The 70,393-nt window shown below is 41.7% G+C and overlaps 1 long non-coding RNA gene across 2 annotated transcripts; it reads left to right on the forward strand.

Moving 5' to 3' along the window:
- The first annotated feature begins 30,936 nt into the window (after positions 1-30,936).
- LOC135279785 (uncharacterized) lies at positions 30,937-39,405 on the forward strand. 2 transcript variants are annotated; one of them, XR_010346993.1, is made up of 4 exons: positions 30,937-31,069; positions 31,180-31,288; positions 37,575-37,686; positions 39,273-39,405. It is a non-coding gene; the product is annotated as an uncharacterized LOC135279785 (long non-coding RNA). The 2 variants fall into 2 exon arrangements; XR_010346982.1 differs by lacking the exon at positions 30,937-31,069 and having other exon boundaries at positions 31,125-31,288.
- The last annotated feature ends 30,988 nt before the right edge of the window (positions 39,406-70,393 follow it).

The raw sequence follows: 70,393 nt of genomic DNA on the forward strand, positions 1-70,393 counted from the left end.
CAAGTCTGAATTTTCTCTGCATGCACACAAATTTACTTGAAGTCCACCAGAGGCCAAGCCCTGCTCGCAGACAGCCTCAGGCATGTGCATGGGCATCTGCAGGGGGTCAGAATGAGGATCCAGTTCTGCCCAAAGGGGCTGATGAAAAGTCAGAGACTGAAAGATGAGGTCTATTCTCTTTATTCCTTAGGACACAAAGAGTTATTTATTTAAAAGATTGACTTAGCTTTATTGTAATTAGTTTCACAATGGGTGCCTGGATGTTCCATCCCCAACCAGGGAGTTCTTGTTCTAGGCACTAATTTTGCCACTGTGACCTTTGGTTCATTTAATACCTGGGTATATCTGCTGATGCTCCTTTCTATTTTTTTTCTTTTTTTCTTTTTACAAGATAAATTTACATTTCAGAGTCCATTCACATGTACTAACCTAGTTATGAGCCAGTTTCACTCTTCATGAACTTCCTGCCTACAGGCATTTTTTGTAAATTGCTGTAATATGATAACTGGAAATCCTTTTTGCTATCTTGAAACAGGAAATAAACATCCTGTTGTGAGAAGAGAATTAGAATTATGCATGATGCTTCTTTTGTAATTTACTCAATCTTGATAACATATATTATGTAGGAGAGATTTCTAGGGCATTAAAGCAAAGATGACCAGCCATAAATCAAACTCAAGGAGAGACTATGCTGAATCCCAGTTGAATATCACTTAGATCAGTCTTGTTCAGCTTGAGTGTTGGTAATCTTTTGCCTTTGAGACTGATGGGGAATTAGTGAGATTAGAAAATATTTAGAAATTCAGCCAATCTTCTGGGTCTGCATTTTGTTGATTTTCATATGAAGGCTCAAATAATTTGTACTTTCTGTCACCTACTGCTTTATATTTGGAAGATGTTTCCTTAAATGTCAGAAATGTCATCCTGCAGAGTGTACCTAAAGTAGTCTCTCGTGAGCTGGAGATTGCCTTTTCAACAGTGGGCAGCAAATTCTTGGGTTGCTGATGTCTTGAGGTATGTATTCTGCTTGTCACCCTTATATTCCCCAGTCGATATAAATAAACTTCCCCTTCTCAGTCTTCCTAAATCAGCATTTGTTATTCTCTGTTGGAACTATTGATATATAACTTTTTTCTTGAAAGAATATTTTCGCTTTGCTTTCCACTTAATTTAGGGGTTTTTTCCCTTTCTTTTTAATGGCATATGTTAAGGTATTGCTGGAAGTCTAAGATGTTCTTATTTTAGGTGTCAATAGAAATTTTAAAGAATTGTTTCTTGTTTTACATATCTTACACTTCAAGTTTGTCAAGAATTTAATGCAAAAAGGGAAAGAGCCACACTACTGTAATTTTTGAAGTGTCTTGATGATGATTTGAGACCGAGGAATGTTATGGTATCTCTCAGTTAGTAACATCAGAGAAATTAGACTATTGTCAATGTTTGGATTTCTACTGTCATTACTGAAATCTTTGGACCAAAACATAATGGCAAATATTCTTTGCATAATATTCCTTTATGAGTGATGCTGCACAATTATTTTTGAAACTGCAGTTCTTTATTGTACTAATCATAATATTATGAGAGAAATAATTCCAGTTTGGCATACATTTATAAACACTGTTGAAATGTTTAAGTGGTTACAGCAGCTGTAGGACTGAATTTTTGGACCCTTTCTTTTTATGTATGTGTTGTGTTTTTCTGGTTTGGGTAGTTTAGTAGAAGTAATTTTGAGATGAATGAGAAATAAGTGCAAGACAGTGAACTTATGCAAGCCTTATTTGGATCTGGAGAAGGAATTATTGGTCTGTCTTTATTCAGATGCTGCTGGTCAAACTGGATTTGAGCTGTTTAAACCTGGGGTTTTTTTGAACTTTGGTAGTGTCTGTCAGGTGAGCCCTGAGGTTTCTCCTAAAATAGATTATTCTGCTCTCTTTTTCTTCCCCCCCCCCCTCCTATTCTAAGAATACAGTTTGAGTATTTTATTCAGGCACATTTTCTGAGAAGTGGCTGGTGGTTAAAGGATACTTCTGTGAGTCAGATGTAGGGGGCTCTAATACAAGATCTGGTTTTAAGTAATCCAGCTTCACCTACCCTGATGGGTGCAGGCAATCCCACCTCTTCTCCACCCACACACCAAGGCAGCCACATGTGGGCCAGCACTGAAGCAGCTGCGTTCCTGTGGTGCCAAACCCAAACAACTATATCCCTCTTCTTAGCATGCTTAGTGCAGGTTTTGTAACCAAAGTTCTGGTTACACAAGCCATGCACTGAAATGCTCATCTCTTCAAAACCTGCAAGATACATCCCACATAGCTCACGAGGCAGGAGCTCTGGGAACACTTCACAGGAGGGAAGAAACAATGACTTATCGCCCTACTCTGCTACCAAAGAGAACAGGTCTGGGCATTTGTCTGGTTCCCAAGACAACCAAGCAATATTGACTTTATCATCCTTTGATGATCTGGTTATTGCCACAGCTGGGAACTCAGATTACTCGGAAGTCCCCTTGGCTGTAGGGTCTTGTTGCTGATCATGAGTGCAAAACACACTTGAACTGATCAAGAACCACAGCTGTGCCACTTTGAGATTATTACCTTGGATTTGTGCCTACAGAGCTCCTGAACTGGAGCTGATTCCTGTCCATCAGAAGACAAGCAAAGCAGATGTACAACTACAGCATCTGTAGGCCCCTCAGCTCTAAAATTAGGCAAGCTACCAACCTTTTCCTTCCAGCACTTGCTTATAAAAGAGGTTTCCTACTCATTAGGAAGCTGTGATTCCTAGTTTTTATTTCCTTAATTTGTGCTTTAACATATTCTTCATTCATTTTCAGAAATGACTGTAACTTCAACATGCTGGAAGCTTTTAAAGTGGTTAAGTAAGAAATACGTCTGCCTTGAAGAGTTTTCTGATAAGGCCCCAGCTTTGCATCTTGATACAAGTGGGCATGCCCTAACACCTCTCTGGAACATCAGACTTGTTCTTCCTTCTGTCTATTTGCCATTTTAGACAACAAAATCTTGTCAGCAGAAGTTGATTTTGCTCTTTGTATAAGTTCATAAATGAACACTCCCTTTAAGTTCAGTGGGGTTGAGTTTTTGTTTGTACAGTTGTGAGCCTCCAAAGAGCTTCTACAGCTTGGTTATTGTTCCTAATACTACTCTAGAAGTGTAAATTAGTTTTGATAGTTTATTTTATTTTATTACAGATGGTATTTACTTGCTTTGAATTTATTAGTTGCACTACTTACACAACAGCCATTTTCATCTCCACAGTAAGCTCACTCCAGGACTTGTTTTTGCAATGTGGAAGGTGGTGAGATCAGCCACACTGTGGAAATTCCCATACTTCATGTGTCTGGATAGGCCAAGAGTGGAGCTTTCTCTATTCTTCCAAGCTTCTCTGAATTAGTGCTATTTATTTTTCACTTTTGCATCCTTTTTGCAATTGTTGGAACCTTGTCACTTCAGTTTCTCACTCTTGCTGGTAGAATGTGGTCTCATACATTGCACCTCAGCTTTTGTAGCTTTAATGATGAGAAAGAAATGACACCCTTCATTAGCACCGCAGACACTAGTGGGACCAAGTGCTGGTTTATTTCCACGGAAGCACAGAGCAATCCCAGTCTTCAGGGAGATGACTATGCAAAAAAATCAGTCTTTCATAAAAATAATTAGTGATGCATCTCAGTGATGTGAATGGTGACTTGAAAGGAGCAACACAGTTTGGTTCCAGTGTATTGTCTGGTCCATATATGCCGTAGGTAAAGATTATTAAAGTACTTACGTAGTAAAGATATTAAGGGATCTACCCAAAGTCCAACACAAAATTTGTTACTTCCCTCTAGAAAATTCCCTTTTTCTTGTAACTCACAAATAAGTGTAATTCTCATTTTGTCTCAAATACTGGATTGACCCAAAATGTAATCTATCTTATTTTCCTGTGAAGTGCTTAAAAAATAAGGCATGTCTACGTAAGCATTGCTGCTCATAATTGCATAAGATCAAAGCTGCTCAATCTGCATGGCACATGCCCTGCATTGTAGGAAGTTGTTCGAGGTCCATTGCTCACTTAGTAGAAGAATCCTGAGATTTTGCAAGAGGAGAGTATGAGCCTCCTCAGTAGAAACATAAAGAGGATCTGCTGCTGTTGGTTCCAAAACATTACTACATGTGTCAGCAGTACGTGCTTGAAGTTTTAGGAAGAGCCCAGTTTCACTTCATTTCTTCCTGTAATGTCAGAAAATTCTTCAACAGCATTAATCAGCTGAAGCTTTGGATCACAGGCTAAATACTGATTCATTCACTTAACAAAATGATGGTTCATTCCAAGAATGCAAGGAAATGCAGACTTGGATACAATAGACTTGTGTCTGAGGCCAAGTTTCAAAAGGGTATAGATGAAGAAAAGGCAAAGACAGGTCCTTTATCCTCTTTTCAGTTTAATGGACACAAACACACCCATGTTGCCTTCCAAAGGGTCAGTTTCATAAAACAAAGAACTGCTATGAGTCCCTAAAGTGGGGGAGTAAATGTGTAAACATGAAAATGAGAAAGGGAGGGTATACCAAGCACCAGAAAATTTAGTGGGGAAAAAAACCAAGACAAGTAGAAATGCTTAAACAGAAGAAAAGGAAAATTTACAGCATTTCAGGTATAAGACCTGTCCTAGATATGGTATTAATCATTTATTAGCTGGTAGAATTTTCAATAATAATGCAGAAAGGACAGAGGTGTTCAATCAATACTTCTGTTCGGTATTTGGGGAAAAGCCAGATGATCCAGGACAGAATGATGATGAAATGCTTTTCATCCTACCAGTAACTAAGGGAATGTGTTAAACAGCAGATATTAAAGTTAGATACATTAAAATTAGTAGGTCTGGATAATTTACATCCAAGATTTTAAGATCGATAGTCTAGGAGCACTACAGACCATTAATTTTGATTTTTAACAAGCCATGGAGCATTGGGGATGTTCCAGAGGACTACAAGAAAGCTAATGTTGTACCAATATTTAAAAAAGGTAATGCAGTGACCCGAGTAATTATAGGCCTGTCAGCTTGCCTTCGATCCCAGGCAAAATAATGGAATGGCTGATAGGGACCTTGAGTAATAAGGAATTTAAAAAAGGTGATATAATTAAAGACAATCAGGACGGTTCTTGTCAAACTATCTTGATATAATTTAAAATCAGGTTTCAAATGGGGTGATTTAATTCACGGTTTTGGTATGTAAGAGATTTAGTCTTCCGAAATGTGTTTGTGTGGCTGGACATTTTGATTATTCAAATAGAGGCTGTCTCTGCAAACTGTGGTTTAAGAGAGAAGTTAGGAGGAGTTTAGGCATCTGAATCTAAAATGGCAGTCCTGAAAGCTCAGCTTGATGGCTGCCCAGAACTGCCTTAATCTCCTTGGTTTTCAGCTGGAGAAGTTTCCAAGGCAACTGAGGTTCTGCTTTTGTGCACTCCCAGAAGACACCTCAATCCTGACAAGGTTGAGCGGTTCAGTACCAATGTCATAACTATACATTTGTCTATCTGTTTCCCGTACAGAGCTTGATCCAAGGAGTGTGCTTATGGCACACTTCAAGGATCAGTCTGTGCACAAAATGCAAAAGCAGATGCAGCCTTTCTTTAACATATGACCACAGGAAAAGGTCTTTTATTTAATTATGCAGTGGTTAGAGCTTGTCCAGGTTAGAAAAATTCAAAATATAATTATTTTCTCTCTTGAAATATTTTAAATCTACCTATCTCACTGGATGTCACCAATTATCAGTGTATAGTGATGATGGAGAAAGGAAGGGTTGAATACAATTAACAGAAACAACAATCGCAGCTGAAGTCAAGTTACAATCACAATTGGGCTCTCATCATGAAGTGCAATAATCTCAGGTATAAATTCTGCACAGAAATGCTATGTCAAGAAGAGTGGGGAGCATCATGTAACTGCTCCAAAATTATCCTAAGGGTGCAAATAGGGATAATAAGTTTATCCAAGGTCCACGCACAAGACAATACAGACCCCTTCAGAGGCCATTTTATCCTATTTCAAGAGAGTTATCCAAGATATTTGGCATGAATTCCTGTATTCAGGTTCTTCCACCATTGGGACAGCCCACAGGTTGGGTTACAGACATAGTAAAAGTTAGGGAAAAAAAGTCCCACCATGAGTACATACACATTGATTAGAGAGCTGTTGAATTCAGCATGGATAACAGCTGCTGGTGAAAGCATCTTTCTAGTAGTGGGAAAAGAGTCTACACAAAACTAAGCAAGTAATAAAGCACCATTTTTTTATCAGTGAAGCTTCCTGATAGTTATTTATAAAAGACTACATAGGATTTCAGGATTTTTTTCTTTTTTTACATTGCATACACACACACACACACACACACACACACACACACACACACAGAGAGACACATATACATACACATATACTTCTCCTAAAGTCTCTTCTTTTGTCAATCTCAGCTCCTGAAAGAGGAATTAATTCTGGGAGCTCCCAGGACTTGTCTTGTATAAGGGGTTGTGACCAGATGATCACTCTGGTTCCCTCTGGTCTTAAAAGATCCAGCAAAAAGCGCTGAGGACAAACAAACTGAAAACCCAAGCCCATGCAGTAAGAAGCTTTCCCTGCCCAGAAAAGCAGATAATCTAAATAGACAAGACAGACTGGGGTGAGAAAAAGGATGTGTTATCTCTGTTTCACAGATGGGAAACAGAGGCACAGAGAGATTAAGTGATTTACACAAGGTTTGTGTCAGAGCCAGGAATGGGAGCCAGATCTCCTGAATTCTGTGTCACTACCTTAACAACAAGACCATCTTTTCTCTCTCTTGCCATAGCCTTGAGAGAGAAGGGCCTGTGGTGCCGTGCACAAAATTGCACCATTGCTTACAGGGCAATCTAATAAAATGCTATACATGTAGCATACATCTGGTGTTCTGATTTCTCCTCTTCAGTGAGACTGACTCCTCCTTCCTTCCTTCCTTCCTTCCTTCCTTCCTTCCTTCCTTCCTTCCTTCCTTCCTTCCTTCCTTCCTTCCTTCCTTCCTTCCTTCCTTCCTTCCTTCCTTCCTTCCTTCCTTCCTTCCTTCCTTCCTTCCTTCCTTCCTTCCTTCCTTCCTTCCTTCCTTCCTTCCTTCCTTCCTTCCTTCCTTCCTTCCTTCCTTCCTTCCTTCCTTCCTTCCTTCCTTCCTTCCTTCCTTCCTTCCTTCCTTCCTTCCTTCCTTCCTTCCTTCCTTCCTTCCTTCCTTCCTTCCTTCCTTCCTTCCTTCCTTCCTTCCTTCCTTCCTTCCTTCCTTCCTTCCTTCCTTCCTTCCTTCCTTCCTTCCTTCCTTCCTTCCTTCCTTCCTTCCTTCCTTCCTTCCTTCCTTCCTTCCTTCCTTCCTTCCTTCCTTCCTTCCTTTTTCCTTTAATCCTCCCTTTCCTTTGTTTTCACTGTCTCATGCAAAGGACATTGATGTCAATTACAGTAGAAGAAAGCCCCACTGTCTCAGAAATGGCATATGCAGACCACCTAGCCTTTGAATGTACAGTCAGAAACATACCAGCTGTACCTGGCCACATAACTTCTTGGACTGAGGCTGCAAATGTGAAGAGAATTAAAATTAGAAAAAGGCATTTTGAGATTTGCCTGTTTTATTATGACCAAATCTGGGTAGATTTTTCAAGGATGTCAGGAATTACCTCAATGGGGTCTGCTTAGCTGAGTTGGCTAGGTTCAATTATGTCTAAATCCTTAAATCTTTCCCTTCTGTATCTTCTCATTTCACACATGGTTCTGGCCACTGTTTTCTAAGCCCCTTTGGGCAAAAACATTTAATATTAGATACAGACAGCAGGATTCTGAGATGGGACAGCACCTTGGACAAAACCTATAAATACCCAGCCTGTTTCTATGGTAGCTCTGAGAGTGCCAGTTCTATAAAATTCCTTGAAAAAGGTCATCTTCCAGTGCCTCAAAATCTGGCAACTTTGCAAGATGCAGATAGAAAAGCATATAATAGTGTTGTTCATATGCAGAACAGAAGAATATCTGAGAGGGTGTCAAAACACTGCCAGTGTGGCTACAGATAGAGAGGGTTAGCCATGGTTGGCTAGGGGAGGACAGTTGCCCGGGGCCCTGTGTTTTGAGAGGTTAGAGAGGGCTCTGGCTAATTGCCTAATGATACACAAGAGGTCGTGACCTCCACCTTTGCCCCGGGCCCCCTGGAACTGCTGCTATTGCTTGTTCCTGCACTGCAGCCACCTCTGCAGCACGGGGGACAATGCCCAGCCAACAGTGGTGCTCAGCACTTTGTTTTGGGCAGGCAAACAAAGGCTGTGCCTGGCAACCAAAATTCCCATGGAGCAGGGTGGAGGCAGAGGGACAGAACCTTACACGTGTGCATGGCAGAGGTGACCTTGCTGACAGAAGTAGCTTTGGGCTTTGCCACAACATAAAAAGTTCTGGTGAAAACTCAGAGAACCTGAACCTCTTTCCAGCTAGCTGCTCGCTGGGAATAGGTTCCCAGAATCAGGTTATCCTCCTATTAAGGGAGGCATAAAGGATAGTGCTGTGAGAATTACAATGCCTTTTTATGGAAAGATCAATGGCATGTCCTCAGCTAGAATGCTGTTTTTAGGTAAGGGTAGCTTCACCTCATAAAAGATTATATGGCTGACATATTTTTACGTCCAGAGAAGAGTAACAAAACCCGTGATGAAGAGGTATGGAAACACTTTGAGATGAAGATATGGACGATTGAGTAGTGGAAGGTGGCAAGGAAGGGATGTCACAGCAGTATATAAAATAACAGATGGTACCAAGGGGTCATGTGGTCACTCCTGTGTACCCTCCTTTGTAATAAATATCACAGAGAGATCCAGAAATAAAAGCAACAGGTTTAAATCTAAACCAGCAAATGCTTTTTTAAGACAGTGTTTCTGCCATGGCCTTGAGAAAATACTGAGGTAAAAAGCTCAGTAGGATTAACAAATGTTAGACATCGCAATCAATACTGCCTACATCTGCAGTTAAACTATCCAGGGTAAAAGTTAATCTATGAACTCATAATTTAATGTAATATTATTTTAATAACTCAGATCTCTGCTTCAGGGCTTGTGACAGTGAGTACTTCCCTCTTGCAGTGAAACTGGACTGCTGAACATGTTCTTGGATAGGCATTTTTCCTTTGAAGGGGGGCTTTTTCTGCATGTGTTTCTGGTGAACAGAAGAGTCAGGATTTCAGAGGAGTAGAACAGGCAGGATTTCAGGGGAGAAAGAGAGGCAGGATTTCAGGGGAGCAGGAGAGGCAGGATTTCAGAGGAGTAGAACAGACAGGATTTCAGGGGTGAAAGAGAGGCAGGATTTCAGAGGAGTAGAACAGGCAGAATTTCAGGGGAGCAGGAGAGGCAGGATTTCAGAGGAGTAGAACAGGCAGGATTTCAGGGGTGAAAGAGAGGCAGGATTTCAGAGGAGTAGAACAGGCAGAATTTCAGGGGAGCAGGAGAGGCAGGATTTCAGAGGAGTAGAACAGGCAGGATTTCAGGGGAGCAGGAGAGGCAGGATTTCAGGCGAGCTGGACCTCTGATCTGATGTACTCTGGCACCTGACGCTGGCTCTGGCTGCTGAGACACGGCTGGCCAGGCTCCCCTGCTGGCCGCTGGGGCTGAGCTCCCAGAGCCCTTCCCGGGGCTGGTCCCGTTGGCATCACTCTCTGCCAAACTTGGGCTTGTAAAACGCAGGCTCAGCTTGGCAGCCAAGAGCACAGCGTGTTCAGGCAGCTTTGAGGTTTCACCCAAATCCCCTGCCCTTCCCTGGAAGATACCACCTGTGTTAAATTCACCCTAGGCAGGAAATGGAAGAACAAATCAGGCCTAATTAATATTTAAAAAAAAATCAAAATCCTTAAAACAAACTGTGTAGTCTTTTCTGCACACCATCTGCATAGTAGCAGGGGCAATGTGCTTGATTCATACTGTGATTCAAATGGAAGTGAGAGTAAATTGAAGGCTGATATATATCAATGCTGAGGGCAGGATTTAGACAAGTGAACAGTTGTTCCTACAGCAAAAAACAGAGAATGTTGTCAAGTTTGTTCCCTAACCAAGGATTGAATCAAACACTCACCAGAACCCAGATAAATCTCCACAACCTTTATTGCTTCCTGTACACTCACTTAAATCTTGCCTAACCCCTTCCCGTCCCAGTGCTGGTTTCCTTCTTCCTCCCGAGGGTGGTATTAGTGTCTGCCCACTAAACCATATCAGCAGGTGAAATTTGTAGATGGGCTATGGCAAGTTATTTATCATAATTTTTGTAATTTCCGTCCTCACTCCCCAGTAAATGCAATAAATTACTGAGCACTTCAGGCATGAAATCCACTGCCATATCCAAAAGATTGGTTCTCCTTCTGGTATGTGAATGGGGCATATCACTGTCTCATGGAACTGCTGCAGGCACTTCAAGGTAGTTTGAAATAATTGGGATTTTTTAAGAGGAAAACCACCACAAACACAGTTAGAACTTTTACAAGTTTTGCAAATAGATTGTTCCCCTTAATGATTCTGTTTCTTAAGTGAAGTAGCCACAGTCACAAGGAGGAGTTGTAATGAGAATTTCCTGTTGCCATTTGGAGACCACAAGGAGCTGTGCCATCCATGACCAAGTGTTGATCCAGGAGGTTAAGCTGATATAAACATGTGACATGACACTCATGGTACAAGGCTTCCTTGTGCTTGGCCTCTCCATCCTGATGTCTTCCACACACATTTTCCTATTCCTCCCTTCTTTCTGGTAAGCAGCAAACACAGGTATATCAGAAAATGTTTCTTAGAAAGGGAAGAAAATGTCCATTCAGAAAGAAGACTTTGCTGCATGCTCTCATTAGCAATGCAAAATTGACTGTGCAGAGGACAGGTTTTTGCTGCTCCCAAGTTTACCAGAGCCTTGTGTGGGGAAGGGAGCTGGACCACATCTTCTAGGGGCTACTCCATGGACTATTAGCAAGGCTGCCCTTGGGCTGCTGGGCAAAATCACAGCTGGGAGATTGGCAGCTTGGAAAGTCCACATCCTCAGAGAACTCCACTTTCTGCCCTGACTCTGCTGCTCTCCTCTGCAGTGGAAAATAGGAGCTGATGCCTGGGGTGTGGCAGGAAAGTTTGATGCATTTTTGTATATAAGATACTACTCATGAAAAGATAAATTTGGGGAAAAAATGCCCTCTGAGAGTAATACAAGGAATTTATTGGGGAATTATGTGGGATGCATGTTTAGTTCACCAGGTGGCAACAATCATTTTCCCCTATTTGTCACTTTTTAGTGGTAGCTTTTCATTGGTAGAGAGGGGGAAAATAGACAATATCCCAGGTGTTACATACAGAAGAGGAGCAGCTTCAGAGAGTTTACTCTTATTCCATTGACAAGGTAGGCTTGGAGGAACTGGCTCCATAGATTGTGCAGGAGATAAATACGTTGGATGAGCTTTTCTTCAGACAGATTCAGCCAAACATTATTTCTGCTGAGGAGTCTGAGAGTGAAAAGCATAAATGTGTTGATATAAATACAAGTCAGGGTGTGCCCATAAACAATCCTGGTGTGCTGATTTGCTACATGGACACTAGAAAAATCAAACAGCAGGGCTGTTCAATCTGTATGAGTTCAATCCCCCTTCAGCTTAGCCAAATTTTTATCTTTGAATGCTTTTTTCCTTTGATAAATCCAGTGTGGCTTGAATATTCAGTGCTGGTTTGTGCCCTCTATCCCAGAGCATGCCATATGTTACTGAAGATACCAGAGCTTTCAGTTTAAGCCAGACCCACTGTGCCTGCTCACAACACAGATGTGCAGGGTGCTGGAGATGGTGTGGGAGTACACACACACACACTCACCGACTGTCCTCAAATTACCAATGAAAGGAGATTGCAAGGAAGTTGAACAAATTTGCTCAAGGAGCCAGCTGTCTACCCTCTTCTAAACATGAAAGTTAAAAGTTCTCAACAAACAAACTATTCTGGGCTTTTTATTCATATTCAACTTTTGATTCATTTCCTTATGTGCTTTGATCACTTCTAAACTCTGCATTCTCTGGTCTTAAAAGTCAAACAGTGCTACAGTAGTGCACAGGAATAGTAAAATTTATCCTCTCACTAACTGCTTAAATCTCATCTCTAATCCTCTAAACTCCTTGATTCAGGGTAGTTTAAATTGTTGTAAATATCTTTGAGGTGGATTATGCTGCTTAATTGCCACTAAGGGAATAATAATGTTATGTGTATGTGCATACATATTATAATGTACATAGACACAGGCAGAAAATCCTTCTAGCAAAGAACATATTAAGTAATAGTTTAAACTACACAAGATTTGGGAAAGCCTGTTAAAGGGATTAGAAACTAAATCCAAAACTGGACAAGAGGTAAAGGCAAAAATTTTCACAGATGACAATGGTAGCAGCACACTATTTTCTCTTTCTGTAAGTATGTTTTCTTTAAATGTGGTCTGCACCACTGAATGACAGTACATGATCTTTTCTAGTAAATCAGCTTCAGCTATGTAAAAGCTACTTGTTTGAGGAAGCATAGACACTACTTTCACAAGAAGATGGACATAGAATGTCCATCACTAGCATTTCTTTCTTTGGGAAGAAATAGTTTCTATCAACCTGAAAAATGCTGCATAAGTAAATAGCTAAAAATAGCTTTCTATATGTGCATAATCCTGATGAGTTTCTTGTGACCAATGCACATGTTCAGATGCCTGGACAATTGAGGCCAAAGGCTTTGTTCTGGAAATGTAGAGTCAAATATAAACTTTCTAAAGAAAATATCTGTGATAGTAACTGCTCCTGAGAGTGGGAGAAAAGGAATATACCAAGAAGATTTTAGTTTTTAGAGTATTCATAAGAAGATATAATAGGTATTTCCAGAATCTTGGTTCTCATGAACATGTATGTCATTGTGAGTGCCTGAACTTCATTTTTACTCTTTTTCTGCTCTGTCCTGCACACAAAATACTGCAAATTAATTTTTCTGGAAGCTGCTCTGCTTGTCTGTGCAGACCCTGACATAAACTGGGATCTACCACTTCCAGAAAACCAATCCAAATTACTGTAAGGAACAGATTTTCAAAGAACTTACTGAAAAGGTTAATGACTGAATAAAAAAACACCTAGTGAATGAAAGAAGTCGGATAGACTTAATAGAAAGAAAGTAATTCCAATACTAAGTGTTTCAAAATGGCAAGAAAACACAATAGCGGCGACCCTGTGAGGGCTAATTCTTGCCCAAAATTCATTCACTACATGGAAGCAAGGGGATCATTGCACCTGTAAGTTTGAACACAAGCATGAATTGAGTTTCAGAGGAAACACGCCTTAGTGCATTGCCTGTCTTTTATCATAAATAAAGCTACTTTATTATGTACACAGTAACTGGGTGTACTTAAATGACTGTCCCCTTTCTAGGCATACCAGATCAGCTTTTTAGCCTAGAGTTTATATTCTGTGATTAAACCAGTTTGATCTTGTTCTGTGCTCAGAAGAATCTCCTCTCTGGAAGATAAAATACTCATTCTTCTTACTACCCTTTGCCTATTCTTTGACTCATCTGCTCAAGGTACCATTTTTGATTCAATGCTCATTAAAAGTCTTAATTTATAAAACAGCACGTGGAAATATCTAGGGAACATTAACGTTACTGAAATCTCTTTGGCATTCTTGTTTTACATTTCTTACCTATTCTTTCGGCTCAAGGTCTTCTTTCTTTCCAGTGCTTGTATAGCATCTTGGAAAAAGGTTTTGATCCATGATCTGTTCTCCTTGGATCTGGCCAGATCTGGGATCCATACCTGTGTGGTGTGAAGCCAGCACAGCCACATTTGGAACCATGTCTGGTCATGAGTGTGCTAAGGTCAAGGCCAGATGCGGTCTTGTGTGACCTGTGAGTGCAGCAGGGTGCTCTGTGGTCCTGCTGCTCCTCATGTACGGGCACGGGGGTAAAAGGAACAATTTTTAATGCAGTTAACAAGGTTAGTTTTTAAACAGCTGGAGATGGAAGCAAATATCCTTCTGCAGAGCCAAAAGTCCATGTTGCACAGTGCAATCTGTTTAGACTGCTAAATATATTTTGGGTTATGTTCCTTTCTATATAGTTACGGTTTTTAATGTCCTTTGCATTAATTCATCAAAGTATGCCTAGACACAGCTGGGAAGTAGCTTGATAAATAGGGATCTGCATGTACTTGAGACTAGGTCCAATAAAGGGCATGGTGACTGGCAAGGAAGGGGAGGCAGTTGCCCATTCCCAAGAAGGAGTCCAGGCCAGGCTCTTGTGTTCAATGTCATCCCTCTAAACTATCCCTGTAGAAGAGCATTACACTTTCCTGTAGGGAAAGGCAAGAGGCAAGGGTTACAGGACAGAATCTGGATCTGTTTCTCTATCATTTATTTGCACTTACTGATAACATGCAAATAATTTGAATACTTTGTACTTTTTATGGGAAGGGGATTTTTGTATTGATTTCTGCCAGCCTCCAGCCTTGGCTGTGCATGAGACTTTTGAAGGAGGAGACATTTAGTTTAGTTCTTTCATCATTATGATCTGTTATATTGATCCCTTCCTGCTGCTGTGTTTGCTAATTTCCTGGCATACATAAAGGGTGTTCTGGTTTTTGTAACAAAATTTAGCAGCTCTACCCATCCAGAAACAGGAAACTGAGGCACAGGACTGGGAACTGGCCAGTCATCAGAACTGGAAGACATGTCCAGCAATCACTGTGGGCCATCTTCTGGCCCACTGTTGATTTTGGCAGACATTGAAACTGTGCCCTAGGTTTAGTCACCTTCAATGGTGAGCAGCTTCTCAGTTGCTGGCAAGCAGGCTGGCTCCTCAGCAGAGCTGCTGGCAGCAGTCCATGGTTCTTCCATTTTCTTTTTTCCAGGTCATCTTTGCTTGTTTTGCTTTTCATCTCCTTTTCATAGAGAGCATGATTTCAGAGGTGATCTGATTCCTCTACCTGGGTAGTCAGAAATGATGGCTGTGATCATGCTTATTTTCAAGGAAAAGGGATAGGAAGGAGGAAGAAACCCCAAGAACATTATCCAAAATTCCAATAGTTGAGATTATAAGTATGAAAAGGAACAAATTTATAAACTAGATTATTTCTGGACAGTGGGAAAACAAGATGAAAAGAGACAGAAGCAAAACCAATAACAACCACTCTAGTACCAGTCATGGACATATTGCAGTGGCTTTCAGGCACATAAGTAGGACTCAGATCTAGAAGAAATTACAACATGTTGCAAACTTTCCTCTTTGGTAAATAAAACGTAAGTAAAGAATCTCCTCAAGGAACATACTTGAATTTAAGTCATACATATATCAGAATGCTGCCCCCAAAGAAATTGGCAGATTATTTTATTAACAGCTCATTTATTGAAAAAGAGGAATTTGTGGTATGTTTGAAAGAAAATGTAGCTGATGTGAGGGTTCTTGAACAGCTCATCCTGGTGTTGGGAGAGATGTGGCTATATGAAAAGCAAGTGCACACCAATTCACAACCATAAATAGAGTGCTTCTTCAGCCTGTGTTTTGGAGGTGGAAGGAGGGAAAAAAATTGTGAAAGAAAACAAAAACAAAAAGAAAAGGGAATAAATACTCTCCAGAGTAAGATATCAGATAGAAAAAAAAAATTATTAACAACAACTAACCTGAATATGAGTTAAGATGAGATACTCTGTGTCCACAGAAGTAAAGCAGAAAAACTGGCCCATGAAGAGTCAGGGGCAGGAGTGCTGAAAGGTTATCAAGATATTTTCAAAGGATTGGGATGTTTTCCAGACATATTTCACCTTGAAACAGAGATTTGGCCAGGATGGCCAGGATGTGACCATGGCACTAAGGGCGGAGGGGGAGCAGGAGCCACTGGAGAGAGGCGGTGCCAGTGCTGCGGGTGCCGCGGCCCCTCCAGGTGCTGACCTGGGAGCCACCCTCAGCACGGGCAAATGCTGCCTTTGCCTAAGCCTGGTGACCTCTTCCGAGTACGACAAACTGCTCATTACCGAGTGCCTGTGAGGAAAGACGCGTTAACCCGCCTTGGCAGGAGCAAAAATAGCCTCAGCGCTTGGTGCCAGAGATAAACATTGGCGAATGCTATTGGATAAAGAAAGCAACCACCTCACTACGTCCTGGACACCAGCAGGTAGCTGCAGATGGTGGAATATGCTGTTTTGGATCAAACCTGCAGTGGAAGATACTTCTGCTGCCAACAAGATGCGCTAACAGGACTCTCAGGGATCAGAGGTGTGGATGATGGCATTCTGCGGTAGAGCTGCAGAGACACTGAAATGGAAACTGCCATAGATCACACTCTTGTTTGTTTGCTATGATGAACCAAGAAAATAAAGTCATAGTAAAATACTAATAATTGTCTTATCCACAGTAATAATAATATTGCAGCAGACTGTAACATCAGACCCTGGACACTTAGAGCATGTCAACATTCAGTGCAAAAGCAGCAGCAGTGAAGCACTGGCTAAACCTGCCAGTCAGGGCTCATGAGCACTTGTGGGGCTTGGGGAAATTGGAAGCAATGCTATGGGTGCTGAGAATGGGTTGTATTCCCAGGAGCCTGGAGCATACTGGGAGGGTCTTTCTACAGCAGCCCTCTTGAACTCACCCATTTTGGTATGGGTCAGATGGAGGGCACACTGAACTACAAGGTGCCACCAAAATTAAACAGTAGCTCATCTTGTCAGCTGTGTAGTTTCAAATCCAAAATACACATCCACTTTCAGGAAGGAGTTTTTATTTTACTTTGGAGTGAAGCACAGTCATACCAGGTCTTTAGTCACATTGGGTTTTCCCCCATCACAGACAGACAGCTGGGAAAGCTATTAAAATTCCCAGCTGTGGCTTTAAGAAGGTTCAAGGAGCAAACAAAACACATAGCAAGCCAGCCTTGAACTCTGAAGGAACTCTGTCTCAAGTATCAGCCCCTATAACACTCAATGTCAAGATGCATCTCTATGGCATTGCCTATGGCTAGCAGTACAGGATAAAGGATCAGAGGAGAAAGAAAAGATGTGCAGGAGGGATATTGCCTACTGCAACAAAGACCTTCCCCAATGGTGTTCAGAGGGGCAGTTACAGACAAAACTTTTTCCTTGAGACAATGAGGCACAGGAAGGCAAATTGCATGGATCAGGCCACAAAATTCCCAGTTTGGGAAAAGATGGTGGTGCATGGGTTTCTCTATTGCTGATGCCAAAAATTTGTCAAGTTTTACAAAGAGACAGATTGGATTCACTTCTATGTACAATCTATTGAAATCTGATTAGACAAATGCTGAAAGCATACAGGTTTTTGAGTGATCAACTGCAGTACCAAGGCATAACTGCATACCCCTTCCCATCTTGCCTTCTCCCAGCAAGAAAAATACATTTCTACATGCAGGTGTTAAGCACAATTCTCATGTATGGACTTCAGAGGAATATATTGGCAAGCTAAATCTAAAAACAAACCTAGGGAGTGATGTTTAAATTTACACTGGAACTTGGGAGATCAGTGACTCACTAGGGGGCCAAAAGGAAGCCTTTTTACCCCTCTAAGCCTTCATTTCCTCATCTGGAGAAGAACTGCTGCAATATTTGCTGCAGTAAAATGTGCTACTTGCAACTGGGTATTACCATTGCCTGAAACGAATGTGACAAATGGAATGCTGTGTGACAAACAGCTTCCTCGTCCCTGAGTTGGGAGCACAAGGGTGGGATTGTGTGGGAACTGTGAGAACGCAGCGCATGACCAGAATTGTGTATGGGCGGCAGCAGGACAGGCAGGGGAAGGAGAAAGCCTGAGTGTTGAACTGTCTCCGAGTTCTCTCTCCTGCTTGAACACCGAATAATAAGGTCAGCTGTGATTTTAAACAATTCAAAGAGCAATTCCTAATCTTTTTCAATCTGGACTTCCATTTCCTGGATAACTCACGTAATACTACATGCTTATTTTGGATCAAAAGTCTCATCAGGATGACTCTGTTTCCATTACTGTGAGACAATAATAGGGCTAACGCTCAGGTAGCCAGGCTGAATGATCTGCATTTTTTGTTCATCACAGGAAGTGTGCCAGCTGCTTACATGATGGGCGAGCTCTCTGAGGCCACGCACGCAATGAGATGCTGTGCCAGTTGCCTGGATGGCTCTGCTTTTCCCAGGGGAATGAGTCACTGACGCAGTTACTGCTCCACCTCTGGTATTGGTTTCTAATATCTCACCCTGGCTGAAGGTCAGGAATCCAGGAGGACCCAGATTTGGGTCCAGGCTCCTGTTCTGTTTCCTTCCCTTTATGGCAGTAATGGGTTTCCTGCGCTTCCCTCCCTTTCCTCTACTATTTCTTTATAGGTGTGACCATTATGGAGCTTGGAGAAAATGGATTACCAGGCAAAGCTTGTCATTGCCACCACTCTGCCACCCCTTTGTCTGTTTGCAGAACCAGACTCATTGCACAGAGGTTTTTAATTGCTAATTTAGTAATTTTGTGCCAGGCCATGGTGTTTCAAAGCCATGGCAGGCTGGTGAGCTATTGTGCCTGTCGCCTACATTTCCCCATCTGCAGCAAATCACGGAGAAACTTCTGGGTGTTTCTTGCAACCGCTGGATGGGGTGAGTCAGCATTCCCTTGAAGGCTCCATCACAGTCATTGTCATTTCCTCCCCCTCAACATAGCCAGAGGCACCTGCAGAGCCCGGGGAGTGGAGCTACAAATGGGTGCACCTCCCTGATATGAAGCAAGCATTTTGGTGAAGGCATCTGTGCCAGTGCCACCCACAGTGTGCAGCCAGCAGGGAAGAGAGTGATGGAGGGCCTCATTAGACAGGCTGGTACTTGTGGCTGGCAAGTGCTGGCTGAGAGCAACACTGTGCTCCTCTAGGGACACAGGCACGCTCTGCCCGTTGCTCCACAGGAGCACCCTGAGACAGGAGCTGCTGTTCAGATGGATGCCTTTGAAAAATGAACAGGATCAAAAGTATTTAGGGGGTTACTATTTCATTAGCAGTGCTTGTAAAGCTTTCTGAGAAGTATGAACAGTTCTTGCTTCTAGCCAGACTCTTAATTCCCACCACACTAGGCTTGACCCTAGCTTCCACTAGCCTCTTCCCTGCTACTGCTGTCCCTCTCCAAATCTGCTCCTGCACTCTTCCCAGCCCCTCTCGTTGGTTGATGCCAAGACTCTGTCCTTCACCAACTTCCAAATCAGGCTGTTGATGCCACACAGTGAGGATACAACCCCTCTGCACATGTGATAGTTGGTGCCCCATATCTGCTGCTGTTGGGGAGTGTAAGTAGCTCATTGCATGGAAGGGTGGGAGGTGGTTATGGTTCCTCAGTCTCTCAGTCAGGAGATGCTTCAATGCTTTCATCCTCTTTCTCCACCAATTCAGGGTGAAGCAGTCCCTATTGCTACTGCTTATCCCCATTTCACAAACCTGGTTTGAGATCTCCTTTCCTATGTGTGAGGCCACAGCTCCTCCCTCATAAAGCCCACCCAAATTACTTTAGCTGTTGCTTCTTCATTTTCTGTTTTGTCTTATGTTGCTCAGGTAATTTGATATTCAGGAAAAGAATGAGGTTTATAAGGTTTCTCAGGAATCTCTGTATAAGCATCACACATTCCTGGAAAGCTGTCATTACATATGTTACTAATCTAATTTTTTTAAAAAACCCTAAACAAATTTACATGGAAGAGTAGTTTTAGTTTAAAGAAATTGTATTTCTGCTTACAGCCAAGGAAGTGGATGTCTTTAAAAATCTAAGTGTTGTTTGCAACAGCTGGTTTGGTTTATGAAGCTGCTAAGAGTAGAGAGAGAAGTGTTGGGGACAGTGATTTTATACTTCAGAATACTAGTAATCTGTTTGTCCTTGCTTAACTTCTTCTATGCCATGCCCCAGTTCACATTTGGAGCTATATTTTATCTTCAAGTTCCTATTATTTCTTACAGGTTAGCACAACATATGACCTATGACATTGCAGCCATAAAGAAAGTAGGCACATGTGATTTTTCCCTCAGTTTTCATATCTCAGTGCTCCGGCCATTTAATTTAGTTTCCCAGGTGCTGACAGCTGGTAATGCTCTTAACTGCTCTCCCCTGTTGGTAAGTTATGGATATTTCCTAACTGGAGTTTAATTGTGTAACTTTGCTTCACTCGAAATGCCAAAGGTCCTAGGAATCCATTCCTCCTTCAGGCTGATTATGGCACAGGAGATAAAACTGTTTGCGGATGGTGAACCTAAATCCCTGATGAGTGTCTTCTAAGGCAAACTGACATTTATGGTGTTCCTCATTATGACATGACTGTCCAGAGCTGGCCCAGAGGACAAAAACCCCCAATTTTTTTAGGTTACACCTTCCATATATATATATAAACAAGCATAAAAACTGTAGTTTGAGTTTCTCACTCAGGCTCAGAGAGAGAATAGCAATAATAGATTTAAAGGAAGAGCTGTTCTGTAGGTAGCAAAGGTAGGAGCAGGGTATTGCACTGACCCAGCACTGTGAAGCAGGATTTGATGCTACAAGTACTGTCTTGTACTTGCCACATTCAGTCTGTGTTTGTGCCCTCTTCCCTAGAATGACATCCCCCTGCTCTCGGTGTTGGGCACACTGCGCAGTGCCAGGCTGTCTCATCAACAGGGCTTTGGTGTGGTCCTCTCTTGGTGGCCTTGACAAGGTGGTCAGGATGCTAGGGGTGACCTCAGAGCCTATCCTGTGAACCTGTTGTCCTCCATCCTTCAGCTGGTTGGTATCAGTGGTGGTTGACCTGGCTGCCTTGCTTCCCAAGTGGGCAGAGTGACACCAGTGACATTCCATCCACTTGAGCTCCTGCTCTCTGGAAGAAACCCGTCAAGGGAACCCAGAGTTTTGGGACTTCACTGTGAGAAAGTGCATGTGATCTGTATGACCACAAGCATGTCACACAGAGCATGCATCAGTGTTACTCAACATCAGCCTTCCTGATCCTCACTGGGAATTAGAGACCAAAATGTCTATTGGGGCTGCCATGGAGTTTGCCCCATGGCTTTGCTCAAAGAGTGAAGTAGGCCTTCACTATATCCTTGGGGCAAACTGTGGTTAGACTGTGGGAGCTGAGGGTAACGAGCAATAAAACTGAGGGTAATGAGCAATAAAATTATGGTGAAATGTTCTGGTGCTGTTGAAACAGAGAGGCTAAGGTGAGGAGGGCAGGACTGACTGATGTTCCCTCTCCTGAAAGGTGAATTCACTTTGCCCAATACCATGGCTATTCAATGCTTCTGCAGCTATGGCAAGCTGGACTCAGACAGAGATGGAGACAACTTGATAAAAAAATGAATACATCATTGTTTTTGTTCTGCCTCTACTCTGTATATTCATACCTCTGTGTACCTGGGAATATCTAACCTGTGCATGGAGGTGTCAGCTTTGATGGGTTATGCTCCTTCTCCCTGTGAGAGATTAGAGGAAAGCTTGTTGTGGGAACAACTCTCAATTGGGTTCACTAGTTTCACCATGAAAGAAAAAAAGTTTGGCAAAAGTTGAGCCTCATTTTATAAATCCTCTACATGTTGGCTGGGATTCTGCTTCTTATTGGGTTTTGCTTTTCTCTGCAGCTGCTAACTGCCTGCTGCCTGTTCAGCAACTGATGGGGAAGGACTGGCCCACTGGGAGAAGGTGTTATAATCCTCCTGGAGCAGCTGCCCCAGATTTGCTGCTTGCTAGTGAAGCCTGGAGGCAAAAGGCCCAGTCTTTCCCCTGCCAGGTACACAAACACTCCTGGGGACCTTGCATGAGGACTGGGAAGAGTGGTGAGGCAAAGGCTGTGTTGCATTGGAGGGCTTGGAGATGTGCTGCAGCAGACAAAAGACCCCATGCACAGGGAGACCTGCAAGTCTCCTGTGCCCTTTTCCAGACATTCTGTGGGATTTCATGATGCTGAATTGTGAGTTAGTCTAACACAGATACAGTGAAGAGAAGCTAGGAAGGAGCAGACAAATATTTTTGTCCAGTTAGTATAGACAGCTGGCTGCTAATCACCATTAGTGCTTCTGTAGGAAGAAAACAGTTGGAAGAGGTCCTTGTCCTTCCCAATGCATTTCCTCTCTGCTCCTTTCCCTACTGCAGTTTCCTGTCCCCTGCCACATTTACATTAAGGCAGCTATTTCTGGTGTCATCTAAAGCAGACCAGAAGGGTTTTTCTGGTTTTGCTAATACCAGCTATTTCACTGATTTAGTTTAAAGGGTATCAGCACACTTAGGAGTGATAAATGGGAAGGAGGAGGGAGAGTAACAAATAGCTGTGGGTGAGAAAAGACAGAATCCTTCTTTGGCAGCTTTGCCATTAGATAATTGTGGTGTGGAAAGCACCTTCAGATGTCCACTGAGAAATGCACTGGCATTTGGGCCCCGATTCCAAAAAAAAAAAAAACGTGCTGGAGCATGCTTCACTGCTGCTCTGTTTCTTCATTCTTAGTAAATTGTCAAGTAAGCACATGCCCAAGGCACCCACTGACTAGTCATTGGGGCTTAGAGAGAGGAGAAAAGCAGATGCTGCTAGTTCTGTACTGATGAAATGGGAAGAAAATAGAGAGAGCAATTTGAACAGAAATAAAATATACAGCCTGTGTACCCCTTCAGCAGGTGTTGGAGTGGTGGAGTGTTTTGCTGAATTGCCTGTGGTTTTACTATAGCATTCATCTTTAGTATTTGAGGCTTACAGATATATTTAGGTTTCTTGCTTCTGCATAGGTGACAAACTTGCGGTCTTGCAAGAGCTCCATGGGGCTGTATCTGATTTATTCCAGTGAGTAGTTTGGTTTTCTTGACTGAGATTTCTCTTGATTTCTTCCAGTGAAGTGGAACTGAGCTATAGTTCTTGGTACACTGGAAATGTATACTGGAAATTGCTGCAGGGACTACGCAGTGCTAACGCACTGTTGCTGATCACCCCGATTGCCTAAGGATTACCTGATTAAACTTGTGATTTAAATGCTGCATGTCTTGATAGACAAGGTCACAGTTATGCAGCCTGAAGTGCCACCTAGAGTCTTACTTCATATATCTTTGATAACATTGTTCCCAGGACTGTGTTTGAAGGTCAAGAGCTCAGTAGTGGGGGTAAGATTAGCAAGCTATATCTTCAGAGGTCTAAGAAATTACAGTTGTGAAAATTAAGCAGTTGGGATGAGCAGATCACTGTTGCTGGAAACCCCTGATTACTGTTCCCTCTCCTTTGCCTGATCTCTCCCTCACACACAGAGATGTGGGAAGGCAATGGGGTCAAATGGGAATCCCATGGCATGTAATTGCTGTGGGGTCTGCTTTGGACAGCAGATGTGGGCAGAACTGTGTTAGCCAGAGGTGGCTGCAAACAGCCCCTCAGGACCATTTGGTGTTCCCAGGCTCCCCCAGTGTACCCATCAGCCTCCTCTGTGCCTCGGAGCAAAGTGAGCCAGCTGAAGGGACATTTCAACCCTCCTTCTGGGGACGTGTGCTGCTCAAGCTGTTCCATGCACGACACCCGCTCCCTGCCGGGTCCTGCTGGATGCAAACAGATCTGCTCCCTCCCTTCAACCTGTAATGCTATGCTCAGTCCTCGTCCCTGCACACTGCAAGCTGAGATGGGATTTCTCATCCTGACTCCTTTCCCTGCCAGTGTGCGTCATTTTCCCCCTGAATGCTCCTGGAGGCCAGGCTTTTCCTTTCTCCTGTGTCTCCTGAGCTCACACATTAAATTGGAAAGACCTTTCTGATCCCTCACACATTCTGCCACTGAAAGTAAGCCCCTGTGGTTCTTGGAAGGTAAACTGCCCCCGTTTTCAGGGTTTTCTGGGATAACTCTGTGTGGGAATGCCTGAAATCACAGGAGGAATGAGGATGTTCAGAGATGTACAAAAAAAATCCAAGCCTATACCCACAGATCCTCATGTTTCCTATATATAATATCCTGCAGCATTCTGAAACAGATTTTGTTTGTAGCTATATTGAGTATAAAAGCTTTTCCTTCACCTAACAGAATCAATCGGCCCATAGTGGGTCTTTATTCCCATTCAAATTAAGGGCTATTCCATACTGAAAATGCACTAATGTAACTAAATTGATTTCTAACTTGATTTTAGTTAAATGGGTGTAGTTCCCTGCAGGGATACACTTAAATCAGTCGAAGAGAGGGTGAATTATGCATCTTTGTATATTTCTCTGTGATTTATCTTAATTAGGTGTAAGGGGATCTCAGGGTAACCGAGACTCTGACCACAGGTAGAAACCCCCACACAGATTCTGGGGATGCTTAGCAACTCTACTAAAGTGCTGAATGCTCTTAACTCCTGGTGTAGAGTGCCGGAGGTGTTTGCTGCCTCACAAGTGTTCTGCACTTCTGGAGAGCAGGCCCGCATTGTCACTTTGTGCGTGTGTGTGTGGTGTCTCCCCCATCATATTTCCTGGTGGATAATTGCCTCCCCCCCAGCCAGGCACAGCCTTGGCTCTGAAGCACCCTCGTTGCTCTGAGAGCCGAGGCTAAGTGCAGCCCTTTGGCACAGCCAGGATCCCGGAGGATTTGGAGGGAGGCTTTTTTCTTATTCAGCTCTGCCACCCTCGCAGGGGAGCTTATCTTACCCTGAGAAAGGGGGAAAAAAAAACCCAACCAAAACCCTTAGCAAAAAAAAAAAAAAAATGGAAATGATTTATAACCTGAGGCACAGCCAGCACTAGGAAATGCCTCCCTGATCATCTTGGGGATAGTCACATCTGTGAGCAGCTTGGGCAGCTTTGCAATGTTTCCTTGCTCCCAAGCAGGAACCCATTGTCTCTTCCCATTCCCAGTGTCAGGAAAGTGGGGCATGCCTACAAAGCAGGGATGCTCAGTGGCTGTGGTCCCCCACCCCAGGAGGGTACTGCGTGCTATGTTATATGGGAAGGAGCCATTCACACTCAGCATTCCTGCAAGCTGTGGTGCTTAAAAAAATAATAAAATCAACTGTATATTATTTTAATTGTTTTTAAAATGGATGGATTGTAAAGCTGCACAGTCCAAACTGCCTGTAACCCCTTGAAAAGAAGCATAAAGGGGGAATGACATGTCCCATCACTCAGGAATATGGATTTTGAAATTTCTGTGTCTAACTTATTGAAGATTATATGCCAATATCTAAGTTTGGGAGACTTCTGACCTTTCACCATTGAGGAAGGCTGTGGACAGGTCTAACATACAGTGCGATAATGGAAATATAAGCAATGGCTTCCAGGGTAGAGGCCAGAAGTGTGGAGGCTGCGGTCATTCTTCCAGGAATGATGTACGAGCTTGATTGACCAGAAACGTCTCTCAGAAAGTGAGAGACCCAAAGAGGTCAATTCCCTCTCTTCAATGGCTCTGGCTATTTTCTTTAAATTAAAAAGAAAAATGGGACACTCTAGTCCTTTGTGTAATTTTATAGCCTAAGGAATATTTCCTGGGCTTACTCTGCTGTATGTGCTGTAAAGCAGGATGGGGTATTTAGCCTCTGAATTTTCATTTGGGTGTTTTTTTCTCCTGTTCACACTCATTTACTGTACAATATTGACATCTATTATTTTTTTTTGTTTAACTGAGCATTTTATTTTAATAAACCACAGAAGCCTAATGTTAATGTTTGCTATCATTATAGGCACATGCACTATAATACAAATGCATTTTTTCCCTTCCCTCACCATTCTTTCCTTCTCTCCCTCCTTCCCCCCTACCTCTCCCAGACAGTTACAATATTTTTGTATGTATTTTTCCATGCTACCTTTAAAATTTTGGACACAAGGAGGTTCCCAGTCAGCTCCATGTAATATCACAGTAACTGTATCCATTTAAAGATGCTGCAGGACAAAATGTTCAAGGACAGCACCATAAGGGCCTGCTTGGCTGTGGGTGAATAGAGCTCCATTGTGTTTGCTCACATGATGACTGCAGTCCTCTCCTCTCCTCTCCTCTCCTCTCCTCTCCTCTCCTCTCCTCTCCTCTCCTCTCCTCTCCTCTCCTCTCCTCTCCTCTCCTCTCCTCTCCTCTCCTCTCCTCTCCTCTCCTCTCCTCTCCTCTCCTCTCCTCTCCTCTCCTCTCCTCTCCTCTCCTCTCCTCTCCTCTCCTCTCCTCTCCTCTCCTCTCCTCTCCTCTCCTCTCCTCTCCTCTCCTCTCCTCTCCTCTCCCCTGTTTGTATCCTAGAAAGTCAACCCATTCCTGGGCTGCATCAGAGCAATGTGCAGGTTGAGAGAGGTTATTCTGCCTTTTCAGGTTGCTTTCATGAGACCATACCTGGAATCCAGCTCTGGGGCCCCCAATTTAAGAATCTAAGGACATGAACCTTTCTGGAGTAAGTCCAGAGGAGGACAAAGAAGAAGAAGAAGAAGAAGAAGAAGAAGAAGAAGAAGAAGAAGAAGAAGAAGAAGATCAGAGGGTTGGAGCACCTGTCATATGCAGAGAGGCTGAGAGGTAGTGTTGTTCAGTCTGGAAGAGAAGGCTCCAGGGAGACCTTGTAGCATCTTCCAGTACCTATAGAGGCGACAAGAGAGCTGGAGAGGGACTTTTTATAAGTGATAGAAAAAGGGGCAATGCTTCAAACTGAAAGAGGGTAGGTTTAGGTTAGATATTAGGAAGAAATTATTTACTGTTATGGGTGTGAGGCACTGAACAGTTTTCTCAGAGCAGTTGTGGAGGCCTCACCCCGGAAGTGTTGAAGGCCAGGCTGGATGGGACTTGGAGCAACCAGGAATAGTGGAACATGTCCCTGCCCATAACAGGGAGGTTAGAACTAGATGATCTTCCAACACAAACCATTCTATGATTCTATGATTCTTTATCTGTATCCATGATGTATGTATTTTAATACACGTTGCCTTCAGGTTCTTCACAATTTTAAACCTAAGGAAATTTAATGCAAATCTGCAGTTTACAAGAAACAACACCATCACAACTTCTCTATCGTCTGAAACTCCATGTGTCAGGCTATGCTATTGGTGGCAGGGAATCCTCATGGTGGGTGGGTAAGTGCTATGGTATATACCTATAGCTAGCAAGTGTACATTCTGTCAAAAAACATTGGGCAAGGAGCTGTGTTAGATGATGGAGCTGCAGCCTCTGTCCTGGGCAGGACGACTGCCTCCGTGCAGCTGTGGCAAAGCTGAGGAGGTCCCAGCTTTGAGTGTCTCCATCTGAAGGGCTCAGTGCTACATGGTGTTACAGCCCGTGTACTATTCCTGGCCTTGGCTCAGGGAATATGCAAAATAGAGCTTCACCTTGTCCTCCAGAAAGAAGTTCCTCCCTCACAGGGAGCCCACATTGCTACCACACAGGCAAAGGTAAAACTGCAGCTCTGACTCCTGTTCAATATTTTTCTGAATGGTGTTGGAAATGCCCCTCATTATAATCTACTCAGTAATAAAAAAATGATCATTTTTATGTCATTCAGCAGAAATGTATGGTAAATGAGATTCAAAGGATTAATGCACAAAGGAAATGTCAATGTTAATCTATAGACAGTCCCTTTAGTCCTGCTTGTCATAAATTCAGAGCAAGAGAGTTTGCAGACTGGCTTGGGAAGGATAAAATCGAAGGATTAAACAAACCATAACTCAATCTTTCGGTGCCTTGAATTCTTACTTTTGGGGGATTTTCCTCTGTGGTTTTTCTTAAAAGGACATATATCTTTAGAGAGAGAGAGAAATTACAAACATTAGACCGTGAAAGTTGGGCTTTCTTATAGTCATGCTTGCACAGGCGGGCTCTAACTCAAATCAGCTGTGCTGGTTTAAAGCTGTGCTAGTATCTTTTATTGCTAACACTGAGCTACTTGGGTTACTCACTGTTGTGTCTTCTATGGGAATATAGGAAGAGACAGGCTGGCTTTGTCTCCCTTCTGACAGGGAGGCTCTGTATCTACCCGTCCTCAGCAATCAGATCATAAAATTAGGGCTTCACAATTGTTGTTGGTGGGTTCGTGGTGTTATTTTGTTTTGTTTTGTTTTCTTAGATGAATGTTAAATTTGTTTTGCTTCCCAGTGTTCCAGCTCAGCCTTAAAGGAGGGTGTGGATCTTTGGATAATGAGAAGGATAGTTCAGGTCTGATTTTTTTCTCTGGATGAAGGACTCAGTCTCACACCAGGATTCACAAGGGTAGTACTTTCTGCTCATTCATTTAGACTGCAGTCTGCCTGGTGCCAGGCCCTGCCCAACTTCTTAGTGCAGAAAATGTGCATTCAATTGCATGTCTAATTTGTTCACAAATTTTCCATGAGTGTTGAACCAAATCACACTGCAAAGACTATGCCTAGTTATGTGCCTAACTCAGCATTTGCACACAAAATTGCCTAATGAGCATGTGCAATTATGGCAATTAGACTTGTGAATTAAGCATGCAAATACCCTAGCATTTGGGTTAGAGAGTCATAGCCCTTATCACTAGAAATAGCCTAACCTATTTTTGATACTATGAAAAAGCATATCCACCTTTTCCAGTGTGACCACACTCATGAAAAGAGAGCATTGTAAGACCTTTGGCTTGGGGAGGAAAGACTACAGGCTCTGGGCAGAGACCATAAGGAATCTGCAAATGAAATGAGACTTTAGGTGCTTCTGCTTCCTCTCCCAGGTGTCTCTTACTCATAATGAAATACCAGCATGCTCTCACAGAGCACACCTTGTCTTAATGGGGTTATTCACATGCAGCCTCCATCAGCAGGAACTCCTGTAAAAAAGTGGACAACTTTCCTTCTATTATAGAAATATAATATTATTCTATTATTCTATTATATATTCCTTTCTACTGTAAACACAGTACAATGCATAACTACCCTATGCCCATGTGAATATTGCTGCTGAATTTGTAGGTTTCTAAAATAATTCCACTTTGAGGCATTCTCATCCTACTGAGGGAAGGCACTGCTGGCTGGCTGCAGCACAAATCCCAGTGTAAGGTGTGAATTCATTTGGCAGCTGCCAGGACTGAGATTTTTGCATCAGTTATTGCTGCCTTAGTGAAATAAGGTTAACAAACATAGAGGTGAGCAGGTGGTCAGAGATAAACAGGTGAGGGAGCACATTTCTGTAATAAAGAAAAGTCTTGGGAGGGAAACCATACCCCCCCTTAAATTTCTGCTTCATTAAGGTGATTTCAAACTCGCTGGGAAATCAAGGACTTCGTCGCTGATCAGCGCAAACAAAAATAATCCAGGTGGCAAGTCTGATGAGATATGACCTTGTTCAAAATCAATAGACTGTTCCCCTTCCACCGAGCACAACCGACTCTCGAATGAGTTTACTTCAACAGAGGCATTTCCCTCACAACATTAACATTTTAATTGCTTGTGCAGGATTTTCTGGGAAATTAACCCAGCGCTGGCTGAGCACCGGGTGAGGATGCCGGGCGCAGGGCTGGGAGCGCAGGCGGTGCTGCGGGGAGCTGCAAACACATACCGCCACCTAAAGGAGAGAAACCTGCAAGGAAGCCGCGGAAAGCTGCTCCCTTCGGCTGACTCTCTGGCAGAGCTGGTTAAAACAAAGAGGCTTAATTTGCCCCTCGCAGCCTGCCTCCCCGATGCCTTCCGAAGGGCTGTCGCCCTGGCAAAGAATAACAAGCCCAGCAGCATCGTGTACTCTGCTGCAGGACCAGTAACGCGATGGTCGCACACCTGGCAGTGGGCACGGGGCAACTTCTCAAGTTGTGCCAACTTCTTTGTGTGTCTGTGCAGTCTTGTAGCAGGGCCACAAATTAGGTGCAGCCAGGTCTTGTGCCAGGGGAGATGCCCGGGGAGCCAAACCCCACCTGTGCTGCGGCACAGGGCCGTGGCGTTGCTCCCACTCCTGCTGCCAGGTCCTGTGGGGCTGGGCCAGCCGGGAACAGGAAGGAAGCTCAGGCCGAGACATCCATAATGGATGGATGAGGAGGGTGGGTGGCAGCCTAGTAGGTGGTCTTCAGATCATGCCTGATTTTACTTCATTATCTAACGCAGATTGCATAAATGCCAAGGGGACAAGACTGAAATCTGCTCAGCCCAGCCAAATATCTTAACTCCTAGTACTAAAGAGACAAGTTTCTTCTGAACAGTCTTTTTCTGCCTTCGTTCCTGGCTGCACAGAGGAGGCAGGCAGAAGAAACTATTTACAGAGAATATATTCCCACTGAGTATTCCCAATCCGTTTATGAGCAAAGCCTGTGAAAATAAAAGCATGGGGTGGGGGAGGGGAAGGGAATCTTCCCCCTGCCTTCTGTAAGCTTGTGGAGCATAAAGGAAAGAACCTCTTTCAAACACATATAGGCAATGCTGAGCCACAGAGCTGTGTCCTTGAGGTGTGGCTGACATGTCAGCCCACAGGGCTGAGCAGGCTCTGTACCAAATCACCAGCAATGAAAAAACCAAGTGAGTTTGGGAACTTGGTTTGGAGTGCTGTCCAATTTCCCCAATGAGTGGCTGCCAATATCACATTAACACCTTGGCTGCCAGTAAAGTGGGGCTCTCAAAGGCTGAGCTGGTGAGTGAAGGTTGGAGGAGTGTGGAGGCATGTGTAGCTGCACACTAAAAAGCAGCCTGTGCAGGGGTGGGCTGAGGTGAGCCTGTGCTCATACAAGCCTTTTTGACGTTCCAAAGGCAAAGCTCTGGTGTTTTTGGGCACTTTTGCAGAGCAGTAATGTTTCCTTAAGTGCATGCCCATAGACAGACTTACACACAGTGCCTCCTGCCCAAGCTGTGCCTGCAGCCCTTCACCTGATGCCTGACTTCAGGTAATCGGTGGCACCCAAGTGCTTGGCTTCACACATGGCTGTCCTGGGAGGAATGATGTCTCAGAGAGACAGGAGGTTACGAACAGACAGCAGCACCCCGCTGAGCAGTCATAACCAGCACATTCCTGGGATTCCTGCAGGGCCAGCCCCAGTCTGCAGCTCAGAGCTCACCCGGTGAGAGCACTGCTGCTCTGCTGGGACACTGGGCCACTGTTCTCTGAGGTCAAACCGCTACCGGTTCACAGCTCCAGGAAACCTCTCCAGGAAAGCTGCGAGGTCACTGGCAGGCAGAATGGATATTGTTTTGTCTTATGTGAGTTATTTTCTTTTAAAAACTGATTATGATCTCAGCATCCCTATTCAGTGTGGCCATGGAACAGGTTTAGGACGTATCTTTCTTGTTTGTGCTCTTCTACATTGTAGCAGACAGCCTTGGTAGCAGAACAGAAAGTGCTTGCTGGGAAGTAAGCTTCTCAGACTGAAAGGAAAACTAATGTGATTTTCTTCATAGACAACTTTAATTTTATTTGTGGTAAGTTCTTTACAATGATGTATCTGTGTTTGAGGTATTTTTAATATTACCTTAGGATATTTTCAATTAAATACATATTTTCCTTTTGATGTCCAGATGTGTTTGATTCTGGAGCCACATCTTTGTTCAGGTGGGGTTTTCAATCCCATGCAATACCTGCATTTGCAGTGGAAGGCACTCGCATCTTGCTCTCTTCTATCTGTAGTATTGCTTCATGGGTTGGAGGTAAATGTAACAGGGTAGGAATGAAAAGAGGGATTCTCAGATGGGCTAGGGTACTGTAAAGTACTGTTTAAAAACATGAATATAGCCTCTCATTAATTAATACTACAGTTGTATGGACACGGTCATAATAAGTGCTGGAAGGAACAGTGTCCTGTAGGAAAAGCAGTTGATGATACTTCAAACAGATTTCTGTGTAGACTTGAACAAAAAGCTGTTTATTCCTCTGTGCCTTAATTTTTACATCTGATTAGAGGAGTTATGATTAAAGCTGATGAAGCATTTTCAATTCAATGACTGGAGAAGTTGGTTCTGGCTAAAAAGACTAAAGGAATATTTCACAGCTGTTCCTCCCATGGAGCCAAGGAATTCAAGTTGTGCATTTCTAAAAGACAGAGAAAGGATTTATTTGAAATTTATATATATTAATTTCATGTTATGTATAAATTAGTATACTTTATTATTCTATTGAATTTTTGAATATCACCTGTATATCTTGTAGGTATTAAAGCATTTTAATATCACGCCTTAACATTTTTTACTTTAATTCAGTGAAATACTTTTCTGTTTGTTAATTCAATGCTTCAGCTTTTTCAGAGAGAAATGCTTTTCCAAACTTATTGGAAATTTCCTTTCTGCTTTTTACCTTCTGATTTTGAAACTATTGGATCCCCCTTTGCTGATGTTTCTGCAGCGTGGCTAGGGCCAAGGATTAGGTGTTCTTTGTGTGTTTTGGGGGCTGTGACAAAGTACTGCCAATGAATGTCCCTAAGGCAGCGTCAGTGCTGCCATGGCACTACCTGCAACAGCAGTGGCTCGGGATAGCCCCTTTGCATGGCAGCCACCATCCAGCTTTTCTGTCACTGCCTCTCTGTACGGGATCTGGCTGAGCAGAAGTTGATATTCCCCCAGCAGCCCTCACAGAGCTGGGCTTTGCATTGGTAGCTGGGAAGGTGCTGATAACACACCAGTGTTTTGGCTGCTGCTGAGCAGTGCTCACAGGGCACCAAGGCTGTCTCTTCAAGATTCCACTCTCACCAGCAGGCTGGGGAAGGGCAAGATCTTGGGATGGGACCCAGCCAGGACAGCTGACCTAAACTGACTGAAGGGATACTCGTACCATAAACTGATTCAATTCCAAAAGCTACGAGGATGGAGGAGGGGAGGATATTTGTTACTACAATGTTTGTCTTGTGGAGCAACCACTCTGTGTACTGAAGTCCTGCTTCCCAGGAAGTAGCTGGACATCTGCTGATGGGTACTAGAGACTAAATCTTGTTTTCTTTTGTTTCTGCACATGATCTTTGTTTTTGCTTTTATTAAACTGCCTTTATCTTGACCCACGTGGATTTTATTTTCGTCCTATTTTCTCCACTGCCCTGTGTTGCTGAGGAGACAGTGGTAGAGTAGCTTGGTGGGCACCTGGCATGCAGCCAGGACCAGCCCATCACAGTCCTTTTTGGTGTTCAATGTGAGACACAAGACAGTGGCAGGTTTTAATAAGTTTGCTACAGCTGTAGCAGTTGTGAAGTGGCAAACACCTGCACAGGTCGTGGAGTTTGTTGACTGCACTGCTTATCTCTATTTTGCTGAGCTTGAAAACATGTTAGTACAAGCAACAGCTCTGTGCTTTGCCCTGGCATTAATGGCCTTGGTGAGCATGGGGAGCTGTCCTGTGGAGATGGCGAGGGGATACATCTCCCTCTTCCTACCCAGGGTTCATGTGGATGGTTCTATTATGAGGTTCCTGAGATTCTTGTTCCCCCTTGTGAGCTCTTTAATACTGGTAATTAACACTGTACGTAGTCTGTGGAATCTGGTGTCAGAGAAGACAACTTTTAGGTCAGGAGAGACTAAAATGTGTCTGGATGAAACAGATTCCTGGGAAGCAGGGTGTGTGAAAGGATCTGGGCAGGTTCCTAGAATGGCTGTCATGTCCCATTTCAAGCCAGGGACTTGAAACCCAAACATGAAAGTAATGCCACCTGACTGAAGAGTGCTTTGCTTACCCTGGTAAAAACCAGTTTCCATCAGTGTACTGGTGCTTGGCCTGTGCCTACTGAGCCACAGCTCAGTACTCTCAGAGGACTGTGGTTGAGACAGACACCCCAACACTACAGTCATCACTGCAACAGTAAAAAAGAAACAGTGGGTAAGGAAAGCAACAGGTCCGTATCACCTGTTAGTAAGGGAAAAGGAAGAAGAGGAAAAGTTTATTCAAGGAGCTGATCCTTCAACAAAGAAATTAGAGGAAGGAGTGATACTACCCAGGCAGGAAGCAGAAAATACCTGGTCTCTGACCACAGAATTTCAAGTCATGTAGAAGACATTTGTCTTCCAGAGCAACTGGAAGCCCTGCTTCCTGGGAACTGTCTGGGCATCACCTGCTGGTAGGAAATAGAGAATAAGTCTTTTGTTTCCTTTGCTTCTGTGCATAGCCTTTGTTTTTGCTTTATTAAACTGTCTTTATGCTGACCCCAGTGTTTTTCTCTATCTTATTTTCCACCCACCCTGCTCTCCACAGCTGAGAAGGGGGGTGATAAGACTGGCATGTGAATACCTGGCATCTACCCAAGGTCAACCCACCACATTTCCCCAGGGCAAGTCATTGGCAAGTTCAGAAAATAGTTTACAAATAAAAGGCTCACTATGACTTTGCTTAAGCCCACTCCTACCATTATGAGAGTCGTGAGGCTCTGCAGGGGAGCAGGGCTAGCAAACACCTTCAACCTTCTCCAAGCAGGTGATACATGCAGGAGCAGATCCAAGAATTTGCTGGGTGACAAATGATGTCCTGTGGGTGCTGTAACCTCCTGGGAGCCAGTGAAGGGCTCCTTGCCCCAGGCACTTTGATGATGTTGGACTTGTGTGGAGTGGCTTTAATGGGCCCTGGGGAGAACCAGCCACAACCTGCATTTTCCTCACTTAGCATATCCAGTCCACAGCCATGCCTAGATGGCCTAGAGCTGGAAGGCTGCATAAGAGTACCACGTACATCCCAGGGGAAAACCTGTCTTTGAAGAATGGGAAAGGTGGGCTCAGGGGAATATGTATCTGTGATTAATCTGTTCAGCCACTGGGTGCCAATGTTGGCTCATATTTGATAATCCAATACATTTTTCTGTGGGAAGAGGAATTTTTAAAATCTAAAGGAAAATACTGTAGTTTTGAGAGGCTGTGGAGACTGAAAATATCCCTGAGAGCATGTGAATTTTTCTTCAAACAAATCTGGAAGTGAAGTGCCAGGAAGGCATCCATGAGGGGTGGGGAGACAGGGGAGCCCTGGGTTAACAAAAGAAAGAGAGGGACCCTTAGTGAAATGGGCTTGCTGAGAATTATGAATCTGTGAGCCTATGTCGTGTAGTGATTAATGATGAACGACTGTTTTAACTTCGGATCAAATAATGGGTTGCCTCTGAAAAGCTTCATTAATCACCATTAGAAATAGGCCTGCCAATTCATTACTTCAGGGCAGACATGAGCTGAACAGTTCAGCAAATTTCAGGATTGAGTGACTCTAGGCAGGGGATGGTTAAAAAGAAAGCAGGGGTCTAATCTGTGTTTCAATGCATAGGGATTTATGAGTGAAGAATATCCTCTCATTGGCACTTTCCTCTTCTTCCCCTCCTCTCCCACAAAATCTTTTTGCTGATTGTGGTCTGGTCACAATGGACAGAAAACACATGGTATTCAGGGCCATGTCTGGGCCGGTTCTTCTCCCAGGTACCCAGGTGTGACTCTGATCTGAATCACTAGAAATGATATTGCATGTCTCGGGGCAGAGCCTGGCTGTCCTCAGCTGCTGTTTTTCACTTTGCAGCCTTCATCTGAGACTAATGCTGTCTACTGAAGGGCAGAACACCAACAAGAAACATATTTGCCCTCCCTTTTAAGAAAGTGCTGTCAATAGTAAGAAGCTTCTGTGCTTTTGATGTGATTCAAGATGTTTGAGCCACCTGGGATCTATTTTAATTGCTGTCCCAGGAAAGTAAGGACTGGGAAACACACAAAAGTACAGCTGATGCTCCCTGCTTGGGAATAGATCAACTCTTTTTCTTTAAAGCAGCATCCAAATATCAGCTAAAAATGTGCTGTGCTGATATCAGCACATGTGCTGTGCCTCCCTACTATTTGCACCTAGTCAGTCTGGACAGGGGAAGAGAAAAAAATGGAAATTATGGGCCAAATAATTTTAATAGATGAATTTTTTTTGCTCTCAAAACATTTGTTTTGATCAAAACAAAAAGCCTTTGAAGGTGTAGCAAGAACTACCTGAGTAATTTTGGGTAGAAATCTTTCCTTTACTCCTTTCAAAATGGAAATAGCAAATTACTTGCCCTGCCCTCACCTCCACCCTTGAAGCCAAAATGCTTTTGCATTTTTTTTCAGTCATTCCAACATCTACAAATTTACTTCAGCTATGATTTGCTATAAATTTCTCAAAGTTCAGACTCAACAAATTTTTAGTTTCTTATTTTTTAAATATTCACCCAAAATGATCATTTGCATTGTTTTGGTTTCCTGAAAATATGAGTACTTTTATTCAGGATTGACCTAACTTCCTTGAAACAAACAAAAAAGTCATTTATTCACACAGCTGGAGATAGAGAGGGAAAAACATCTGGATATGAGAAGGGAGAGAAAATGTGCATTGGAAGGGAAAAAAACAGTAAAAGGACAAAAGGTTATAAGTAGAAAAAGAGAAAGGATTGATATGGGGGTTGGAGTGTGTATCCAGGGATTATGTGAAGAGGGCTATAGAAAGTGGGCCTTGAAAGAGAAATGTAAATATGGTGATGGAAAGGAGGAGGGGAGAAATAAGATGAAACCAGAGAAAAGATAGGGAAAAAATGAAATGGAATAAAATAAACAAATAGAAAGCAAAAATAATGAGAAAATCTTACATTTGAATGGAACAAAAAAAGCAACTAAAAAGAAAATAATAGTCTAAGAAAAACAAAGTTAAGAAAACTGATAAGAATAAGGGATATGCTGAAAAGGACCTACAAATTGAAAAATCCAGGAGAAATTTATTGATTTATTGCAGAAAAGGAAAGCAACATCCTTTTTGAATCTCAACCACTTATTGCCCAGTCCCAGCTGCACTGAGCACGCCAGCACAGCAGCCCTTAGCTCTGCGACTGCAGTGTCCCCACTGCCCAAATCCACAAAATCCATGTGTGGGACACAACGAGGCTAGGGGAGAGCAGGAAGTAACATGTCAGCACCTGGGACCTGTGTTAATTCGGTGCATCAGCACCTTGGCTTCTACCAGCTCATTGTTTCCAGATGGTGCCTGAGCCGAGCCGGTATTTAAGGCATTTAAGGTCGCCTGCCTTAAGAGTCCCAGGGGGCAGGAATGAACCCACCTCCCAAGCATGCAGAGCTCAGTGACCAACTGTTTGGCATGTTTCAGCACTGCCAACTGCTTTGCAAAAACTGAGATGGTCACTGAGCAAAATGGTCTGGTTTTTATTAACTCACCAACACCTCCTCCCATGTGGTGTGGGGAAGGAAGGGCACTGGTTTGTGCTCCACGGCCCTTGCAGAAGGGAGATACCTCCTGGGTTTGTTGGCCAGCCCTTCATGGAAAGGTCTGAGTTCTCCATTCTCTGGGGTCAACCCCAGCAAGGACCTGCAGGGACAAGGCTGGGGGCTGAGCCAGCCTTCCCTCCTCACCCATCCTGCGGTGCAGGCAGCTAAGGAGCCCTAGACTAGGGTGTATGGAGGGAGTGGGATTTCATACCTGCCATGGAGCTCCTGAGTGAGGTGGCAGCTGGGCATTCTCAAAGGAATTGGCTTCAGGACATTGCTGTGTGTCTCCCCATCATATAGGAAGAACATAGACGATTAGCTTAGCACTTTGAACTGACTCTGAGCATGCAGCAGTGAGGCAGGGGCCACTCCAAACCTGGTCTCTGCCTTGTGGTCTGAAGTTGAATGTGTAGCAGCAACTATTTCAGCAGCTTTTAATAATTCTCCCTCCACCATCAAAAACATTTAATCTGCTTGGCTGAAATGGTAAAGCTCTTTTCTTTTTTTAATTTTTATTTTTTATTTTCAGGTCTGCTTTATGATTGTTCCTAGACATAAAACATTGAAAGCTTGAAAGGAAAATCAGATTTTAGATGATATGAAAAAGAGACTGGAAGCAATAAGCACTGCTTCATAATGGGGTGACTTCTTCCTGTTGGCTTACTGTAAATAACCCAAGTGACCAGTGTTGTCATTTGGTGTCAGATCCCAGCTCTGCTGAATATAATGCCATGATATCATCAAAACATCAGACAGATAAATGAGACCAATGATCTGTCTGTTGTCTCGTATTGTTTTAGTTTCACTATTAGGCATTGATTACAACTCTGCCCTCTCCAAAGACTTTTGTTATTAATTTCAGTGTATCCCAAATTGTTCACAGACTTTAAAGGTAATACTATTTCCTTGTACTGTCTCAGATAAAGGATAATCAGGCAGAGGTCTAAATTCTTAAAGTTATTAAGCACAATATGGTCTCAAAGGGAATGAGAACCCAATATTTAGCCCTTAGCACTTAAAGTTTAGTCAAAGGTGAATGAATTTCCAGACAAAGACTGGATCACTAACATTTCTCAACTGTCTGATTTTTTTACAGAAGCAATACATTTATAACCAAAGAATTTGGTAATTCTTCCTTGAAACTTGTGTTACCATTAAAGTTTTGGTCAAAAGCATTAATGCATGCATGATCAGATTTCTCCAGTTGTAATGGTCAAACTGTCAAAAAATATTGACATGGTGATAGAGGCATGTATTTCCATATAGCATTCAGACTTTCAAAGTATAACCCATGTCTCCATTGTCTTTAAGGTCAGCGTCTGGGAAATCTTCACCTAGCACACAGAATCAATATTAGAAATGTGCTATAACGTTTTTATTTGTATTGGGTTTGCTTGGCAACCCTGAGGGGCAGGTGATCATTTCATGGGTGGCTTCCATGAGAAACTCCTGGAAGCAGCCCCATGTCTGGTAGAGCCAATGCCAACTGGATCCAAGATGGGCCCATCACTGGTCCTGGTCAAACCCACTAGCAATGGTGGAGGAGTCTCTGGATAATGAACTCAAGAATAAATTCATTGGTGGAAAAAAACCGGTGTGCATCAGCAGCCAGAGAGAGGAGTGAAAAAATGTGAGACAGCTTTGCAGACCCTCCATGTCTGTGAAGAAGCAGGAGGAGGAGGTGCTCCAAGCACTGGAACAGACTTTCCCCTGAAGTCTGTGGTGAAGACCATGGTGAGGCAGGATGTGCTCCTGCAGCTCATGGTCCACGGTGGAGCAGATTTCCACCTGCAGTCTGTGGAGGACCCCATGCCAGAGTGGGGTGGATGTGCTTGAGGGAGGCTGTGACCCTGTGGGAAGCCCACACTGGAGCAGGTTCCTGGCAGGAGCCGTGACCTCACGAGGTGGAGTTTACACTGGGGCTGGTACAGAGGGTGCACAGGCAGCTGGGTCCGTCATTTCTCCTCAGCTTCTCCTCGGGGTGGGACCAGGAGGAAACACAGCATGTCCCCCCACAGCTGCTGTGTCCTGCGGGTACAAACCAGCTCCACACAGAGCAAAGACACCTTGGCTGGCAGCTCTCTGCAGTGCTCTGCTCCAGGTGGAAGGTGTGCCCACAGGGAGGCTAAAGGGGCACAAACAGGTGTTAGACAGCATCATCTTTACCGAATGCCAGGTGTTGATGTCTCTTATCACCCTGATGTGATGTATCTTTCATTTTTTTTAGGTGGAAGAAAATCTGCAATGTTACTGGTAATACATGAAACTTTTATGACTGAAATCATATGATGAAATTTTGAAGATACATAACACATAATTTCTGCCCTTTTGCTGTATACAGATGACTGAGCAACACTAGAGAGAGTGGGTAGAAAGAAACTGGGTGTTTTCAAACCAGAGGCCTGAGTACTGCAGTACCTACTGAACCCACTCATGGCACATCTCAGCTACAAATCCTTGGGCGTTTGTGAAGATGCAGCTGTGGTACTGCAGCACCAGAGCACACAGCTTTAAAAAATGAGAAAAAAATTTACCTAAGGTGTTTTTTTTTTTTATTTACTGGAACAAAGAGGATATTTATTAGTGCTTGGCACATAAAAAGAAACTGAACAGTCCACAACAACTCACATTAGTCATTAGGTAATCATATCAAACCCATCTCACTTGCTTTGCTGTAGGACACAAGGCCTTACAAATAAGTGAGAACAGTCATATGCGGTGATTTTAGCAAAGTTTTTGACATTGATTCTCATATCATTTTAAGAAAACAAGATTTACATGTAACTCATATAAATCAGATACAACATTGCCCAGAAATCACAATATTTACAACTCTATTTGTTTAGTGACCCATTCCCTAGCAAAATCCAGGGATATATAGAGTTTAATTCTGCAAGGGTCTGGTATTATTTAATATTTTCCTTAATAGTTTGAGTGATCCATAAGGAATAATATAATGTTTTTTAAGCTTTCAGGTAATGTTATGATGAGAAGAATTTGAGAAAGCAAGAAAATTACTGGGAAATGTAATAGTTTGGAAAAAATAGGTGAAAATGGAATCCCAGAATCACATGATTAGTGGAGTTGGAGGGGACCCACAAGGATGATCAAGTTCAACTCCTGGCCCTGCACAGAATTATCCCCAAGAGTCACACCATGTGCCTGAAAGCACTGTCCAAATGCTTCTTGAGCTCTGGTGGGCTGGTGATGTGACCTCTTCCCTGGGGAGCCTGTTCCAGTGCTCAGCCACCCTCTGGGGGAAGAATCTTTTACTAATACCCAACCTAGACCTCCCCTGACACAACTTCAGGCCATTCCTCACCACAGAGAGGAAATCAGTTCCTACCCCTTCTCCTCATGGGGGGTTGTAGACTGAGATCAGGTCATTAAAAGCAATAGAATAAAGAAGTGTAAAACACTGCATTTAGACTGAAGTAATTTAAAAGACATGTATAGACCAAGATTAGGTACCTTAACCTTGATTGGTTAAGAATCACTTCTCCAGAAAAGTGACAGAGTTTTGTGAGATGACTGTGATTCAACATTGGTGTGCTGTCCCAGAAAAGACGAGGACACACGGAAAAATAGAGAGAAATCTACAGGATGTAGGACCTGTGATTTTTATTTGTACTAAGACCTCAGCTAGAGTTCCGTGTCCAGATTCAAGTATCACACTCCAAGGGCGATCTGGGCTAACTGGAGAGATCTCAAAGAAGAGTGACAAGAATGGTCAGAAGTCTGTGAGACATGGAAGACAGGGGGCATGACAATGATAGCCTAAAGTAGAGAAGGTGATGAGAAGTGAGAAGGAAAACAGACAGGAGATTATAGCAGTTTTGTAAATATAAAAAAATTTGTGCAAAAAAGAAAAGAAAAACCTGTTCTTCATCTCAAAGGAAGGTTAAGGAGACGTAGAGTGTCTTAATATAGTAAGAAAGCTTCAGGTTAGATTTCAGGGAAATTCTTATTTTGCTGAAGCCCAAAAATAGGTTTCCTGATTGTGGAGTATGCGTCACCGAAAGTCTTATACAAACAGGTAAGATCTGTCCAAAATGGCTGAGTGCTTGATCCAGTCTTGAGGCAAAACAGTAGGTAGTCACTCCTCAAGATGTTTTCCAAATTAATTTGATTTCATTTGCTTGTGGTTCTGCATTTGAAAATCAACCACCAGCAAACACCTCTTCTGTGAATTGTCATAAACCTGTCAGTAATTATTATTACCTTTACTGAGCCATGAAAAATAATTTCCTCTTTAATTTCAAAAATCAAATGACCGTAAAAATCACTCCTGCTTTTACTGTGTATCATGACTTGTTGATGAACATTACTGGCTAAATATAAGCTTGACCCATCCAAAAATGCAGAAATAATATTTACACACAGCTTTAGAGTGAGATATTTTGATCAGTTTCTATGTTCAGTCGTCTGTGATTAGGGTCAATGCATTCAGGTACACAGAGTATTTAGCTCCTGATGACTATACAAAAGAAAATTGGAATCAGATACCATTAAATTGAGTAGACAAAATTATTTTTTAAGTAGAATAACAGATACATGAAATTTTAATAGCATAACTTTGCATTTCAGCATCAGCTGAAGTAATTTTCTCTATTCAGACTATAAAGAATTTGAGAATGTCTTAATTTTAAATATAAACCCTTGAGATCAAATGCAAAAAATAAGAGATTTTGAAGTCCAATTAAATTTTTAGGAAGGCATTGAGAATTATCCATTTGGAAGCCCTGCTCAAAATATTCTTCTCAATTATTTTCTGGTCTTTTTTTTTTTTTTTTTTTTTTTTTTTGGTAAGCTGTGTCCCATTTTTTGAAGAAGCTTTCCATCTTGTCTCTTGCCCAAAACTTTGCTTCTCTATCCCTATGCTTAAGGAGGGTTCATTCTATTTCTCTTCTATGTCCTCCCAGGTGTCAATATTGTCCTTAGTTATCCAGCACTCCCTGACAACAATGTCCTTATTACTTTAAATTACTTTTTGCGGATAAAAATTCTCAAGATCTAGTAAAGTCTCCACTGGAAATCCAGTAAGGAGCTGGCCTCCTACCATTTTCCAGTTCTGGACCTTGCTGCTATACACACTAAACCATTATAATGAAACATTAGGACACAGCTGAGGCAAGGATATGTCATTTACATAGCCATTAATTAACACTTTAGAAGTTTTCTTCTTTCTTGCCCTTAACTTACCTTTCCATTAAATTGCAATTACAAAAGCAGAAGCCTGTGGTAGTATCATGTTTAAACAGGCTAGCCCCAAAAGTGAGGTTGCAGTCATGTTTTTTATTGAAACTCTTCAGTTTGATCCAGAGTAAAGGAGATGCCAGAAGACAATTGAAAGAAAAAATTGTTTTTCAGTCTCAAGGTTGTTTTTGTAAAAAGAAAACACCTGCTTTGGAATTTTTAAGGCTCAATTCTGCATTGAAAGCAATGTTTAACCAACCATTTCCTTGCTCAGTGTTGGTCTGCAAGCCTGTGATTAATTGATTCAGCCTTCTCCTTACTCGGGTGATGAATGAATGAAAGGATGGCCACTTAAACCAAGGGATGGGGAGAAAGATCATTCTTTCTGAGAAACTGAAATGAAAGAGCAATTTTACAGTCAAAAGACAAACAAGGTTATAAGTTGGGAACAGATCATTATACAAATACTCTTTGACAATTACTAATGTTTGGATTGCAGTTCTACTGGTTATGCTATCTTTAGTGACCAAAATGAAAAAAAAAATCACGGTATTTTGGTTTTTTTTGGAGAAAGCTAATAATGATCCATGTTTCCTTGTGAAGAAAGGAGAATATCCAAAGAGAGTGTCCAAATATAAAACTTAACACTCAAAGGCAACACCAAAGGACAGTCATGTTAATTGGAGGTCAAATCCTGAAACACTAATTCATTTAAAAAAAAGGGTAAGCGTAGATTAGAAGAGACCGCTTTGTTTTGCATGAATCCTCAATTTTTCTTGCACCTCTGGACAACTGTGGCAGCAAAGGTGAAGAGAGCTCCTCACCGAATGCTGAAGGGAGATGAGTATTTCAATTTCCCAAGCAAAGGAAGGAACTGAGTTTGTCTTTACAGGATGCTCCTACTTTATTCTGACCTCATACTGTGTCCAAAGTACTGAGTCATACCTCCTGAAATAGTCAAGGTGCCTTACTCAGAAGAGAGACGTGAGACAACACACTCAAAACTGGGTTCCAGTAGAGGTGTCGAAATTCTTCTGGGGCTTAATCTGCAGCCCTTAATCAGGCTTCACATGAATCTTACATATCCAGAATTCACTGTGAAATGTCAAGAGTTGTTTTTCACATATTGAAAGGCAGTTCTTTGTGTATTTGGAGAAAAAAAAAAGGCATGAATCATACTGAGAATGGAACATGGAAAATGCCTAATATTTTGAATGTATCTGTACTGAGTTTTGCCTTATTTTGCAGAAGAGGAACCACTAGCGTGGAATATATCTTACTATTTTGAAAATTTGAACTGTTGGATGAATGGAAAGGCCAGTTTAAACATTAAGCCCAGTCAATTAAATAAAACCACTCTATTAAGAATAGGAAGAGTTTTCATAAACCATTTGGGTTTGGGTTGGAAGGGACCTTAAAGATTAACTAGTTCCAAAACCCCTGACATGTGCAGGGATCCCTTTCCCTAAACCAAGAACCATCCAACCTGGCCTTGAACACTTCAGAGATGGGGCAGCCACAGCTTCTCTGTGCAACCTGTTCCAATTTCTCACCACACTCCAAATTAAGAATTTCTTCCTAAGATTCAATCTAAACAACTTTTCAGTTTAAATCCATTAATTCCCCCTTGTTCTATCATCACATGCCCTTGTCAAAAGTTAAACTGTTGTACTGCAGTAACTGGAAATCTGGAGGATGTGATAACACAGCAGTTGGCACAGATGATCAAATAATTGACCAAATACAGCAAGCACAGCTCTCAAAATTAGAAATAAGGGTAAATTAGTGTACTTTGAATAGGAATGGAAGTGAGTGTTAGAAAGGAGGGCCTGGCTTACAACAGAGTTCAAGCCCTGTTTCCCTGACTGGGTGTGATACAAAGCATGTGGGATGATGGCTTTTTGGGAAAAGGAGAGCGGGAAGTTTGCTTTTGGTCCATGACTGATGAGCAGAGCAATGAAGAAGAGCTGAATTTGAAGCTGTGCTTCTGCACCTCAGAGGACACCATCAACAGAAAATGAGTTCATCACTTTTTCGCATGGTGGAACAAACGTTTAAAAAAAACCTGGACGGATTCATGAAGGAAAAACAAGGCTGCGTTAATGTAATGCGAGAGGCTTGAAAATGAGAGAGAATGGGAAACGTCGCTCCTCGGAAAAGTACCAGCAGAGGTCAGCACAGCCGGGAGAATGGAGCAGCCGCCGCCGGGATGCTGCTGCTGCTGCCGGGATGCTGCTGCTGCTGGGATGCTGCTGCTGCTGGGATGCTGCTGCTGCTGCCGGGATGCTGCTGTTGCTGCTGGGATGCTGTTGCTGCCGGGATGCTGCTGTTGCTGCTGCCGGGATGCTGCTGCTGCTGCCGGGATGCTGCTGTTGCTGCTGGGATGCTGCTGCTGCTGGGATGCTGCTGCTGCTGCCGGGATGCTGCAGGACCGGCGCCGCCGCCCTTCCCGCTAAGAGTTGAAGTTGCTTCCTGTAAAGTGCGTGAGCGGCACACTCCACCCTCCGTTCTGGGACAAAGCAGCACCAGATACTCGTGTTCTCTTTATTCTGACCTCATATGTGCTTTCCAAATTCAAGAAGGTGGCTTGACATAGCACTTTAAATGAGAAAAAACTCTCACCTCAATTCTTTCATAGCAATAAAATTTCCTCTACAATTCATATAAAATGGAAGAAATCTAATTTTTCACTCTGTTAACACACCCATCCTGCTGCATCTTTTTCTTCACAACACTAGTTCTCACAGAACATTGCAGACATAAGAGCCAGAACATCATTCATCAGACTTAATCAGTAAAACCCTCCTTCACAGAGCTGTTTCTTCCAGGAAAGCTCAGTTTCATGAATCACTTTATATCTGGATTACTTGATTCAAAACTAGTGCAGGAAACTGGATTTCCTTAATGTAACATGATATATCACACCTGTCTCTCTGGAGAATAATGTTGGAACTTGGATTTCTTCCATACCAAATGATGGCAAATGCCAAAATGCCCAATAAGAAAGGGAGGTCACATGTAGGAACATAGACAGGGCTTGCTTCACATCATTCTGAAGTAGAGCAGTGCTGGTAAGAGAAATTTGGTTATAGCAGAGTTACATGAATTTCCAGTTACTGAGTTATGAAATAATTGATAACCATAGTGATGCAAAGCTTAAAGTAGTGCCAGTCATATCATGCCAGTAATTTCCTGGCTGAAAGGAACTTCAACTGATTGGGTGCTTCACTTAAAATGATGGGTGCTCTTTTCCAGATCCAAAGAGGCTGGATTTCTCTAATATCCAATGCTTGCATTATCAATGGAAAATTAGATTTGTGTTTTTCCAAAATAAAGTATGAGGCACAGTGATTTTTCAGGGTGTATCTTGTATGAGGCTGGTGTTTTCTGAAGAAGTGGTGAGAACACCCAAGTGAAATTTCATTTCATCTCAGTAGACATAACTATAGAACTGACCAACTTTACAGTGATGAGTATCATCACTGGTGTCTCATGTAAAGAGAAATATATTCAGCATCAATTCTGTGCAAAGGCACCTGGGGCAGCTTTGTACCTGCTGCCAAACCAGCATGGCATGATGCAGCACTGGAAAGAGGTACTGACACGGGCCTGGAAGCAGTAGCGTTATTTTAGCAGTGTTTTCCACCTCATTTGATGTTAACCAGCCCACAGCAGTATTATTTAGGCATGTGATATCTACATGACTAAATTGCTTGCTATTCTAGAGCTTGTGCTTATGTTGCACAAGCTTAGATAACTCTGGTATCCACTGTATTGCACACTGTGGGCATCTTCCTCACTTGAGTCCCCAGGGAATAGAATTTACCAGCATCTGTATAGACATCATTTCTTATAAGGTTGAGGTAGCTGCAAATTGGATATGGGGCTCCACTATGTGCACCATTTTTTAACTCAGTTAAAAAACTCCTATGGGAGAAGGACTTCCACAGCTACATAGTCAGAGGGCTGGGTCAGACCATTAAATTGTGGAGTTGTAACCACAACAATTTATACAAAAGCTTTTACTGTAGGCTAAATCCATAATAAATTCTAACAACAGTAAGATCTTGGGTATTACCCAGGTACAGAAATGGTTTTGGGCTACTGAACATTTACCATTCATCCTCAGTTTTCCAACAAAAAATTCCATTATTCAAGGTAATTGTTGGCAGACCCAGAGCTTGGAGGTCACAATGGCTGAAAGTGAGTTGCAATGCCCTTGTGTGTGTAAAATGCATCACTTGTCCCTTTGTGTGGAAAGAAACATAGGGAGCTGGATTTTTCTAATTCCCATTGATGTTTAAGGCCTCAGTTCCCTGATAGGAATTGAACAAAGAAAACTGCATTTTGAAGAAGCCATTTAAGTTCAAGGCAGGAAAAAGTAATGCAGCTTATCACCAGCTTAGCTTTCTTTTTGTCTAAAATCAGTAATGGGCAGTGATTATTTCTGTGACATAAACAGAATCAGTGTTTGTTTAATAATGTACAACTTCCTAAACGACAGAGATTTTGAATAAGATCAAGAGCTAAAGAGAAGAGCTGTTATGTAATGGTAGAGCTCCCTCCTACCCTAAGAAGAAATATGACATTTTTGGATATCCAAAATGATCCCATTAATGTGCAGGAAAATGGTTAATAAAATTATTTTCCCGCTCTTTTTTTAGGTCTGCATGGGACTGGCATATTTGACAGAAGATGTTGTCTGTGAACTGCTATTACTGATATAAATAGTGGAACAACCTCATGTTTTTCTGGTAACTATTAATGTTATGTAGTTGGGTTTTATTTTAATACAGAGAAAAGCATAAGAATGAGTACCTCTGAGCACAGAGAAACACAGCATCACTTGTGACTACACAATTAAAAAAGGTGTCTGTGCATTCCCATTATGTGCAAAAAGGAAAAAGCCAATCTCATATATCAAATGGAGTCAAGGATACTGCTTGACATGGATTAGTTTATATTAAAGAAATGTAACACCATGCATCAGGGAACATTAGTGAAACCTGACCTCATCCATCACTGGCTCTCAGGCAAGTGTAGCCATATCCATTTGTTTCATGAAAATTTAGGACTGAGCATCCGTTTATATTGGGTAATCCTTACACTGCATCGTATTACACTAGACAGAAACTCAGTACCATAAGTCATTATCATTTACTCCTGCTAAAATGAACACAACTGTCACTTAGCACTTAGGCACTCCTGTTACACAAACTAGTGCCAACAAAAAACCCTCAGACCTCAAAACCGCAAAATAGCTGTCAGTCAGGACATATTTATGAGGCACAGCCTTAGATGTCACCAGGGAATATCACACAGGCTGAGTGTGTTTCTGATGATGCCAACACAGTGACATGAAATAACGATGCCAAAATGCTGAACTTTCTCCCCTTAAACACACCCTCTAGCTCAAACCCATCGCTGTGAGAACTAGACTCAGTGGTGTTCAGATGGGTGTGTCTCATGTAATGTTAAGTATTCAGAGTCCTGGCACGGAGGGCATTGGACCCATGGATCTGCAACCTGCTAGGGCTGCAAATGGAGGCCATAGGTGGTATCTTTGTGTCTCTAAAGTCATCCTGTAATCGGTCAGTTAAGTCCCACCATTGACATATTTTCTGATTTCAGAGAAGTTCAGCCTGCTTTTTTCTGAGCAAAGGGTTGACAGATTAACAACACAAACTCATTGTCTTAGGTAGAAAAAAACAGTAACGCTGTATATAAAAGTATTCATATTAAAACATGTGTCAGTTTTGGAAAAGTACAGGGTCAAACATCAAGGAAATACATGTGAAGTTTTATTCCATAGTTTCTCATGTGAATCATGGCACTCACTTGTTAATTCCCAACATGAAGCTCTTTTTTTCAAAAATCCATTCTTACCAGAACAGGCAGGGGGGTTTGAGGACCAGAGAGAAAGTCTCCTTGGGTTCCTGTTGTGAAAGGAGCTTGGATTTTCATAGTGTGGTACACGCTGCTATGTAAATCATGTGCCTCAAGTTTTACCTCTGGGCCTTCTGGAATCTCTTTGTGTCCCTGAGTCAAGTAACTCAGCTTCAATCATCAAGGTACCTCAGAGAAAATTATAATAGGGCATTATTTTATAATTAAGAATGGAAATTCAGTCTCCCAAATGGTCATGAAATTAATCCCTTTTCATCTAGCATTTTCAGAATGAGAAACCTAGCCTAATGCATCTCTTGACAGTAGCAACAAAATCATCATCCATCACTTTGCACCAGGGAAGTCCCTTCATTTGCTTCATTTTCAATCTGGGAATACCATCTTCACACAAATGAATGAACATCAGAAAAACAGCCCTTCAGATAAATTGCCTCCTGGGGGGTATATATCTTTAGATACTGCATTGCATTCATATATTAATATTATATGCATTACCTTTCCCATAAGATGAATAAAGTCCCCCTACAGCAGAAATCACCCTCTATATATTCACTTAATGATCAGGATAAACCTGCTACATTACCTTTAGTGCGGGAATTCTGATTGGAAACCAGGAAAACACCAGAAGAAAGGAAAATCTGCTTTATGGTACTGAAAAGTAAATGCAATGGAATGTGCAGCTGATAGCCCTACATAGGCAAAAAGCTACTGTAACAACCTTGCACAAACACTAAACACACATTCAATTCTAAATAACCTTCATGTTTTCTCCATATATTGACTACAATGATGCAATGATAAATTATATTGAGGCTGGGAACCTTTCTAGAGAAAGAAAATAAAATCTGTTGCTTTAATTCAGCAAAGAAACTTTGTCTCATGTTTATATTTGTAGAGGAAGAAGACTCAGCCTTTTACTTACCTAATTTTTGTGTTTTGCATTCTAGGAAGATTATCAGTAAGATCTGTGAAAATAAAGCATATGACTGTTCCTTCAAACAACAGTAAATTACATATTACTGTAATTGGGTGTCAGAGTGTTGGAAATATTTTTAAGGTAAAGGTGTGGATGAGGCTCAAGACAATTATATCTTATGAAATTGTAAACATTGCTTAAGAGAATGTTGTCAATTAAGGGAATTTGGTATTAGTTTTATCACATAATTTCAGTAAAAAGAAAAGATTCTCAGGGTTAAATTTTATATTAAAGAAATTAAACTTCATTCATCTTAGAGAAAAGCAAGAGCATATAGAAGCTGATGTTCAAACCTCTGGAAGACCTTGACTGAGTCAGCAATAGGGCTTCAGAGCTGAAATGAATGCCTGCAACAGGTGGATCAGCATGGTCCTGGACAAAATGAGATGGAGAAATATATTGTAAATAGAAGGAATATTATAATGGAGTGAAAAAAATATTTTTCTCTCATTCTTCATACTTTTTAATTAAATGCATGTTTATTGAGCACGTATACTGCATTGCACAGAAAAGACTCCAGTAGAGGAATTTCCCACACTTGGAAGAGAAAATCAGAATGCAGTCAAAAATATATTTCTCTAAAAAGGGACAAACTTCTTATAGATCTACAGGAATTTTGATGCTTGAGTCTCACCACCTGGTTTAATAGCTGCAGTTGAGATCTGTCAGTCCAGGGGGTGCACTGTTCACCTCTTACACCCTGACAATCAGAATGCAAAACAGGCATTTGTTGCAGCTGTGGTTTGCATAGGCAAATGCCAGGATATATTTCACTTTACACTGAGAGAAGTTGGTTTCATTTATTAGTGGGAAATTCAGTAGGAATGGATATAGCAGAGTAAGATGTGGGTGGGCTGGGTCCATGGCTTCTGCAGATGAAGTGTAGGATTGGGGTGGATTCTCAAGAGTCAATTCCCTCCATCAGATGGCAATTTTGCACTGAAGTTCAGTACAAATTAGGTAGGTTACATTCTTTTTAAAATCAAAAATATTTTAAAAAGAAAAAAATAATACCCCGCACACCTGCACAGAAAACTGGCCTGATGTACTGAGAAACAGAAGTGCCTTTTCAAAGGCTTTAAGCAAGGTATTGCAGGAGCCAGCAATAAAAGTTGACATCCCCAAATAACTTGTGCCATGACAATGCTCTTCAATCTCTCTTGCCTAAACATGTATAAACAAATGGATGCACTACTGATCTGATAACCAGCAACTCAGTCTTCAGGTTTCTCATTCCATATGTGAGAAGTGGTTATAAAATATCACTGAATCTTTGAAAAACACTAAATCTTAGTTCAATTTACATCAGGAAAATGTAACTCCATGCTTCGCTGGGTGCTGGAGGAACGCATGCATCACTGTAGATGTGGAGTAGTCAGCAGTTGCTTTTCATGCTCTTTATTCTGAGGAAATGTTTTTCCAGGCTTCACTTTTCATTAGAGATCCTTGCCCACATGTATCATTCTGTGAAATGCAGAGTGGGTATAATAAATCATATTACCACAGAGAGATGCCACTACACATTACTCTAAAGAAATGCTGTGTCATGATTTCTTTTTAATATTGAGAAAAGGTAAATATTTTACTTCACTTAACATCACGGGAACACAGCCTGGCAGTGAGCAACCTGGACTGGGAGAAATATTGATATATTTCAAATCTTTTGCTAGAATAGCATATGAATAAAAAACATATAATTGTTTCATTACAAATCTCTCAATCTAAACAGTTAGCTGTTACACATTCTGGGTATCTCTGCCAGAGGTAGCTGATGATGGAATTTTCCAATCCTACCATGTAATTTTGCCATGTGGATAGGGCTTGAAGTCTTGTTGCCCACAACACAAGAGTAGTTTTTTCAGTCCTTCCTTCCTTCCTTCCTTCCTTCCTTCCTTCCTTCCTTCCTTCCTTCCTTCCTTCCTTCCTTCCTTCCTTCCTTCCTTCCTTCCTTCCTTCCTTCCTTCCTTCCTTCCTTCCTTCCTTCCTTCCTTCCTTCCTTCCTTCCTTCCTTCCTTCCTTCCTTCCTTCCTTCCTTCCTTCCCTCCCTCCCTCCCTCCCTCCCTCCCTCCCCCCCCCCGGTTTGTGGAATGAAGATAATGCTATATTTTGGTTCCCTTGAGAGACGCGGGTTCCAAGACCTCACCAAGGCTTTCTTTGTAATAATTGTAATAATAATAATAATAATAATAATAATAATATAAAAACAACAACAATGACAACAAGAACTCATGGCCCACTGGAACATCATCATATAATCTTCAAAAGTTTGATTGTTTTTTGCATTATAATTTTTTGTGGCCATGTTAAACTTCTTGAAAACTTTTGAAACTCAAGAATTTGAGTTCAGCAAATTTTAATTCATCCCATAGACTCAGCGTGCTCAGTATGATTCATGTACATACTCAATATCCACCTTTCCCTCCCTGCCCCTCATGATACATGAGATGTTGCTTCACTTGTGAATCTTCCTCATGATATATAGCAAGGGCTTTCAAAAGTGATTTCAAGTACCATTTCTAGTTGTGAGATACTCTGAAAGGATTGTTTTCTCTATGGAAAGTTTCCTTTTCACTGTTGCACCATGTAAACTAGAATTATTTCCTGACATGTCTTCTTGACTTCACATGAACAGCCAGATATTTGCAGCTAATCTGAGTGCTACTCAATGACAAGGAGGCATCAGTGTTACTGTGCTGTGCTCAGGTGTGAAATTACGATACTGTGGGTTTTGCAGTCATTTTTGAGCCAGCTTCCTTTCAGAATTCCTTAATCCATAAAAAGTTTCAAGGGACAAAAGGACTGGAATAACAATATTTCCATGCACATAGTGAAGCTTGGCTGTTGGGCTCAACCCATCCACTATGACCAGTAGCTCCTTTCAGGCAGTGTGCAACATTTCCTCTTCAAGTGCTTTAGACTTTGCATTCGGCCATCATCCTCTGGAGTCCACCAAGCTCTTGTGTCACTCAAGTCCTGGGCTGTGCACATTACCAGCCTCCTGTGGCATGAGCCTGGTGAAGAGACACCAGGACATGAGTGGAGTGGTCGCTTACAAGAGCACTTGTCAACACAGGTGCTTCTGCAGACCATGGAAGTGGTTTTTCTTTCTGTCCACTAAAGCAATGATTTTGCAGTGTTATCATACCCACAAATACAACTCTCGAGCAGAAGCAGAGTATTTAAAACCATTGTTACTTTGAGTGTTGGCCACATTTGTAAAAAGCAACTCTGAAATGTATCATTAATGACACAGTTTATTTTAATTCCAAAATTTTGTAGTACATTTATTCAGTTTGACTGCATTTTAAATCCCTCTAGGCTTTCCCTTTAAATAACTACAGGAAGCTTCTTCCTCATCTGATATTTTACACAATAAAACTTTTGAAGAAGTTAAAGCTATAATATTGATGTATTGATGCCTGCAGCACAGCAAACTACTTTCAGTAACAGCTGTCAGGCTCAGTGCTGCATCAGATCTCTTTATAGTGTTTATAATTTACTTATCTTCCAAGAGATAGCCAATGAATGTGGACAAGAATTTGTAACAAATGACTTCTTTCTTTTCTTTCCCCTGTATATGAAAAATATCACTGACCTTGCCAATTATAGACTGGTTTTTTTATTGGCAATATAACACCAGAACTTGGACATTGCTAGTTTTGACATGGATGTATCTGCCTTTTATTGTTGGATTTTATATCAGGCTGGATTTTGATGTCTTGCCTATATATATATATATATATGTATGTATTTTGGAGATATGTGTGCCCATGCACTAATATTCTTCCATATTTGAGTATTTTCTGCAAGTTTCTTTTTCTTTTTCTTTTTCTTTTTCTTTTTCTTTTTCTTTTTCTTTTTCTTTTTCTTTTTCTTTTTCTTTTTCTTTTTCTTTTTCTTTTTCTTTTTCTTTTTCTTTTTCTTTTTCTTTTTCTTTTTCTTTTTCTTTTTCTTTTTCTTTTTCTTCTTCTTTTTCTTCTTTTTCTTCTTTTTCTTCTTTTTCTTCTTTTTCTTTTTCTTTCGATTTTTCTTTTCTATCTTGGCATCACAGATTACTTCATCTTGTTGAGCAGAAATAAAGAATGTTGCACATTACTAAGAATCTGTGAATGAGTCCTACTAGGGGAATTTAGGATTGTTATAAATTCTCTTAGAACATTGACAATAAATGGAAAATCACTTTCACTGCTAGCTGAGACCAGTGCCAAGAAAGAGAGAAATAATATGTGACAGTACAAGATTAAAAATTCTTTTTTGGTGATCCTACTTTATGGTTCTTGGTTGGATTTCTATTATCAGAAGAGGCTTCAGCTCTTTCTCACCTCAGTGTTGTCTGCTGGTAGATCTCAGTTAGTCTTTAACTCTGAAAGGCAGAGTTATAAAGTGCAATGGAAACTAGTCTATCATAATAAAGATGTTCGAATCTCTCAAGTCTTGGGAGGACATGTAGGTCACTTATCAACAACATTGTCCCACAGATTAGGAAGAATCCTAAGAGAAACCAACCTACCAATGGCTATTAGTAGGAATAACAAGATATTTGGTACCCTTTGTTTCCATTTCAGTCTCTGAGCATTCTTATTGGAGTATACATTATTATTAATGTCTAGATTCTATTTCTAGGCATGTGACTGGAAACTTATTCAAGTGATGACTGCAAATGATCCTTGGAAAAAATCTTACGGTTTCAAAGAAAACTGAGGAATTGTCCAAGTCCAACAGGTTTGCAAGAAAATATGAAGGCCAGATCACAAGATGAAGGGGCTTTGTGAAGTTCTGGTTCCTATTCTTATAGCAACTGACAGAGTAATTCAGGAGTTTTACTACGGCTATGGTACTAAAATCCGTCACTTGCTATCTTTGTCCCAATGAGATGCATGTGACTTATCCTAAACATTTACAGATTCCTCCACCCCATCCCTATCAGAGGGTCAAGAAGATATCCCACTGACTTTTGTACCTGCTGGAGGTAACCCATGATGTGATACAGGCAGCTGTGGAACAGCTGGAAGAGGTGTGATGACAAGGTACATTCCCATGAATGAAAGTTTGTGACGAACAACAGAGGAAATTCCTCTGGTTTTATCCAGGTTGTACCTTGGCTTTGACTTCCTAGCAGCATTTAAACCCAAAGATCAATTAATGCCCACAGGCAAGGAAGAGGTCACACAAATCATGCTCTGCAGTAATAGCACTTCACTGCCAGTAATGGATGGTTTGGCCAAGACCTGAGCCTTTTCCTAAGAGGGACAGGCGACCAATACTCCTCAACTCTATTCCTTCACTTACACCTACTATTTTGCATTACTTCAACCTTACCATGAAGCTGTTTCTGAGAAGGATTATTCAGTGAAGAAATGTTTGTTTTCCCTATGGCACACTTCAGACCTCAACAGTTATTCAGAAATACCTGATGGCCCACATTCATGGCCATGTGGGAGATGGCCATACATGTCTGTTAATGAGTTTATGATTTCAGATTTAGTTTCCATCTCTTACCTCTCTATCTACTGTTCATAATAATGAGCTCAGGGACCTGATTCACTGGGAGGAGGGGAATCCCTTAACATTTTTTTCCTCATTCCCACTAACAGAAGTAGTACTGGGACATAATTGTGCATGTAATCTCAGAGGTGTTTCTGCTGCATTCTTTCAAACCAGCAAAGAGCAAATTTTCAAAGATATGAGGAAGTCTCTATTTGTTTTCCACTCTGAGAGAAGCAGAATGGTCTAAAGTCAAGAAGTTTTTGCATCAATCCTTTTGGGGAAACTTAAAGTTTCTGAAACCTCTTTGAAACTTATGCAAGCATATTTCAAAGGAAGAGGTCAAAACCAGCAGAGAGCACAAACACACCACCAAAGTAAAAATTAGACACAACTTTTGCTTAAAAGGGGGGAAACACACAGCTTTTAAACATGGCCTTAATTATGTCTTGCTTCAGCTCAGATTGCTTGCATCCCTAGAGGGAAGAATGCCTAATATAAAGAGGCGGTCTTGTTGTATTTGTAAAGATTGCCATTGTTTGGAGTGATTCAAAAGATGAAAAGGAGCCCAGTGTGAGAGAAACAAGAGAGATCACGCAGTCCAACACCACTGAAAAGGCTTAGGGAGGCAGAGATGCGATTTCTGGGCATCATGCAATTTCTGAAATAACATCTGTTCCAATTAACCTCTTGTCCCTGAGAGTCTGAGCTCTCCATGAGCCTGAAACACAAGGTAGTTATCAAGCTGTCCCCTGGCTGACAGTCCATGAGGAGAACAGCACCAGCAGCCAACTCGGTGGGCCCTAGCAAGGTGAGATGCAAGGCCTGCCATCCATGAAGAAAGACAGTAAGGAAAATAACAGCAACCTCCAAATCAGCAAACTCTCTGATACACAAGTCATCCAGGACCATGCCTTATTATCAGGGCTCAGTGTATGTCCAGAGACTGTCTTTGAGACAAAGCAACACTAGACTTCTGATGCTGTTTAAAAGAAGAATGGACATCCTCCATTGTAACAGAAAAAGGAGAAAAGCAATTGCTAAAATGATTTTTGTATCCTGAGCAGTTTTTGAAATACTGTTTTCAAAATCACAAAATCCAAGGTGGAAGATATGGCAAGCAGAAGGTAACTCTAGGTTATTCAATATTTGAGAGAAAAAAGGCATTGAAGCACTACCAGCAAATATGGCAGCATATGAGAATTAAAAGAGGAAGACCTCAGTATCTCTAAAGATTTATGTAACAGGCCAAGTTTATCATTCAGGAAAACTGATTTATCAAATATACAGCTCCTTAAAAGAAAGTAGTGAAGGGGCATCTATCCCAGTCCTAGTCCAGAATATATTCCTCTGAAAATCTTCATAGCTGCATACATAGTTACTGGTGCAAGCCTTGGCCTTTAAAAGCACAAACTCTTAGTGTGTACAAATTCTTCCTACAAAAGATCAAAAAAGGAAATTGCAGTATCCAGGTGTGTGTGGAAAAATTTGTGTGAATTACGAAGGTCAGTGGAAAAGAGGCCTTGCAATCTGGGTGTCTTAATCCCTGAGTTTACAAAATGTTACACATGCTATTTACTCACCTTGTGCTGCACTTTCCAAATCTGGAATTTTTGTGTTGCAGTTTGCACTGAAGTTACTGGGAATTAAGGCCAAATGTATTGGAACAAGATTATGCAATTGTTCAGCTTCCCATATCTTCAGAAGCTAGGGCTAACTCCAGGAGATAGGTGTTCATCATAGGTAGAAAACATGGGGAGGTGTAAATCACTTCATGATACATGGGTAACTCTTTCCCATTCACAAACACCGAGTGCCCTTCACTGGCTGACCAGCAGTGTATGCCCATTTTTTGTTCTCCTGCAGGCTTCATGCTTTTGTATCTGGTGTATTGTGAGGACTCGGGGGCTTTCCCTCAGATGCCCTTCTTTAGTTCCTCAGGGAGGGGTTACAGGGCTTCTGTAGAGGATCATCTTGTCATGAATGTGTGTGTTTTTTCACCATGTTTTTTGCTTCCAAACACTGCTATGAAAAAATATGTTTTGAAAACATCACCCACACAATGTCAGCTCAGTGGGTGATAGGAATGCATCCCTTGTATGACTTTATCACCTGTATTTCAACAGCTGGAGTAGGAAACCAGGCCTTCTTCTTGCTGAATAACTATTCTCAGTCATGAGGCTCCTTCTCTGGTGTGGTGGCCAGCTCTGTTTGACAAGGAAAATCCCTCTAAACTGCCCTTGTGGAGTCAGAGAGGATTTGCTGTCTCATTCCACTGGTGTATTAGGTGTGGGATCTTACTTCTGCTCTTACCCTGTGGAGATGACTAATGACTTCCAACAGCTCTAAATAACACCTAAGCTGGTAAATCTCCTGTCTCCTTCAGCTTTGCTGCCTGGAATATGCAGCTGAGCTGCTTGCTGCCTGGACAAACACCTCAGTCAGGACATATTAGAATGTGATCTGTCAAACAGCAGTTATACAATGGAAATATTAATGTTTTATTTTGCTGCTGCAGGTGCTATTTTTGCTTTAACTGAAAAGATAACATTCGCCCTGGACATGCTCCCAGGAAGAGGATGGCTGCTTTTTTAGCCTCTTACTTTCAGTCATACACAAAGAAATTTTCCCTAAATCACAGGGTTACATCTGTTCAAAAAGAGCATTTAAAAAGCTACCTTCACTCACAGCTCCTTTACTGCCCTCGGTTCAGTACACAGACGACCTTTTTCTCTTGGTTTTCCCAGGAAGAACAGGGGTGATCTTGCTACCTTGTTTCCTACAGCAATCCCAGGAAGGAGAGGATGCACATTTTAAGAACAATAGTGGTTTTATCAAGGGGACACCTTGCCCCGTGATTAAAACAGTCATTCCAAATTCTTCCTTTTCCTTTTTTAAATCATTTTAATCTGGTTAGAGGTCTGCACCCATTCTGGTGGTTTACATCCACTAGTTGTTTTGCATCTCATACATAGAAATTCTTGAAATTTCTGCATGATTACTGTTGAACCACAATGAATTATTATTGGTGTACTAATTTACAAATTTCTCTGAAATTCAACATGTCCACTAGTAAAGATTTTGTTTAGATTATGTGACTATTTCTGTGGATGAAAATTTGAATGGTCTATGTTAAATTGCTATTATTTTTGATAATATTTTTATTATTAATGTTATTTTTACAAGTGCTGGTGAGCCATTGGTTGGCAATAACCAATAGTTTATGTACTACAGAAAGTGTTCTGGGAACTGATTAGATTCCTCAATACTGGAGTATGACAAAATCTAAGTGGAAAATGCTTCTGCACAATGCTGAACTGTGGAAAAATCCTAGGAAAATTTTGGCACCGTGACTGACCTTAGATAGTTACAAGGTAAGTAAACAATGCATAAAAGCAGTAAAATTCATCTCTCTCAGCAGTTGGTAAGGATTTTGTTGCTTAGCCTGAAAAGGTCAGAGTGCCTAAATCCTACTGGCATCTGAGGAGACTTGAGCTTGATCATCTCAAATCACTCCCTCCCCAATTCCCATAGGTACTCACTCAAATTGGCAGGGTGTAGTCTGCCCAGAACGTGACTATTTCTCCTTTCTTCTTGGCAACAGTGCTGTATTTTCTGTCCAATGTGTTAATATTCACTGAAGCAGGGCTGCACATCTAGAACTTCTCCCTCCCAGCTGAGTGCTCTAACCTCTAGACTGTGGAGTATTTCCTCTGGATCTAGTTCCAGCACAAAGGCTATTTATTTATGTTGTTCAGATTGATAGACCTTCAACAGAAAGACAGAAAGTCACACTCACAAATGTGTTATATGGTCTGGTGATGAGACTCTCTGCATAGAATAAAAGAGGTTACAGATTATCTGGAGGTAAAAGAGGTAGTTAAAAATAAGTGTCCTTTGACCCATGGTATCCCAGTATCTGGCTAGCCCATTATCCTCTAAACTACTTGGGCAAAAAGGGTTTTCATCAGCTCTGGCTCTTCCTTTGTCATCTGTAGGAGCAGATCTGAGAATTCCTATCAGCCTCGGTCTGCAAGCATTGCTATTACCTTGTAACTGCTGCGGCTTAGGTATAAGTTAGATGATTTAGCACTGAATCCTCCCACACTCATTTTCAGAGATTTCTGGGTATGTAATTAACTTAGCTCTGTACATTCTGCACCTGAGACAAGCACCTAACCATTTGGCACGGCAGTTCTACTCACCACAGTACTCAGGCCTTTTGTTGGATCTGTTTGTCACTTTCTAAATTAGGTAGTTCTCTTAGTCTAGCAGCAGTAAATATCTTTGGCAGAAACATAGGTGCTAGGCAACTGAGAGGAATTTTCAGACTTCAGATCTGAAAAAGGCAGCTAGATGCCTGTCCTTCAGTGGCATTAGAGATGCTGCTCTTCAAACACCACCAAGGACTGCTCAGTACAAGAAAAGGGTCATGATTTAGGACCTTGCAAAATGTTTTTGAGCAGATGTCTGATGAATACAGCCAAGGTCACAACGTGTGAATAAAACCACAGCACCTTTTGCTAAGTGGAGAAAAGTGAAGCTGGAGCATGAGCAGTGTAGAATACAACTATATCAGAATCACTCAGTGTGAAAACGTAATTCTATAGGTGTAAGGAAGAACCAGCCCTTAAAAGAAAGTATAAAAAGCAGTAAAAAGCCACAGAAGGGGACAAAGTTCCCAAATGCACTTTAAGAAAGATATCATTTTAAGTCTGTCTGATTTCTGCATTTGAGTCACACACAGGATCTGGATGTCCTTGAGCTATGATGTGGATGATTATTCTTCCTGCTGCTATCAGCATATCCAAGGTCACTTGTTCTGCTTCATCTCAGCTGGGTCAGGAAGGCATTGCTGACTCACCGTGCTCCAAGAAAAGACTGCAGGAGGGGGAGTGTGCTGGTATTAGGGGCAGGTGAAGTCACGGAATCCATTACAGCAGCTACAAGGCTCTTCAGGGAATGGCCAGTGGCTCCTTATGTCACTACCTAGAGCCCTGCAAGATCCCCCAGTGGAATTCTTCAGTCACTCAAAGCAGGTGGCCCAGGGCAGAGGGGGGTGGACATGCATGATCCTCCTGTGCCACTGCAGCAGGACAGTGGCTAGTGCCACAACAGAGAGCTTTTGCAGCTATTGCTTTCTGCTGGGGCCAAACTATGTGGGGGTGGGTTTATCTTTAGGACTACATTGTTTGTGCACAGATGTGCTGGCTGCAGTGGCTATCCATTATGCTGGAATGAGCTCAGCCTTCATGGTGCCTCTTGGATATGATGGGGACCTTTATAGCTGCTATAGGCCAGAGGGGCTGTGGGGTGAGTGAACTTAGGAAACACCAGCGCAGTGGTGAGGAGTCCTTTTCCTCTGTCCTTTCTTGCTCAACTCCTGATTGAATGAGTAGCACCAAAAACTCCTTCCCACTTCAGGTCAATTATGTTTCCCAAGTTACTCAATTTTCCCTCATAAAATATCAGTGTAGAGCCTTGCACCAGGACCCATCTTGGACAGCCAGAATAATTCTCACAATTACTTTCATGGTATTGTAGTTGATATTAAACTAAGCCTTGTGTAAACAAGGGGATCATACAATTAAATTATCCTCTGAGAGACAGTGTTAGCTCTTAATGAAGCTTTCCTCATACATACGGCTCTGTTTTGAATCCGCCCTTAGTAGTTAGTGATAGAATTTGCAGCTTTTACATCCCTGAATTGAATGGATAATTTGTCTTGCCTTTTCTCAGCTGCTGACTTTCACAAGGTTTGTGGGAATATAAATATATTTGACACTTCTACTATTTTTTTAACTTGGCTTGAAACTAAGTCAACAGTTTGAGCAGTCTTTAGAAGGGCAAAGGAGAGACAGATAACAGGACCTAAGTTTCACTGCCCTTGGAAGATAGGCTAAAACACCTATTTCTTTTTCCTAGCAGTCCTTAAGGGATTTCATGATGAAAGAACATGCCTAGAAAGCTAAATAATATGGAAACTGTCATAAAAAGCAATGGCATTTTGTAGAAAACACAAGGTGAAAGAATTTGCTTCCATCTGATTGGTGATGTGTCATATTTATGCAGGGAAATAGGTCTCTGAAAAATGTAATAATTGCTCACATACAAGCCATCTTTTATAAATGGCTTCTTCTCTTTTATGAGTAGATTGTTAACTCTCTACATACTATAAACAGAAGAAGATCTTGGATGTCTTAGGGAATTTCTCAAAGAAGGGATGGACCAGAGCCTGTGTTAATGGACCCCAAGCCTTAAATTTTGAGTACTCACCCATGCTGAGAATAACATGAATACCAAAAATAGACAAATGGCTGAAACTTGGATCTTTCAGATGTTTTTAGAAGATTTTTGACAAAATGTTCAGTTTACAGATCATTTTATTCAACACTGCACATTTCTCTCCAGTTGTAAAGTGAACAGCTGGAGATGCTTTGGGTTCATTTTCTCCTGGCAGAGCTCTGGCTGCGGGGCCTTGCACTAAGGGATATATTCCCATCCCACCACAAGCTTAACAGTGTTAGATCCTCTGATCTGGAGCTCTGCAAACACACCAACCCTGGCATTCCTTTTTGTTGAGCAGGAAATTCAATCTCAAAACCAGCAGGTTTTCACATATAGATTAGTGTCTGTGTGCAGAAGTGAAGGATTTTTACTGGCCAATGCATGTGTGTATCCATGCTCCTGGGCAGATAAGTATAGCCAGAGTAAGAGTACACCATCAAATTCTGGCTCCACTCTAAGCTCTCAGGCAAACAGAACTTGCTCAGGAAAACTGAAAAACTACAACTACATGAGAAGAAAATATAACAAAAATTTTAAAAAAGGTGAATAAAAATTCAATGTTTAGCTATAGTAATTCAATTTGACCTACCCTCAGCTTTCTCTTTTGGGATTTTAAATCCCTTTCAGGACTGCATCTTTCACTTCCTCTGCCTCTGAAGCAATGATGTTTTGTGAATGACTTGGTGCCGTAGTCACACTCTGATAGCATTCATAGGCAGGGCAGTTCCTGGGGCTGGCAGGATTTGCCTATGAAATTGTTTCTAAACCAGAGGCGACATAAGAGCTTCCAAGCTCCTGTCCAGGATAGAACCTGGACAATAGAAGGAGAACACATTTAAAAGCTTCTTTCTTTTGCCTCCCAAGGGAGGAAAATGGGCTGAATAAGCCCAGCAGTCTGTGAGGACTTCTGAGTGATCCATCTGGACCCCAGAGAACAACAGGTCATTTCAGGTGCAGAAAAATTGTCAGCTATGGCAGCAGTGAACACTGGTGAGTTCACTCACTAGTGGGTCTGGAGTTTAGCCTGACAACAGCAATCACACCTCTGTTGGAATCCCTGCTTCCTGTGACAAATCGGATTGCATCTCACTGTTCCCCAGGGCTCCTGTCTTCTCCTGAAGCACCCAAATCAACTTCCCAGGTTTTTCTGAAATATCTTGCTGTAAACATGTATAGAAAATGCAGTGGAGCTACCTGTGCCAGAGCACCTGTGTCAGTTGTGTGTTCAGCTGTACCCTGGAGGGTCAGAGGTAGCTCTGCATGCTGTGTTGGTGTATGTGTCAGACCTGTTTGAGAAAGAAAGTGACTGAAGCAGATAAAGGGTGACCTACCCTTCACACACTGTTTGAATTGGTCCCTGATACAAGAAGTTTGCATAACTCTTTTTTCTTAGCACAGATATTTCCGATTAATTGAACAAGAGAGGAGTTAGGCCAGTGCTGAGGATTTGTGAAAGTCTTACCTACGGCATTGTCAGGAGCTGGCCATTCACTATGAATTAGAGAAAGAACAGAGGACTTGAAATCTTATAGCCTAAATCCTATTAAGATATAACAGTTCACTTTTCCTGTGCAGCTTGAGAAGATAAGAAAGGAAGGCTGTAGATAGCAAAATATGTCTTGAAGTGTTTTTGTCCTTTCCTTTGTTGATGACATTCTATGAGATAGAGAGAAAGACCCAGGAAAAGCCTAAGAGCCTAAGGGGACAATCTTGACAGAGCTCCAACTAGTAATTCCTTTAGGCTTTTTACTTCAGTCCTGCTTTCCAGTGCTAGTCATATCTGCACAGAGGCTGGGGAATTATTCCTCTGTCTTCAAGTTTTCTTTTCCCCAGTTAGATGTATTGATTTTCTACTCCGCTTTTCCATGCTCTTGAAATTACCAGTGCACTCTTATCCCCAGATCCCTTTGTCTTCCCCACTTGCCAGGTCAGGGTTTACAGCCCCACGCTGTTGAATCCTGCCAGGGGTTACAGAAACCCTGCGACCACAGTCACTGATCTATAAGTAACCAGGGAGGTCAAGGGTGAGGAAGAAAAATATTGCAAGTCCTGTCTTGTGGGGGACTGCAGTTCCAGGAGTCACAGAGTGTGACCTGCAGGAAGCTGAGGGTGCCTTTTTAGGGGAGGCTCACCCTCACCCCGATGGTTCCACAGCAAACACTCGATAATGCTGTGGTGGCGGCTGCTCAGCTGCAACCACTGCTGGTGACACTGCTCATCATTGTGTCCCTTCACCATCTGCTGCTTTTATAGAGACATTTTCTTTTGCTCTCCACTTAGGATAGGAGTTGTGGGGGCCTGAATTCTTCTGTGGAGCCATTCTCTCTAGCACTGGTGGAGACAATGAATATTGATAGTGTTTTTGTGGAGGGGCACTCTCTGCCTTCCATGGGATCTTTGCCAGAGGACAAATATTGCTGTTTGACTGTTGTTTTCCAGATATGACTAGAGATCAGAAAGTTAGGAAGTGTCCTCTGCAAAGTCTGACACTAATGCAAGACCCCATGGTGGCCAGTCCAGGGCAGACTGCCCTGCCAGGATGGCTTTTTTTTCCCTGACAGCTGGAGAGCTGCAGGCAAGTAGCAGTTTTGTGTAGTATTACAGTATTATATATAGCAGACATAATACAAAATGAATGAGTGTTTCTCTTAGAGTGAACGAATGAATTGTAATCCCACATCCAGAGAATTTGGAGCTCAGGAGCACGCTGTGAAACTGCTAATAAAGAAATATGTTTACATCAAATGGCATAATTTCCTTTCTTTGAAATAAAATGTTTGATGGATTTGGGGTTTAATCTGATTTCACATACAGAATGTATATCACATCTTATCCTGTAAAAGCATCTGCTAAGCCTGGCCACATGCATACACAGATGCTGATTTTACAACACACACAGTGATAGGCACCTGAGAAACTGAGATCAGTGAAAAGCTGATAATGTGTTCTTGACACCACAGAGTGTGAAAGAAATGTACAGTGAATAGAGATAATTCAAGTAAAAACGTAAGTGAATGAGGGCTCTGAGTTAATAGCCATAGCATCTTTGTCCTTTATTCTTCCCAAAGTAAGTAGGTAAGGGAGCAACAATGCAATGTTTGCTGGAGAGCTCATTAGCACTAATGGTATTATGATATCAAGCAGGGCTGGAAGGTGAACTTCAAAAAAGTAGCAAGTGAAGGTGACTGGGAGGCAGTTTTATCACATGGAAGTCGGATAATACCAGAAAATTGAAAAGTGTTCTCAGACTAGAACTGCCAAGATATTTCCTTTCTGGAAAGACAGGAAAGGAACCTGTGGTTTCCAATTTAAAACGTGTTCCCTGGATCTCAACCACTTCATCTGTATGAGTGAAGCAGAGCCAGACACCCAGAAGCTCCCCTTGCAAACTGCAGCCAGCCACTGCAATGTGCCACCAGCAGGGCCATGGTGGGCAAAAGGCACCCCCACCCTTCTCCTGTCAACCCTGCAGAAGACACGAGGGGTTCAGTACAGAGCTGCCATGCTCCCAGCCCTCCAGGTCCTCAAGGATTAGGACAGGGAATTGCTGTGAGCACAGAGACCAGGCATGATGGCAGCCTTGGTGAAGGCATCCAGGCCCCTGGTGTTACAACATCACAGGATTCAGGCACTGAGCTCAGGCTGTTTCGAGTGGCTGGACATCTGGGAAAAAACTGGCAAATGCCCTCTCTCTGTACTGCCTGCCCTTCACAGTCTGTTGGAGGTAGGTTAAAATAATGCAGGTTGATTTTGGTGAACTGGCTAATTCCAGTGAATAGCAGGATTGAGAACTGTGTTTGCCACCTCTGCTTTGCTGCTCAGTGTAAAGACCCTAGGTGTGGTGCTCTGGCAGCTCTCAGGATTCAGCAAGCAATGAAGACTAATGGATTTAAGTTTTTTAGATTTTATTCAGGATAGGTACATTCAGGGGAAAAAAACCAAAAAACTAAGGATAAAAAATAGAAAACTTGGGATAAAAATTAGAAAACTATTTATGTTAGATTAATGGATCTGTTGATCTAGAGATTTACAGGTTACAGGATCTATGAGTCTAGAGGTGTTACAGGTCATATTTTCAACTTTTGCAAATCAACATACCCATATATTAAAAAAGGCAAGGCCCAACTGAAACAATATTAGAGATTTTAAAAAATAATTTAAGTACCAGAACAGCACTGAAATGCTGGCTAGCTAGATATTGAAATAACTCTGAAAATCCAGGATTGAGAACCTATGGAAATTTTTTAGTAGCAGGCTTTTGCTAAGAAAGGCAGTAAAAGGGATTGAAGGTATAACTGTGTTTCTTGGAGGGTAGCTAGCTAGACTGAATAATTAAGGGCATTGAACTCCAGAGAAGAATGAAAATTACTTTGGAGTAAAGGTGATCTAAATGGAGAGCTTTAATTTTAAACCCTTTGCACTACAGGAGTGGAATAAGGTCATGTTTGAAAGATTAGATTCTGCTGCCTCAGTTTTGGCTGCGCTTCAAATGACAAACCCAGATGGAGATAACTTTCAGCTTGGTGTTCCTCTAGGAAAGACAAGTGTGAGGTCACACTCGTGGTGACAGACCATAGCACTTGCTGCAGAAGGGATGGCCTGGCCTGATTGCCTCTGACCACCGCTAACAGGCAATCCCTGCCACCAATCAGTCCCCAACAGGGGGATGAACTCGGGTTTTTCAACCAGACTGTTGTTTATAAAATATTAAATACCTCTTCAGGCACAATAAATACCATCAGCTTCAGCATAACCTGAAAATAACTAAAACGAGCCAAACCTGAACATGTTTAATTTGCTGAAAAGAGAACAGAGAACAGTTCATGCTCTCTGTCCCATCTACACTCCCTCACACTCGTCACTTTTCTCAAGGAGATAACAGAAGGAAGTCTGCCTTTACAGACTTGCCTATGGCTCCAGGAAGTCAGACGTAAGACCTAATGTGTCTATCATCTTCCATAGATCCAGAAGGTTTTGAGTGGGTTGTGTTTGTAGGCTTTCATTGGTATTTCCAAATATTAGGATATTTTAATAAATTTTCATGGTGCAGCTAGTGCCATGACCTAATCTTTCTCCTTTTTTTTTTTTTTTTTTTTTTTTTTTTTTTTTTTTTTTTTTTTTTTTCTTTTCATAATTTAAGCTGTTGACTTTCATTCTGTTAAGAAGTTAGCTGGACACTTTTAGCTCCTGACTTTAATACTTCTGATTTGCCTTTCAGTAACAACTTATCTTGAATGAATTTTCTGAGGGTTACTTAGTCTTTTATCAGAAGGAAACGTTTTTAAAGATGTGTTAACTATTAGCAGCTGGATACGATCTTAAAGGTCTTTTCCAACCTAAATGATTTTATGAATTTTTTTTCTTCTTCAAACCCCTTTTAGTTTGTTTCAAATTTTTTTCTTAAATTTATACCTTAGTTAACCCTTTTCAATAATGTTTTCTCTCAACTCTGAAGAAAAACCCAGGTCTCTTTCAACTCTCTTGAATATGTGAACTAATGCATTTGGTAACAGGACTAGGTTTTATGTGCTGAGACTTTGTACATTTAGTGTATTGAAAAGGAAGCCATATGAAAATTCTTGTTGTTGTGAACACAAAAAGGGATCTTTCTTCCAGACCCCTGGAAAGACAGAGACCACTTATCTGAAAAACAGAGAGAAAGAAAAGGAAAGGGAAATCCCTTTTATAGTTTTTAAAAGTTTTTAGTCAATTAATAAAATATATTGACTCTCAGGTACAGAATAACAGGTTCTGAATGCCACTAGAGAGTATATTCTTTCCCTTACCTTTGTGGTCCTTTGACAGTACAGGGTGAGGCAGGAGCTGTGTGAAGGGATAAAGCTTTGCTCTGCTGTAGCAATACTCCAAGGGACAGCTCTGCAGGCATCACCTGCTGAACTGAAATGAAAGAGGTGCCTGTCTTGGGAGGAGGAGACAAAGAGGCAATTTCCTTCTTAAGACATAGTAGTCCGTGGGGATCCATGTTGAATCTTCTTTCTCAATGAGAAAAGGATGACTTGGAAGTTGCACTGCCAAGATTATATAAGTGGTGTCGGGGACAGCTGCTTGATTTTTCTTTCTGGACTTCCTCTGTGCCTGTATTGGCCTGAACTATTCTTGAATCTAAGGGGTCTTGAATCTAGGGGAATAATTTTTTTACAAGAAACAGCAGAATATAGAACAATATTATACGGGAAAGCACTAAGCACCCTATGCTCATTCTTCTTTGATCCCTAGCACAGGTCTGAAACCTGTCCCAGTTGAGTGACACTTGTGCTTTGCTGGTCCACAAAATACCTCAGTGTCCTTTCCACAATCTTCTCCTTTCACGCTTCATTTGCTGTAAATGGCATCAGCAGGGGCACTTCTGTGCCCAGCCCTGGATTTAGGAGATGGTAATGAGGATATCCACGTCCCCTTGCATTCCTCATCAAGCAAATATTTAGCCAAAAACCAAGCAAATCTTGGTGCTCTCCAGTCTCACATGGGGGCACACCTGTGCAGCCAAGTGCAGGCAGAGCCCTCAGCAGCACTCTGAGCTGCTACTTGGTTTCCAGTTAAAAAATATCTCTCACCTGGCCTTATCAGAGAAGGGCAGAGCAAGCTCTGTTTTATTAACCTTGAGCTACTCACAATTTGGGTTCCTTCTGCTGTAGGTTTTGGATTTCCTCTTCTTTTCTCTTGTAGTTTTTATGGACCCAAACATTCAGCTCAAGGAATTCTCTACAACCTTGCAATTCATTAATATGCAGTGGGTTTTCTTACATTCCACTTTCTAATAGCAAATGGCACTGCTGTATCCCAAACAATAAATGTTTCAAAGGGCTTTATACTAATGATTCATCTAATGGGCTCCTTTTTTATGATACATAATGTTCAACTCCTTTCACGTTTAGAGACTCTGTGTCTCAGAACATATGAGAGAATTTAACTTTATTCAACCAGTTCAATAAAAATCAACCAATGAAATACTATTGAAATAAATATTCAGCCTTGTTCCTAAATAGTCCATGGGGCAGTGTCTTGAAAGAAATCAATAATAATGCAGATATGCTGGACTTTAATCAAGTGAATTGATTTTTAACTTAAAAATAGCAAGTAGTTTGACTTGTCTCTTCTTGAAACAGTGGGAAAACTAAACAATAGTCCATGAACAATATAATGCACATACATTAATTTTAGAACCTAAATGTCTTGAGTAAGCATTGTATCTACTGCAAATACCTACATTTGTTGAAGGTGATAGGAAGTTCCATCAGGTAGGAGCATCTACAGGTATAATAAAGAGAGGAGACCTGTAGGCAAATGTAAGAGTAATTGAAACCTTGACTATATGTAACTATTCGTGTTTCTCTAGTGAGCTAAATTCTAAAAATTTCTATTAGCTGTAGGACATAGCTAAATCTTCATATCCAGGTATCATTATCAGTGTCAACACAATTTTTCTGGTACAGAGAATAAGGAAAAAGAAGAGCGTGCCATTGTGAAGCAGTTCTCCATTGTTCTTCATAATCCGTATCCTCAGGTAGTTTATACTCCTTTTCCCTTATAAAATAAACAATATTGAAAAGAATTGGCAAAAAAGCAGGATAGATGTGCACTAACAGGCTGGGTTTTAAGGCAGAATCTGACTTTTTTGCATGGAACATCCCTGTTAGGAAAGCACTAGCAGCAACTTGAATACAACAGCTTTCCTCAGTCTGGGCTGAAGAGGCTGAAGCCTGTCTGATATCACCTGCTATTTTCAACCTTGATGAAGTTTGTCCACTTTCTACAGTTTAGGAGAAAAATGGTTTCATCAGTAGCATCTCTAAACCCTTATGGTCCTAACTCAAGTAGTCTGTTGTTTTTTCTCTCTACTTCTAATTAAAGAGAAGACAAAGCAGACTTATTCTTCACAGGACTGCTGAATGATATGAGCCCAGAGGGGTCACCTGCAGGGTATGTTGGCAAATAACACATGCTCACAGCATTCTGAACCAGCTTTGATTTTTTCCCCTCAGTTTTTTCATAGCTTTATTATTCTAAGAAATATGTGAATTAAAATTACAAAAACAACGAGGGAGTGAAGTCTCTTGCACCCAGGTTAAGACATGCTTGAATGAGGATACATTCAGTTAGTCAAAGGCTCCTCTGGAGACTCTTTTGAAGACACAGTCCACACAGACACTTCCTTGGAAGCAGACAGGCTGTTCTCTGTTTTGAACAGGATGCTGTGCTAGATGGACCATGTGTCTCATCCACCACGGCAGTTTTGTGCTCTTTTCTGCTCTGGGGATGCTTCAATAACTATGTTAGGAATCTGGAGCCAAATATGACAATGAATCCTAAAAAAAGTGTTCTGCATAGATAAGTTACAGAATTTGCCTGCAGCCAGCAACACTGACCATGTTTCCTAACATGAGAAAAATGAACACTGGCAATGTGTCAGGGAAAGAGGCTGATAGGGCTTGTGAAGAGGCATCCTGAATAGAAGCAGCATGAGTGACATCTAAAGACAATAAACAAAAAGGAGAATGAGTCTAAGTTGAATTGAATTAATAATGGCTAAAGGTAATATCTCTAATCTTAAAAAGATGTTAAAATGTTCATGCGTTTCAGATCTCCCTAATCTGCATGTCACAAGCAGAGGGAATCTCTGCTGTCACCCTTCCCGCACTGTTCTTCATTAGGGATGAATATCCCAGTTCCAACACAGTAGCTTATATGCTATTTAGTTTCACCATTTTATGCAAGTGGGGTAAGCCAGTGCTGCCTGGAGTTACAGAGAAAGTCTCAGCTCCTGGATTCACTTCATTGTGCCTTTAGCTGCCATTCAGGACTTGGAAAATACTCTCTTCCTCCTAGTCAGACAGCAAAGTTTCAAATTATGATTAATGTGTTTGGAAGTCAAAAGGATTCAATAAATATAATAGGCAGTGTAGACCTCTTGGCATTTGAAGCAAGCTCATGCTTATGCATAAGAAATATTAAATGATTTTTGTGTTTCAGACTGGTACTATATATATCCAAGGATTACAGACAGTTTCCTTCCTTTGCCTTTTTGTTCTGAGCAATGTGACATCCCAGAATGTGTTACATACGTGTTTTGGTGTCACTATGTACACTTCCCTGAGTTTTATGCCCTGATTTATGGTACATGGAATAGTGAATGGATTGCCCCAAGCATATTTTTATATGTGAGTGTCATGGGGGAAAAAATAATCTGTAAGACCTTATCTGTCAATATGACTCAACAGGAGACAGTTCTGAAAAAGGGGATGTGCCCCTAACTATCTTTGGTGCTGCTGATGCCATGCACTAAGCAGCAGCTTCTTTGAAGGAAAAGGCACTTGACAAAATTAGTATGTTCAAGAATTTACTTACTGACCCCAATTACATTTATTGCTAATGAAACCCTCACAGAACTACACAGTGGTGACGAATGTACAATATCTAGAATATGATTATGGGGAAAAACCCCCTTTTTCACCATTCACCTTACCATGATCATTTGT

This window comes from Passer domesticus, chromosome 1, assembly GCF_036417665.1.
Source record: "Passer domesticus isolate bPasDom1 chromosome 1, bPasDom1.hap1, whole genome shotgun sequence".
Taxonomy (NCBI): Eukaryota; Metazoa; Chordata; class Aves; order Passeriformes; family Passeridae; genus Passer; species Passer domesticus.